Source organism: Ochlerotatus camptorhynchus, unplaced genomic scaffold (genome assembly GCF_037179485.1).
Source record: "Ochlerotatus camptorhynchus isolate MF236.1 unplaced genomic scaffold, CSIRO-AGI_Acam_v1.1 ptg000089l, whole genome shotgun sequence".
In the NCBI taxonomy this organism is placed as follows: Eukaryota; Metazoa; Arthropoda; class Insecta; order Diptera; family Culicidae; genus Ochlerotatus; species Ochlerotatus camptorhynchus.
Genome location: NW_027040579.1, coordinates 816,456 through 882,502, shown reverse-complemented (window position 1 = coordinate 882,502; position 66,047 = coordinate 816,456). Strand labels below are relative to the sequence as shown.

Sequence of the window (66,047 nt, the reverse complement as noted above, 5' to 3'; positions counted from 1 at the left end):
AGCATTCCATTGTCATGGAATACGTTTTGTAATGATCAGTAATGAGAATATCTACTATTTTTTGTTAAGGTTCTACAAAGGGTAAGTAATTTTGTGTTCTTCTTCTTTTTTAAATATCATAAAATCATCATCATTAGTTTACACATCCATTCATATATTATGAATGCGAAAATTTAAAACATGTGTTTCGTGATCATAGATCGAAAATTTCCTGGGTAAAACACATTCACTGTATTTACTTACTTGTGTTCTTCGAAGTATAGCACAATTAAACGCAATCGAATACACGAAACTCAAAACAACTGCTTCACAAAACTCTTGGTGAACAAAATTCATCACAAAGAAAACCATTTCTACTTTACTAATCGTGAAAGTATCATTGAAACAGCGGTGCCAGATGTATTGCCTCTAGCAATGAATTTAAGTTTATTAAAACAATTAATTGCGAAGTCTGCCTTATTAACATAGATGAGTGGATGTATTTAATGGTGGATAAATATCAAAAACTGATTAAATAAAACATAAATGACCATTTTATACATTTTACCGGTCCAATTAAAAAAGTCACAGAAGATTGAATTCAACACTAACAGGGTTGATGGCAGCAGTGCACGTAGCCTGTTATAATGGTTATACACTTTCCCGCTCAGAAGTGTAAACAAACTTGCATACAGCGCAGTCTGGCAGTGCTTATGTTTTGTCTGCTACATTCTTATCCACTAGATAGAGGGACATCACATTTGCTGATGTATTGAAATGAAGGAAGAAAAGAGATGGTTAAGTTTTCCTCACCATACCAGTTGATATTTATGAAAAATGGGCAGTTTTGGCGTGGGGACATGCACTTCCAATGAATTTTATCAATATATTTAGAAAATGATGATCGAAGAATATTTCAAAAAAAAAAGAAGTAAACAAAATAATGACCCTTTGTAGAACCTTAAGATAATTTGACAAAATCACTGATATAATGATTTACTACAGCCGCTATAATTTTTGCTCGCTAGAAGTCATTTGAAGTTGATATAGAAGTCCTCTGTTGCCAAGTTAAAAGAAAGGGAATCTTTCGAAAACCGTGATGCTAGTTCAACTGTTTTTCTCTTGGCGTGACTCATAATACACCGACTCTAGGCTGAGTGTGAAAGCACTGCACTATTCAATCCATTGCTCTGTACAGACCGTTTTTACCAAACGGTAAAGGACGAGGCAATGAAAGAGCCAACAAAAACATTCAGTCACTCACGAGCAGGCGACGCACAACGCTTGCCTTCGCTCACACAGCATGTAATTAATTATATGATTTGAGTAGTAGCTATACTGAAGATCCGAGAGATGTCGCCCCTTCAGTGGTAGGAAAATCATTTTTTCAGTATGGAGAATATCAGAAAATCCACGATTTGTGACTAAACATGCTTTCACAGAAGGCAACAAATAAACGAGTGTTTACCTTATCACCATAGTAATGTACTCGTGCATATTTTGTGCATCTAAAACTGCCCATAAAGAGGATAATGAATAAAAACTGAAAATTCTCATGCATTTCCAAATGGTTTCCTACCATTCCCATACATTCGAAGTGACTGGCCCTCTGGATGTGGATGATGTCAAAAACAACAAAACATGATTAATTGAGTCATTTTTCCATAGGAAATGTACGCTCAGTCATTCAAAACAAATATTGGGTACCATCACGGCAAAATAAACGTGTTGACTGAGCTACTGACTGGGTGCTCGGCTGTCAGTGACTCGTTTACCTCTCAATAATTCAAACTCTCACGAGGCAGTGAATGATGAGGCAGATGGCAGTTAATATTCATATCAAAATGACTCAATGAACCTGACTTTTGCGCACTGGTACCAACAATCAATACGAAACTAACGATTTTAAATAGGCTCACTACTTGACTAGCCTATTGGTCCCAAGCAAACGATTAACGTATCCCATTCTAGTCGAAATTCTAGTACTACGCAATGTTTGTTTTGATTCGCTATGAAAGTTTGACAGATAAAATGAGGGGTTATTGGTTTTTCCTATGTTTCGAGGGGTGAATCGATTAGCTTGGGACCGAAGAGAGTCCCAGAACTGAGCCAAAAAGTTGAGCTCGTTTCTTCGGGACCTTCTGGTCTTAGAGTTACCTCTATCCTGGTACCATAAACTATAGTCGCTATATTAATAGTCTGGCGGATAGAATTTCGATCTATCAAAAAGCGGAACCAATTCAATATAGGGGAATTTACGTATTCTCGGCTACCTAAGCAGCGACCATCTTTCTATAGCCTTTTTCTCTCAGGAACGCAGCTGCTCTAACAATTTCAGTCGAAATAATTTTCAAAAACTGTTTTGAAACGCTTTTATAAAGCTCCAAACTTCTCTAGTGAGAACGACTATTGTGGGCAACATCTCTTTATTCGGCAACCTTTCTATTTGAGCTGCGTGTTAAACAGCTGTGCTTTTATCGGCAACTTGAAATCAGCAGCATTTTGTAGTGCGTGTGTTCCATTTCAAGAAAACCCTGCTAGATTGCTTTTTTTCAGTGCTAAAAATATAATCAAATTGAAGCTGAAAGCCTAAAGAATCGTTTGAATGCATTCAGGGAAGTGTTTTCGTGAGAAAATGAAATTAACGATTCAATTTGAGTTGCCGAAAATAGTCTGTTATGCCGAAGCCGACATTTTCCCTATTGCACACCAACAATTGAAAAGGTACTAACAACTTTTACAACCAAACGGTGATTATTCTTTCCTCGTCAATCGAACGCAAATTACCAGCATCATCAGATAGGGGAAACTTTCCCCAACCCATAGATGGTGTTAGTTTGCGTAGACAAGCCTTGAGTCACGAGAAGAGGGTTTCCGAAGTTTTCATCGCAATAGCTGGTGTGCTCTTTTCTGTTGTTGGTCGTGATTCGCTCGATTGGTTCCGCTATTTGACAGCTCAATTGGTTCCCGAGATTCTATCCGCCAGACTATGAATATAGCGACTATACCATAAACCTGTTTTCCTGGATGGCTAAACCTAGGGCTAAATCACCGACAAACCGACAAGAATGACAATAGCAAAAACAATAAAATTTCTGACCAAAGCACACTACTGACATCTGGCTCCATGTTCGCGGGAAATATTTAGCTAAGCCATGAACCCGCATGCAAAAAATATAAATTGGTTCGTGTCTAATCTATTCTGGACAAATTATTATTAAATCCTATGGTTTTGACAGTTCGGATCACTGCACATTTAAATCGGCCGTTTACGGTTTTCGGGCATAAGTAAGAATTAAGTGTCATACGAGGTGTCTCCCTTAGCTCAGTCGGGGCCTCCCTTAGCTCAGTCGATAAAAGCGCAGCTACAAAGCAAGCCCTAATAAAAAATAACCATAAACGAACGATAACCCAAATCATTGAACTATTCCACAAATGGTTTGGATGATACCCAGAACACGTCGTTAAGCAAATTAACCATACATTTTTTATTAGGGAGACCATGCGGTGGCTGGGTTCAATTCCCGGTCTGGTCTAGGAATTTTTCGGGTTGGAAAATTTCTCGCTTCCCTGGGCATAGAAGTATGATTGGACTTGCCACACAATTATACCAATGCAAAAATGGTACAGGCATAGAAAGCTCTCAATTAATAACAGTGGAAGCATAGAGGTAACTCTAGGACTAGAAGGTCCCGAAATAACGTGTTCAACTTTTTGGCTCAGCTCTGGTACTCTCTTCGGTCCCAAGCTAATCGATTCACCCCTCGAAACATAGGAAAAACCAATAACCCCTCATTTTATCTGTCAAACTTTCATAGCGAATCAAAACAAACATTGCGTAGTACCAACAATCAATACGAAACTAACGATTTTAAATTGGCTCACCACTTTAGTAGCCTATTGGTCCCAAGCAAACGATTAACGTACCCTATTCTAGTTGAAATTCTATTACTACACTATGTTTGTTTTGATTCGCTATGAAAGTTTGACAGATAACATCAGGGGTGTGTGGATTCATGCAGAACATGCAGGGGTGAGTGAAATAGCTTGTGACTGCTTGGGACCGTTGTTCTGGTACTGAGTGAGCCAAAAATAATAATGATTTTCTTCGGGACCCAGTGGTCTTAGAGTTACCTCTATGGTAGTACTAGAATTTCGATTAGAATGGGATACGTTAATCGTTTGCTTGGGACCAATAGGCTAGTCAAGTAGTGAGCCAATTTAAAATCGTAAGTTTCGTATTGATTGTTGGTGGAAGTGCATCTAGAACAATAAGCTTGAAATGTGAGGAAGAAGAAGAACGAGGTGTCATATCGGTTTGTCGGTAATAATAACATTGCTCGCTGGAGTGTCATTGTTGCAGGTGGCTGCATTCATGCCGATGCCAGTCCAGGAACATGCTGAAATCCGATTCCGACAGAAAAGCACAGAATCCCTGGTTGTTGTGTCTGAAAAACGATCATAAAAATAAATAAAATGTGTATAATATTCCTTTTCTGACGGAATATTTAAGAGATGTATTATTCATGCACCTGTATTTGAGAGCGTACCTGCATTATTTTCACTGGATTTTCCGGTTACTTTTCACTGGCACTATTCACTACTACAACGCTTGAAATATACACACTTAATCTAGCTCAGTAAAATCTCCAACAGCCGATTATAGTACGTTCACACTACAGAGTTATAACAACAATCAATACGAAACTAACGATTTCAAATTGGCTCACTACTTGACTAGCCTACTAGGGGGGCGACACATCCAAATCTCAAGTTTAGATGCTCAACAAATCTCACACTTCTCAATCTTCGAAAAATCTTCTTTCATTTGTCGCATCTACTTTTATCGCTCATCATCTTTTTGCAGGAAATCTTCAGAATAGCCATAAATCTTCTTTCTATCTACTCAGCGTGCGCACAGCTAGCCACAGCAAAACACAATCTTTTTTGCATCGTAGATAGAGTCGTCCCCCTCGCTAGCCTATTGGTCCCAAGCAAACGATCAACGTACCCCATTCTAGTCGAAATTCTAATACTAGACAATGTTTGTTTTGATTTGCTATGAAAGTTTGACAGATAAAATGAGGGGTTAGTGGATTCTCCTATGTTTCGAGGGGTGAATCGATTAGCTTGGGACCGAAGAGAGTACCGGAACTGAGCCAAAAAGTTGAGCACGTTATTTCGGGACCTTCTGGTCTTAGAGTTACCTCTACGGTGGCATCGCGCCCATGAGCGGCGCGCTTCGACCGTCACCAAATGAGAATTTAACATAAGCGCGAGTGTACAATGAGGTTCTTACAAAGTACGAAGGATGCATCCTCATGGACGGCGAAACGTACGTGAAGATGGATTATGGGCAGCTTCCCGGACAAAAGTTCTATAATCTGGCAAGAAATTTGCAGCTGCGGACAAAAACCCCAGGTTTTCGTGTCAAACAAGACTATGGATTCCAGAATGTACAAGCAGGAGTTCCTGAATAAACGTATTCTTCCGTACATTAAGGCTCACAATTGGCAGAGCAAAGCAAAGCCAGAACTGCGCATGCGGCACCTAGTTTTAAGATCCGCAATTACAAAAATGATGATGTACTAAAAGCACAAACGAAGTGACAGACGGAGCGGCTCGAAAACTTTGGTGACTAACCTGCTATTGCAATTTTTCAGTGTACCACATGGCAACACCACTACTACTGGATTGTACTAGAAACACTGGAATAAGAGACCAGCGGAGACACTGTTATGATTCCAAACGAACTGTCAAAAGCGGTCCCAATCTGCAATGTTTACAAATGGTTTCCTTCGATTAGGGAGGAGTATTAAAATCGTTTAACAATCACTCATGAACTCGCTCGTCGGTTCATTGGCGAAGTCACTCGCAAGCAGTTACAAATGCAAGTGATGCCAGGATTGCTTTGATGTTTATCTTGTTGCCAAATTCATGTTTTTTTTCACCGCTGGTCTCTTATTCCAGTGTTTCTAGATTGTACCACATGGCAACACTACTACTGGATTGTATTAGCATTTTCACCAAATGTATGAGAATGCAGAGCTGCCAGGTGGTTTTATAAAAAATCTGCATCCACTCTATTAAAATATCTGTATTTTCTGTATTGACGATTTTTTTTCTTAATTAATCATGTTTTGTTGTTTTACAAATACAGTGCATACAAAATAACCATAAAAAGTGCTTAACCACCTATTCGGGCTATCGTACTAACCATACGGGATATAATTGCGCCATCTGTGATATCGTCCGTACTTATTTATAAGAGTGATATGAAGCCGTTTGAAAATGTATGGAGATTTTAGTTTCTATTCATTATCTTGCTGATAAGCAGTTTTAAATGCAAAAAAGTGCACGAGTTCATTACTATTTGATATTTTTAATATAGATGAATACAATTAATTACATCATTTGTGTGGTAGTTTACACCGAAAAGTCGAGAGATGTCGCCCCGCCAGTGCTGGTAAAATCATTTTTGCAGTATGGAGAATATCAGAAAATCCGCAATTTCTTACGAAATATATTTTCAATGCGAAACTACCGTGACGGGCGTGACTGCGTTTTCCGTTGGAGGGAGTGAGAGAAGCATAAAAGAAACAGCAACGCCTCGAGCAGATCCCACTGCAAAAAATATGGTTTTTAGCACAACAATTAATTTTGGAGAGAAGGGGGTACGCTGATAAAATCGAGCAAGTTATTTTGTTTTTATAAATTTAGATTTTTTTTTTCTCAAGCATTTTATAAAAATCTGTATAAATCTGTATTGTAATTTAAAAATCTGTGATAAATCTGTATTCTGTATCGGGTCTGTATTAAGATTAAAAAATCTGTATAATACAGATAAATCTGTATAAATGGCAGCGCTGTGAGAATGTTTTGGTTCTATCTCTTTCACTCTACTCAAAACTGAAATGCATAAAAAAATGACAAAATGATACGCACTCTTTGCACACTGTCAAAGAATCATTGTACACAAAATCAACTTTGTTCAAATCAACACAAAAAAACTAACCCATCTGGTGGATGATGGCACAAGCTTCCAAGAAAATTCTATTACAGTGAACCACATTATTTAAATGGATTTCTTCGTCAGTTAGTCGTCTGTCACTTCGTTTGTGCTAAAAGGTATTAAAACGTCATTACCATTACCAAGTGAAGAATCAAAGTGACGATTGACTCACAGATGGCGACCCCCTCTGATTCTTCAATGAACCTGTATACAGTATAAAGTTTTGGCCTGATTTAACAAGCTGCCACTACAGCGGAGAAGTTCTACAGTGGTATCGATACAACAGGGAAGATTTCTTCGAAAAGGACATCAATCCCCCAACTACCCTCAATTCCTCCCAGTTGAGAAATATTGGGCAATTGTCAAACAGAAGTTGAAGAAGAGTGGAAAGGTGCGACAGAGATGACGTTCATTTTGAAAACTGCACATTCTTATTTCATTAATATGGTTCCGAGACATCCGTTTTTGCGTCCAGATTTTAAAAGACTCAAGCTTTATAAAATAGGGGGTGATTAGGGCTGTCGATAGTTAAAAAAAAATAAACACAGCATTCTCTTAACCTTTTAATTTTTTATTATTCAATTAGCAATCGTTCAATAACCGTGCCTACACTATCTATAAATTGTGGCGAAAATTTTGATCCTCTGAAAAAGAGCAAACAGTACCCATCGTATACTATTCGTTCAGCTAAACAAACATACATTGCTACCATTCCTAATAGATATTAGCATAAAAACAACTTAAATTACAGAAAAAGTATAACATTTTGTTTTCAAGTAGGCATCATATTCTACGCTAGGCATGCTCCAATACGTTGAGGATTACACTACTGGCACTGCTATTTCGCCAAACTTTGGCATTCATCGCGGGAAAGAAACTAGAACGAATGCATGCTGAACATAAGCGGAAGGTAAAAAGCATGCAACTTAATTTTGAATGTTTTCGTGCAACGTCAAAAGTCTACTGATCGGTTCAGTGTTTTACGGTGATCGTTTAAATGCATCTACTGTTTGAGATAAGCGGTAATTCCATCCAGATCACGCTTCACCCATGCTACGTTCAATCGAATGGTCTCGATCGATTGCGAAACGGTCCGCTCGGTACCGGGGAACTCGTGCTCCTTGAAGAACTGTTCTACCTCGAGGGCTCGTTCTTCAGTGGAGAAATTTTCCGTCAGATATTTGATCAGCCGGGACAGTAGGAATCCGCCTTCGTATCGATCCAGCAGAATTTTCCAGTTTTCCTTGAAATAGTTCCACGTCATGTCACGACCCTTGGGATTGATTGCAACGGATACGATCACAAACACGGAATCCTGGGCGCGCACCTCGTCGGACATGGCAAACGCGATTACTTTACGTAGAATGTCTACGTTACTGATGGAACCGAGCGCACGGGAGATGCGGTCCTTTTCTTCATGCAAGTCCGTTGCCCGATACAGGCGAAGCATTTCGTTGAAGGTGGCCAAATTACCGTTTTGAAGGACCGCCTTGTAGCAGGTGCTGCGCAGATCCGCTGGTAGGACGCATTTTCCTGATGCATGATCGGCGAACCTAGAATGGTGAAAAATAATGCTTAGCAAGTGAAGTTTATTATTCAATGGGAGATTTACTTCGCTTTAGCTTCCGCAACGGTTTGCGGACAACGGAAAGATACTAGTCGACTGAGGACGAGCGGTCGGAGCAGAGTGTCCAGATGGTTTTCATCCGGTTTCACCGCCCAGCCTAGCTTGTCGGCTACCGTCCGGTACAGTCGAGTTCCATATTGGTTGAACTGTTCTTCTACTGGTGTGTTGGCTAGCAGAAGCTGCAACTTGGACAGGAAATTGGAGATAGATGACCATACGGTGTAGTCGGGCTCGTTGTAGCATGCATCCATAACTTTCAGCGCCTGTGGAATGGTGGATTAAAGGTTTGGGTTTAGTAGCTGAGTGCTGTTAAAATAAGACTTCTGTCAAAACCAACATTGCAATGGAAAAAAAAGTGTGCATACTCACATCAACGGTTGAGCTTCTGCCGGCTTGCACCAGTGCAAACAGATCATCCAACAACCCCAGTCGATCCAACGGCTGCATGCTATTGCTGCTGATCTCCGGGAGGAATTTGTCCAACATATCCGCTTTGTACTGAGTTCGATAGTAGCCGATCGATGCCGGATTCAGCTTAACCCAGTGATTGGGATCCACGTTTTCCACAACGACTTCTACAGTTTCCTTGTCCATGATGAACGTGTGCGCATGCGACGAGCTTGGTGTGGAAATTATTATTGGGATCATCCAGTGGGATTTCTTCTCCGCTTGGCATCCGTCAGCACAGAATTTCTCCTGTTGCAATTTAAGCACTCGTGAATTTTCCTTCTGCTCGGAGGAGAGAATCTTCACCACCGGGAAACCCATCTGCTTGATCCAGGTGGACATAATACTTCCCACTGGCTTCTTGCTTGTTTCTTCGAAAGCTGTCCACAGATCTTCAGTGAACGTGTTCTTGTATTTGTGGCGCGTAAGGTATAGATTCATCCCCTTGCGGAAATCATCGTCCCCCAGGTAGTGATAAAGCATGCGAATCACACTGGCTCCCTTGTTGTAGCTGATTTCGTCAAAGATTTCGTCGATTTCAGCCGGATGCCCCACGGGCACCTCGATTGGGTGTGAATTTTTAAGGCAGTCCAGCTCTAAGGCACGGGTGTACATATCCGTGATGAACTGATTCCAGATGGAATAGTTTGGGAAGAGTTTGTTAACGCATAGGAACTCCGCAAACGAGGCGTAACCTTCATTGAGCCATAGATGAGTCCACCATTCCATAGTTACCAGATTTCCGAACCACTGATGAGCAATTTCGTGAGCAACAGTTAACGCAATCGATTGCTTTCTGATAAGTGATGTATTCTCCGTATCGACCAACACGAACGTCTCGCGATATGTAATCAAGCCCCAGTTTTCCATAGCACCAGCGGAAAAATCCGAAATTGCAACCAAGTCCATCTTTGGCAGGGGATAGGCAATCGAGAAATACGAATTATAATAATGAAGCACTTCGATTGCCACGTCAAGTGCAAACTTTCCCTGTTCGTTCTTTCCGACAGGAGTAAACACTCGAACCAGTACACCATCTTTCGATTTTCCTTCTACGTAATCGAACTCACCGACTACCACCGCTACCAAATAGGTGGACATGATCGGCGATCTACCGTATTTGAGCGTTCGCAAGCCATCGGACTCGCTCTCGCTCACTACGTGCATATTGGACAGAGCCACGCGGTCCTTCGGCACCGTCAAAGTGATGTCAAAAGTTGCCTTTATTGCAGGTTCATCCCAGCAAGGGAAGCATCGTCTCGCGTCTGTTGCCTCGAACTGTGTTACGCCAGCGAAACGTTCCTCACCCGAAGGGGTAAAGTACTTGCTCCGGTAGAAGCCTTTCATTTTGTCGTTTAGCTCGCCGGTGAATTCGAGGTCCAGCTGTGCCGAACCGACGGGGATCTCCGAAGGGAAAACGAAACATGCCGTTTCCTGATCAGCGCAGAACTGTGTGTCCGTGGCTGTTAGTACCGTACTGTCGGATCCGTAGGTGACGGTCACTTTTGGAATCACTAGGTCCAATGCGTTTAGTGTGATGCGATCCGTTGGTGATTTGATCTGGAATAGGGAAAGAAGGAATTCGTTAGTTTTTTTTTATCTTTATTAAGGAGATTTTTAGCCACGGGCTAGTCCATCTCCGAGATTCGTTAGTTGTCGATGTTGTTGAAAGCTCATTCGATGATTTTTTTTATGTCAGCGGTTCTCAAACTTTCGTTGATTGCGACCCACTTTGAGAAACTTCAGTGAATCGCCCAAATTGAATTGAATTTATCCACCTATGGTGAGATCTAAATTCCGGTGAAAAAGTCCGCTTACAGGGGAAGAGAAGTCAGGTCATTTCTAAATGAAACGTGGGTCAAGGGTAAACATAACTGGCAAAATGTACCCAAAACTACTGGAAGAAAACTGGATTCTCACAAAAATTTGATTGACAAATTTCCAAAAGCATTTGCAATGTCATTTGAGAACTGATCACTGACTATTATAGGGTGTCCCAGAATGTCTAAGCACGACTTTGTTACACCCCTGCTTGTTTCAGATGACGTGTAAACAGCTGATTATCATGCTGAATCATTGTTTATATTTCGACCAACAGTTTCGTATATCGCAAGTGCCGGACAACACGAAGTATTTCTCCGGAAAAGCGCAAACAGATCGTGCACAAATGTTGTACTATCCCCAACATTTCTCTGAGTCAATTAGCGAAATTGGAAGATGTAAGCATCGGAGTCGTTCGAAATGCGATTCGGAAGTATGGCGATGAAGCAACTTTCCAGGACAAGCAAAAATCTGGACGTAAACCGAACCCTGTTGACTGAAATCTGGACCGGAAAATCGTGCAAGCTTTCACTCGCAAGAAAAGTGCTTCGGTTCGAGACGTGGCTAAAAAAGTGGGATCCTCGAAGAGTAACATCCGGCGTGCCAAGGCAAGAATGGGCCTAAAGACGGATTAATAAGTAGAAGAAGCCTAAGCAGAGTGAAAAACAAGCCGCATCCGTCAAACCGAGGGCTTAGCATAGGATTGGGCGAACTTCAGAGAAAGATCGATCTTGATTGATCGATCTTATATTTGGCTCTAGAATCGATCCACTGATTAAATCGGTACCAAAGAATCGATCTTTTGATTTTTATTTTAATACGCTTGTTTACGTTGGTACCCCAAGAAATCATTCCCTTTATAATATTCAATTAAATGTTGTCGTGACTAGAAATGGGCGATCTTGGATCGAAACACAAAAGATCGATTCTTTTATTTGTTTATTTGTTATGTTTGCATCAACAGACTAGAAATAGTCCCAATGATGTGTTGTAAAAAAAAGTACAGATTATACAGAATACATATACTACAGTTACTACAGTTACAAACGAAAATAACTAGGAAAGCATTGTCAAGTTACTAAAAATTTATAAGTCTTCGGTCAGTAAAAAAGGCAGAGAATCTTTGGCGAAGCATAATCCGTGTCAAGTGGAAATCGAACATCGACGCTACTCGGTTGGACACTCGCTGCAAGCCGTAAATAGCGCTCCCTAAGCTATAATTAGTTCGAAGAAGTGGAAGTCTCAGCATAAGACTGTTGCGTAGTGATCGAGGTTGAACATTAATGTTCACTTGTTGTAGAATTGTTTCGTAGTCGATTCTTCCTTGCAGAGTATCGGCGACGGTTAGGGCTCTGAAAACATCTCTTCGGATACGTAAGGGCTCGACATTGATCAATTGGCAGTGATTCTCGTAGCTTGGAAGACAAAGTGGGTATCTCCAAGGCAGCTTACGGAGCGCGAAGCGAAGAAAACGTCGTTGCACAGATTCAATTCGCTCGGCCCCATTATTGTAGTTCGCGCTCCAGACTGCAGAGCTGTATTCCAAAGTAGATCGTACGAGAGAGCAATAGAGCGATTTCAAGCAGTAAATGTCTGTGAAGTTCTTAGTAATCTTGAAGACAAAGCCAACCGTTTTGGACGCTTTGTCGACGACATACGAAATATGGTGTGAGTTTGTCAGCTTTGAGTCTAGAAAAACGCCTAAGTCTTTCACGCAATGCACCCGTTCGATAGTCGTGCCTAGTAGTTTGTAGTTGAAAATAATCGGTTGTTTCTTGCGTGAAAAAGTAATAACTGTACACTTAGCTGGGTTGACCACCAGTCGGTTTAGACTACACCAGTCAGCAAAGATCTCAATCTGATTTTGGAGAGAACGGCAGTCGGCGAGTGAGTGGATGCGAAAAACTTTCAGATCGTCTGCAAACGATAATCGTGGCTCTGTGATAACATGGTGAACGTCGTCGAAGTAAAGGAGAAATATCAATGGTCCCAGATGGCTACCCTGAGGTATACCGGACTTTGCGCAGAAGCTTGCTGAGCGACAAGTACCCAAAGTTACTGTCAATTGGCGCTTCGTGAGGTATGAACGAAACCATCTCAAAAGATTTCCACCGATCCCTAGTCTATCAAGCTTAGCGATCGCAATTTCGTGGTTCAGCTTATCGAAGGCTGCCGTAAGATCTGTGTAGATAACGTCCGTTTGGGTCCGAGCAATCAAACTGTCTGTGATGTAAGACGTTAGGCACAGCAGGTTCGTAGTTGTGGAACACCCAGTTATGAATCCGTGTTGATCTGTACTTAGATATTGCTTGCAATGCGCATTTAAGGACTCTATAACAACCAATTCAAAAAGTTTTGATGCAGCACTCAGAGACGTGATTCCCCGGTAGTTGTTTACGTCGCGTTTGCTTCCCTTTTTATGAACAGGAAACATATCCGCAGTCTTTCAGCAAGACGGAAAGATGCCGCTGGAAAGAGAGAGAGCTGGAATATGCGGCGCAGTGGATCTAAAAGACAAGTGATGTTCTTTTTAAGAATAATCGACGGAACACCATCGGGTTTAGCCTTAGCTGAAGTCTTAAGTTTAGATGCTGCTATATAAATCGTTTCTGTAGTGGCTTCGACCATGCTGAGCGTTTGGTTGACCAAAGGAACATTACTGGCCGCGGAAGTAATGATATTAGCGGAGAGTTGCTCGTCTTCAAACACACCAGCAAATTTGTTGATTGTCAGCAGTTTAACCATTCATGGAAGAGGGAAAGGATTTCGGGTGTGATTTTAGCCGCCGTTGAATCCTCCATTGATAGCGTTGAAAACAGAGACGACTTAACCGCTTATACTCGTGGTTGAGTCTGACATAGTAGCATTTCAGCGGCAGTGTGCGGAGTTTAGTAAATCTTCTGAGAGCAGCCTTCTTAGTTCTTTCAACGAGCGAAGATCTTTCGTCATCCACGGGACGCGAGGGTCGATATGGATGATCTTTTTTGGAAACGTGCCTGTCAATGACATATGCTAAGACATAAGAAAAGGTTTGTGCAGCAATGTTGACGTCTACAGGATCTAGAATATGCTCCCAATCTAGGTTAGACAGCACATGGACGATCCTGCGATGGTCAGCTCTACGGAAGTTATATGACACAGCGTTTGGAGTGCTGGTGAAATCATGGACAATATTATTTTCGATCACGATAATTAAAGCAGGGTGATGATGTACTTCCTTGACTAAAGGTTCGGTGCCGTGGAGAGGAAAGGAGCTGTATCACAAGCACTCACAAAGCAGAGATCTAGAGTGCGGTTGTTTTCATTCAACAGGCCATTGATTTGTGACAGCATTGCGGTACTATAACTGTCCAGGAGCTGGATGGTTCCTACGTGGAAAGATGAACGCTCGTGATCAGGACAAACGAAACCACTATGGGTTGGAGTCCATGCAATGTCCGGTAGGTTAAAATCGCCAAGAACAATAACTTCGTCGGAAGGGCCTGCCTGGTCTGAAGCGGCCAAGACGGATCGACAATGTGTGTCAATAAGCTCCAAGTCACGGGTTCGATCTGGAGGGATGTACACTGCACAGAGAAGCAATTGACGATCACCAACTTGAATAGCCACCCACACATGTTCAACCCTGTTCCAGGAATTGTCCTCGATAACTTCTGCTTTCAGCTTGGAATTAATTCTTTTGGTTCGATCAATCGATTTTTTGAATCGATCCCAAACACGACAAAAATCGACTGGATCGATTCTTTTCAGTGCATTTGCATTTGCAATTTAATATTGATTCTTTTCACCTTTACCTTTGCACATCACTTGCCTTGAACATGGATTTTGCCAAACAACCAGTGTGACAGTTCAGTAGGCAATAACCTGGGGAGGGGCGTGCTGTCAAATCAGCCTACTGATCATTCTTGTATGAAATTGGTTCCAAACGTAAACAAACCCTGTAGGTTTCTTATGGCTTGTTTACGTTTGGAACCAGTTATGCGAGATAGGCGACGATTGTTCGTATTTGACAGCCACCTCAATTCAATTCATTTGCTTTTCAGCTACTTTGAAACTAAATCTCCACTAAAATGTCAAGAATTGATCATCATTGAAACAAGGTTGAACATGTTTTGAAATTATTTTCTAATTCAATAGCCTTTAAAATGAAGGTCAAAGTTTTACCGAACGTTCAGCTGTTCTGATTTCGGTAAAATTTACCGAACACGAAAACAAAATCTTAGTGTGTCGGCTGTCTTGCAATGAACACTCATACATAGGATTTCCAGTGAAAACTAGATGTATGAGTGCTCACGTGATATACGCTGTAATATGAACGAGGTATTATACTGAACTTGGCGTTAATTTGCACCAACTTTCCTATGATCCGTTATATTTGAAACATTTTGAAAAATCAATCGATTCATAAGATCGATTTAAAATGATTGATTAAATCTGTGAATCGATTATTTTCAAAAAAATGAATCGATTCACTTAGATCGATTCTTGTCTCAAGATCGCCCAATGCTAGCCGTGACGGTGCAATGAGCACAGGAGGGAGTTAGAACAAACCTTGAAATGTTGCTGTATTCGTAAATATCAGAAACGCAAACAGTGACGTCATTTTAGGGAGCGATGCTGGAGTAAATCATTTTTTCAATGTAAATACACTTAACAAATTTAAAATTTGTTTTTTTTAAAGATCGAAAAGATTGAAAGAAGAGATCGTTTTTTTCGGGCTTTTCGTGGACAAAAAATCGATCTGAAAAATCGGAAATCGGGATAAAAAAGATCGATCTTCCAAAGATCGATCCAAGATCGCCCAATCCTAGCTCGGAAGTTATATATGCGGAAAATCGGTGTGCGTGATTATGGACGATGAATCATACGTTAAATTTGATTACAAAACTCTTCCTGGTGATCAGTACTACCAACCGGTCCCAACACTCACGCACGTAAACATCGGTTGTCATTGTCTGTGTTGTCACAAACGGTTTGAAAAGCATACCACACTCACAAATGGCTTGCCAAATCATCGCCCTTTACCGAATTTTTCTGTAAAAATCGACTTATCCGCGTGTCAACACTTCGGCCATCACGAACGGTGTAGAATCAACCGGTGGAAACTTACGATTTAAAATTGGCTCACTACTTGACTAGCCTATTGGTCCCAATTAAATCTATAAGCCTACCCCATTTTAGTCGAAATTCTAGTACTACACTACACTGATAAAAATTCAAAGATTGGTTTTTACAAAAATCAATTCGAAACTAACGATTTTAAATTGACTCACTACTTGACTAGCCAATTGGTCCCAAGCAAACGATTTACGTACCCCATTCTAGTCAAAATTCTAGTACAACTCAATGTTTGTTTTGAATCGCATCGATTAGCTTGGGATCGAAGAGAGTACCAGAGCTGAGCCAAAAAGTTGAGCACGTTTCTTCGGGACCTTCTAGTCTTAGAGTTACCTCTATACTAGTAGTCATTCTGACTGAAGAAATATGAAGCGTTAGAGAGATAAAGTACAAAAAAAAAAAAGATTCCAAAAGAAGCAATCGACGGCGACAGAAGAGCAGAATATGGTGAGAGCAGTCCAATTATTATTTACAAATTAAATTTCAAAATTAAACTAAATACGTGCCAGGCTTTAAAAAAAATTACGAACCAGGAAGTGTCATCTCTTTGCCAGTGGTGGCGAGGGAGATACCCTTCACTATCCTTCCCTGATATTTGATGTTAAGCATCTTCAACTATCTTCTTTTTCTTCTTCTTCGCATTTCAAGCTCATTGCTTAGTGCATATTAGCTTATTGCGTGCTCTTAACTTAGTGTTCTAAATGCACTTCCACAGTTATTAATTGAGAGCTTTCGATGCCAATACCAATGCATGAATTTGTATATTGTGTGGAAAGCAAGTCGAGAAAATTTACAACCCGAAACATTCTCTCGACCGACCGGGAATCGAACCTGCTGCTTCCGGCTTGGTTATACCAACAATCAATACGAAACTAACGATTTTAAATTGGCTCACTACTTTACTAGCCTATTGGTCCCAAGCAAACGATTAACGTACCCCATTCTAGTCGAAATTCTACTACTACACTGTGTTTGTTTTGATTCGATATGAAAGTTTGACAGATAAAATGAGGGGTTAGTGGATTTTCCTATGTTTCGAGGGGTGAATCGATTAGCTTGGGACCGAAGAGAGTACCAGAGCTGAGCCAAAAAGTTGAGCACATTATTTCGGGACCTTCTAGTCTTAGAGTTACCTCTATGGTTATACCGTGCCTTTACTGACTATGTAAACCGTTAACTTCACGCATGAAGTAATACAAACATGATTGGTTAAAGTAGTGTAAAGTTTATTATTGTTATTTTCATAGTACTAAAACTCTCGAGTTTAGAAAGGCTTAATGCTTTCCCTACAAACGCTTTCAAGTTTTGATTCCAATGCAAAATGAAAATGAAATCAAATTTATTTTCATTAACACTTAATATTTCATTCGAATGGCCCTCACCAGTTACGAGAAAGAAATGCCAAACTAAATGTGACGTCTATTTGAGACTAATAACTGCTTACGAACGCCTAGTTATAAAGCAGCCCAGTCAATGAACGTCCAGTTAGCTACGAAGTACTGTAGTGAGTATTGTGACAAATTTAAGTTTTATCGATTCAACACATATTTTTCAAAATTGGACACTGTCTTGGCTGTTTCATAATTCATTCACTGCCGGCAGCTGCGGTCAATGAACGTTGGAACACGAACGGTATTCCAGTATCAGAGAGAAAAAGAGCGCAAAACAAAAAATGCAAGCACGAAATATGTGCTGCTACTAGGTCAGTCAAAACAAATAAATCCCGGAGCTCAGCATAACATTTCAGATTTCAACCTATCATTTAACGGGCACTGTTGAACGGAGGGTATTACGGTATGGTGTCAATATGTGTAGTAGGTACAGCAAACACGCTGCACCGCGTTCACGAGTTTGCACTTTAAAGTCAGTTAGGTTCAATTTAGAGATGATCAATAATACACAGTGTACAGAGGGACGAGAGCAGACAAGATTGAACTCTTTTCCAGCTTGTTTAGATCTTTTACTATTTTTCCCATAACCCTCATTCAATTTTATCTTAAGTTTAGAGTTGGATGAGAAATATACTTTCAATAGAATTTTAAAGTTACAAAATGACAGAATTGCTTGCGAAATTTCAATTTTTACAGGCATGTTCTTGTTAAACATTGATAGATAGTTTTTCAATAATTTTTAAACGTTTGTCATATCCAAAACATAAAGAACAATTATTGTTTGTTTTTGATCAAAAAATCAAATTTCGTCTTAATTAATTTGGCTCTTTTTTTTTTTTTTTTTTTTTCCTTTGGTTTGTTTTTTCCGTCGATCTTGTTTTCCGTGCTGAGCACCAATGCTACCGACGTGCCAGGAAGGCAGCTCCCACACCTGGACCCTACCTATCGACCCATCAACTCATGAACCGGGGACCAACGGCTTTACTTCCCATCCGAAGGAAGGCGTGATCAGAGATGTTATGCCTCAGAACATCTCGGCGGCGCCGACTGGGATTGAACCCAGGCCTGCTGGGGTGAGAGGTAATCACGCTTACCACTACACCACCGGCGCCGTTTAATTTGGCTCTATCTAAAATGAATCACAACAATGAATTTTGTTATAAGATTCAAGATGGCAGAATTTCAGCAAAACTGTGAATGACTGCCCACAACCAGCAATTGGGCAAAGTTTCATGCAAATTGGATAAGATCGCGTCTGATCGATTCGTCATTTGGCGTGGAATTCCTCCTGAGTTAAAGGCTAGCATATACTTATGTTTTAACACGTCACGTTGTTTAGGTACCGCCCTCCACAGCTAAAAAAAAGTAGTGTAAATTTCCGTTACTATGATGCACATAAATGGAGCGTCATATATCATACAAATTTAGATTATAGATCGTGTAAATTTATGAGACATGACATGCAATATCCCATATATTGTATGCAACTGTTCACTTTTGTTTGCTACATTTCTTGCAAGTTGCTAATTTACGTGAAAAGGAAGTAATAATTTTTTGGGATGTCATTATGAATTGGGGTATTAATCACGATTTCGGTTACTTACTGCTACCCACATGTGGCATTATTGATCTGCAAATATCATGTGTACTTAGGTGAGTTCCGCATATATAGCAGAAAATTGTTTTCTCCTCTGGGCAGTTCTTCCAAATCCAAAGATGTCCGTTTTTCCTGCAGTTCCAGCACAGTGGCGCTTGCACAGAACCTGAACCGCCACGCACATTTGGTGTTTTCCTGTCATGGTCGCCCCTCTGCCCTAACGCATTTACCTCATCCGACTCCGAGTCCGAGCTGTACGAATCTGATTGCTTCTCAACCTCGATGTTCTGAATCGCATTGACTCGACCAACACCTTCTCTCGTCTGCCTGAATACAGTATCATTGGCATCGATCCCGTACGCGTAGTACTCCAACTTCCTCAGATCCCGCACCGTTTGGCAAGCTAATTTTTAGCGGTAATGTGGGCGCATGTTGTCCCAAATCACCTCAAAAATACGTTGTTGTTCCAATGGTGTGCTTAGCAACTTATTTAGACGCTCAATGTACATTTTAAAGCTAAGGAAGGTTTCGTTACCGTTTTGCTTTCGTTCGTAAATTTTCTGACGGTTCCCCTGATCTCTGTTCGGGTTGCCGTACATGTATCGAATCCGCTCATCAAAGTCCTGTCAACAGTGGAACTCGTCCGCGTAGCACAAGTACTAGTTGTACCACGCCTCTCAGAATCGTATGGATTCTCTGTAACAACACGTCTTCCGCAATTCTGTCCATCCTTGCAAGACGACGCACTTTTAACAAGAAATCCTCCAAGGACCTGTCCCGACCTTCTCCACTGAAATTCAGGTGCCACTTCTCCATCCTTCGATCTGCGTCACGAATCTCATCGTCTCTTACTACACCGTAAGGTGGCCGCCGATGACGGATTCTTGCGAGAACCACCCTTTCCTCGTCGGAAAACTCGTCCGAACTGATTGTTTTCAAACCTCTTGTAGTCTTCTTTACGGTACGACTCGTGCTGCCTGCGTGGTTCATTATCTTGGCCACTCTCGTACCCGTGCGTTCGCTGTCCATCGAATTACTCCTCTCCTCCTTGCTCTCTCGGAAAAATGCCTCGACGCCTTCCCGGATGATGGTTCTGGTTATTCCCAAAACTATAAGGAACATGTCCTTGACCATATCCCAAAGTCCCTTCTCCGTTCGATCTGGCTTTCCGTTCTCCGCGTATGATTGCGTTCCTCTGAGTGGTAACGAACAATTTTGTCGTTATAGTACAAGCCACTTCCCTGAGCCTCGTGTCCTCCAGTTCTATCCTTCCTCTTTTCTTTCTGCGTCAACCATCTGGAAACCTGGCCATGGAACAGTCCTTCCCTGTTCTTCACAGTTTCTCTGTTTCCTGATCACTACCACACTAACCTTACTACTCCCAGTACAACGATCACTTCCGCTAATTCCTCCTACGGTTCCTCCTGTGCCCTGCAGAAGCAACTCCATTTTCCGCTGCAGATCTACAACCATAGCCTTCAACGCTTTTTCTCGTTCGCTAACTTTTCCTTTTGCGTCATTAACCGGTAACGGTGTCTTCGGTATCGCTCCTTTCTCTGTCTGGGAACCATTTTTGGTAGTTTCATCTTGATCCTCCTCATGTCCTGGATTCTGCTCTAGCCTGATATTGAACCTACTCAACTCCTCACGAATCTCATCCGTTAATTCTTTATTCGTTTAACTCTCCACCAATAGTGTTTCAACCGAGAGATTGCCCTATCGTCTATACCTTTTGCCAACTTCCCTTTTAATTTTCCGATCTTGGAGCAAATATGATCATATTCGTGATCAATGGTATATGTAGAGTAATAATCTCTACCATCTTTAGCATCTCGCAAGTACAAGTTCCTCAATAAACGGTACTTCGCCTCAACGTCATCTTTAGTTTCATCATATCTTCCTCGTATCCTTAGCTCATAATCTACCTCCTCATTGGGGAAATTTAGAAGCCATTGCAACAACAACAAAAATATCAAATCAAACAAATTGTAATAAATAATAAGAAAGCAATAAATAATTATATGGAAACTATCTAAATAAAATTCTAATTCTTTCTCAATTTCCCAAAAAGGCACTACAATCAACTCAATATTCAACAACTTTCTATAAATTCGCTAAACTTCAATCACACTCAAAGATTCTCCCCAAAACCAACAATTTTGAAAGAATTTTCTTTAGACATTATTTTTGAGATTTTTAGCTGTAGGCTAGTTCATTTCGTAAATTTTCGTAATTCATTTTGGAAGAAATATTCTTAAATTAATAAAACTATCAATACGTGAACCTAAAACTATTGATAATTCAAAAACCAAATTCCAAAAACCTGCAGTTGGGCGCGATCCGAATTAAAACGCGTGACTTAAGCGCCACTCCACAATGTAAATTTGTCTGGTTGAGACTCTCTTAAGGGCGAGTCCATTAAATTTCCTAGAAAGGATGTACAGATCAGGCACGCCGACTTTCAACTAACCATCCAAACGGGAAAACCCTATTATCTCCGTAAAGTCACAAACACGATAATCACTCAGAGAGTTGGTGAGAGCTCACCCATACCAAAATGACCTCTACGAAAGAGAATTTATCCTCATCGTCAGTCTCGTCACTTGCCACTAGTCGTTGGGACGGTACTAATGGATATTTTTGGTCGCTATTGAAAATTTAGTCAATTGCTAAATTTACGTATGGTCCCAAATTAGGGTACTTTAGGCCGAAATTACATACATTTCCCCTATATATTGTAACAGGACAGGATCTACGTCCAGTGTCTTAGTGAAATTAATTATTTCGTCCAACGTCGGTCTTCCAGCACCATGTCCAAAGCTGACTGACTGTTCATTGCATTACCGCCAATCATCTTCAATTTTGGTAACAACAGCAACCATACACGACCAAATTGCGGCTAGAGACAATGTGAGCAACATACAATGACGTGGACTCATTCATTACGGTTGCATAACTAATAGCAGCAATACTGCATATTTCCTGATTATTGGCAACATTTTCCAATGCTGATGAATTACCGGTTTTTGAAAAATATAACGCAAATGACAACCCTACCTGCAACTGGGAAATGTAAGATTCTCTTACAGTTTGGAATTTACAATTATGAAAAATCTGTAACAAAGCACCACATTTATAGATTCTGCACTTATCGCAAGACTTTTAATGGTAAAGATAAAACTTGTACAATAAACAATACCATGGTAGCAGCAGGTATACCCGCATAAACAGGAACCATAACTCGACCTGACTAAAAATGGTATATGGTATATTCTCCATGCTTTACCCTCAGTGAAATAGTCATGGTCATAATACATAAACGTCTGCGTTTTAATCTTATGTGTTTTATACAGTGTATCGCAAAATTGAGCGTACACCCTTGTGGATTTATATTTTAAAACATTGAAAATAGATTATTTTTTTAAAATCTTGGCTGGTGGTTAAACAGATATTTATTACTTTGACTATATGATTTAGTATTACTTATACGTGAAGTCAACGATTTACATAGTTGAAGATGCTAATTCCAAATAACAGACTGTAGTGGTAATTTTTATACGATAGATGGAGTAGATGAAAGCATAGAGTTGATAGTTCCGTTAGAGTACAGCGGTTCATCTCTCTTTACCAAACTCCCCCTTTGGAGAGGGATGGTGAGGGGTGTGTCCCCCCCGCCACCACTAGCAAAAAGAGCTGGTGGCGGGGGAGGGGGGACACCCCTCACCATCTCTCTCCAAAGGGGGAGTTTGGTAAAGAGAGATGAAAAAACCGATTTGTACCTTCCTTAAAAGTTGTCCTAGTTCGCTATTCTAATATCTATATACAATCTTCACACTGCCGTACTCTAACGGAACTATCAACTCTATGCTTTCATCTACTCCATCTATCGTATACAAATTACCACTACAGTCTGTTATTTGAAATTAGCATCTTCAACTATAGATATTTATTGATTTTTCGCTATAGTTTTGGACTTTATTGGAAGAACCAGTATGAAGTTAGATTTATTTGAGTAAAACGTTCGATTTCCAACTTTTTACCTATTGGACGAATTTTTGAAAAAATAGTGGAATATTAATGATCTTTATTATGATAAAAAATGAGCAAAATTTCAAGAAGTTTAGTTCATTGTAATTTAAGATATTAAGGTATGTCAATAAAAAAGCGTTTTTTCTCAAATAGCTCTTATTTTGAATGAACGCAACCAAATAAGCCCAATAGTGTACCACTAATTGATAAATGTATGATGGGGCTTGGGCTTGCATTGGGGCCTCCCTTAGCTCAGTCGGTAAAGGCAAGACCATGCTGGAGGAAGCTGGGTTCGATTCCCGGTCCGGTCTAGGCATTTTTCGGGTTGGACAATTGTTCGACTTCCCTGTACTTGCCACACAATCGGTCAGGAAATACGAGCAGTGCTTCATCGGCCTCATTGAACGAATAGCCTTCAATGAGCTAAGACTATCCGTAAAACTGAAATAATAGTCAGAAGGTAGTGAGGCAATTTGCTCTACAATTTATTAATCAAAAAATAAATAAACGATGTACATACGATTGTTATACGTCAATCTATAGCTTTCAATCTCTATTTTGCTAGAAACATGTTAAATCGTAATTAAATTTTACACATTTTTTGACAAATTGTCCTACATTAATTAATTGTCCTCCAGTGGTAGTTGCTAACATTGATTCCTATAATAGTGGAATGCATTGGTTTCGTATGGGTTCCACTATTATACGAACAATACTGCAACTATAATTGCAAAGGACTCAAAATCTTAGGTAAAATCAATAGTTTTCCGTAATTGTTGGGTTAATTTTATGTTTTAAATATGCAAATATACCGATGAAAAATAACCTTATCCTGTTTTCCCTCATAATTCCGACACAACTCTCATACCGCAACTATTGTACACCACTATTAATGTTCTAATAACCGTAAAACGTTATGGGAAATGATAAATAGTTATTCGGGTCACCTTCTTCGAATAAATCTTAAGACGCAGAACAATTTTTGAACATACCTAGTGGTATAAATCCATTCTCTCCGGTTCGCAGCAAATGGCACGAACAAAAACAAAACAGCAAAATATATAGTGTATAAAATATTGTGTAATATTATATGTTGTCCAGGTGCGCGCCGCAAACGAATGAAGGGCCGCCGAGGTTGCAGGGGAGAAAGCTTGGGAATATGGCACGTACCACTATATAAGCTGGCTGCAATCAACGCCAAGCCACGCCGCAAGCACTGACTGGCGCGATTCAGACGGTTGGTGTAGGACAATAACAGCTGCAAAGCGCGCACGCCCGGTCGATTCGCGAATGGCCTTTCATGTCTATCCGACTCCGATGGCAGTATACTATAGAACTCGTACACTGCTCGCGATGCCGTTGTTGGTATGCTGGTATGAACAACACCAACAGGTATGGAGAAAGGTTGACCATAAACAAGTCAAAAGGGATCGGGTTGAAGCGGAATTTCTTGCTACTACGAAACTTGTAGGGGAAAGTGGGGCCATCCGCCTAAAAATCAACTTATTGAACATATGTATTTTTCAAAAATCTATTGTAGGCTTAATGCTTGAGACGCCTACTTGAACAATCCACAGAACTTTTCTCTGGATTTAAATTTTTTTCAAGTCTAAGCCTTCTTAAAACAAATTATTGTTTTACTGTTCTACATGATTATAGTTTGTACTGCAGTTATGAATAAGGATTGAGACATATTTTCCTGTATTTAATGAAAATTCTCTGACGTTGTTATATGATATGATGATGTGGAACTACCACTCACTGTAGCAAGACAACTGTCGGTTGACTGTGGACTATCTTCGCTGTTCGACTTGATCATGTTTAATAACCTCTAATTGTACTCAATCTTTAAGAAGGGTCAAAAACGGTTTGGGTGAATCCGTGGGCAACATCTACCGCGGGATAAATGAGAATCTCCTTCCAACAACATAATCATATAACCAGTCAAAAAACAGGCCATACAACAGGAGAATGTTCCAATGAGTGGGGAGACGAGCCCGCATGCTGCTTACGAAATGTTAAAGACAAGAGCTGGCCTTCCCTAATAAAAATGTTATGGTTAATTTGCTTAACGACGTGTTCGGGGTATCATCCAAACCATTTGTGGAATTGTTCAATCATTTGGGTTACCGTTCGTTTATGATTATTTTTTATTAGGGTTTCCACTCTCCCCATCCATTTCGCTTCAACCGACAACTCCAGCGACCGAAAACAAACCCGTTTAATAGCACCCCGAGAGTTTCCAATAGCACCCCGAGAGTTGAATCAGAAAATAAGATTTATCAGAAGCTTATTTTATCTTCTAGTTAACATTCCTTCAGCAGCTACATAAATGCTCATTGGTTATAACACGATGAAGAAGCTGCTTGTTGAAAAATCGATCAAATATAACCTTAAATAGGCAGTAGTATATACATTTATTTTATTCTACCAAGGCATGGAATCTTTTTTCATCAACAGCATTCCGTAAATGATGTTTGCAGATTTTGTAGGTTTTGGTATTAGCTGCAACTTTTGTGAACAACTCAATTCTGTATATCTTATGCATGATGAACCAGAGCGGGCAGAACCGACCATTGTTTTTCAGTGAATGTAAATTACATTCACTGAAAAATAATAACAAGTTGTGCCCGCTCTAGTTCGTCATGCATAAGAGGTGCAGATTTGAGTTATCGACAAAAGTTTTAGCTAATATAAAACTGTACAAAAGCTACAAACACTATTTTACGGAATTCTATAGAGGCAAATGAATTTAAATGAATGCACGAAATGAATGTAAATGATTTGCCATGCCTGATTCTACCAAACATAATTAATTCTTTTCAATCTTTTTATACTAAAACTGTTCATTGTTGACCCTTCATAAATTCCCATTACATAATAATTCTAACCTGTTGTTTACTAGGTTGATCATGCCACCCAGTAAGGATGCTCATTTAAACCTAACGGGTTTATATCGGTTACAAAACAAACATTTAAAAAATCTTTTTTCATAAGAGTCAAAAGTTTACTTTTTATTGGAACTATACATGTGGTAAAAATCATTCGAATTTTTCACTGCATTTGGTATCATTAGCCATGATTTTCTTAAGGTAGCCAAATTGCCTCACTTTCTCCTATAGATCGTCGAATGGCAGCCACTGTAGCGGTGGTTGACGTGTTATTATCAAACCCACTTCTAGGGTACAGCAATATACGGTTGTACAGGGTACAGGTTGCTGCCTTATCTTTGATAGTAAGAAGACTAACCGCAAATGGTATCTTTATTATCATAAACCAGATAGCACGGAATCCAGAAAAAATAATACCGACTAAAACTCCATCCGCAAACAATGGTACCTTTCTGTACACTGATTTATAAGCAACATTTACTTTCACCATCGTTGGTTGTTTGAGGTTGTGGAAACTGTCATGTTGAAGGAGTCGATATCGAATAAGATCCACAATTAACTCGATCTATGTATTTCCGTATTGTGAGTTGATAGGCGAGTGTTAGCAAAAATTTAGATCCTCATTAGTAAGTTTGAAGTCGAAACATTAATTAAAGCATGAATTTTCAAAAGGACGTGTCTGCTTTTGTAACCTAAGATTCAAACATCATAACTCCTATCTCGCCCATATGTTGAGAGGTTTTGGTGTCATCGGCGCACTTAAGTGCGCAGAAAACACCAAGATGATACATTTCTAAGACAGCAGCATCTTTCCTGGATCTCGGTTCTACGACACGTTCGAAGTCTTCACAAATTGTCTATGAAAATTTGCATTCCCTTTAGAATAATTTCCATTCAAAGAGTTCTTTTCAGAATTATGCTAAAATAAATTTTCTTTATAACAGTTCAGAAATTCTCTATCAAACACTACAAAAAAAATCTTGAAATTCGTCAGAATTTTAAACTATTTTTAAGAATTCTCTGAAGCTTTCATTTATTTAATTCGCTTGAATTCTCGGAATTTTCCGTAGAATTCCCATCTCCCGTAGAATACAATTCACCTCAGAATTCTCGAACAACAATTGAAAAAGGCCTATCAGCTATTGTGAGCAAAACTTGTACAGTATCCGATCGATTTTGGCAACAAAGCCACAAGCCGTTCGTTTTTGGCACGGGGTTCGAATGGATTTTGAAATAAATGGATTGTTGCTCCTTGTGAATAAAATTCTTCCCATACATGAGAGTCAAAAAATTCAAATCCAAGACCGAAATTTTTCTCTCACGAGCTCAATCTCTAAACATGCCATGTATATTGATGCCAGACGATATGTGATTTTCCTTTCACAGGAAGCCCTGAAAAAAGGTTGGAGCCCTTATTTATGCAATTAGATGTACCATCCTGGAGCGGATCTTGGCAAGCATTTTTGTCGTCGAATACGTAAGTAAGAAGAAACTCTAGATGTTAATCTAACTGCATATATTGAGGTACCGAGGTGTTTTGATCGCACTGCCCTCTGTTAAGAATTAACGGAACTAAGTGTATGTGTAATTTCCGATAGATATCACAATTAAGAACAGCAGTGACATCTGAAGGAAAATGAACGCAGAAGCATGGTAACATGATTAATTATCTTCAAATTTTGCACAGAATAATCATAAAGTTCCCCTCTAAATTCTTCTGGAAATTGCTCCGTAAAATTCTCTAGAAATTCTTTTTTAAATGCGCTTGGATTTATCATCGGAATTTACAGAATTCCTTTGGAATTGGACCCTCTAAAATCGATTCCCAAGGAATTTCCAGAGAGCTACTTACATTGTTTACTCTGAACTCACTCAATTGACTTGGGAGTTCTAGTTAAAACGCTCTTAGAGATTTTCGAAAATGTTTTCTGAATTACCTTGTTTTTATTCCGCGTTGACTTCAAATTCCTAGCTTTTCGTGGTTTTTCCCAATTTCCTTGCTCACTGGTCACCTTGTATTTTACATATAAAACACTTGTCTTTAATCCCATTTTTAATTTGCTTTAAGTACATTTTTAGATCCAGTTTTGCAAGAAAATTACTCCGGTTAATACGGATTCCTCCGGTGGGAAATCATATAAACTGTGCTTTTACCTCCAAAATTTGTAAGTTAATACCATCTCAATTGCAAATAGCAGCATCATCACAATACCATAACTTCACTGATAAGCAAATTTTCCGAGCTATCCAAGTTTACAAGGAAGACCTAGAATACACAATAAAGCCACTCTGTGCTGTCAAGGAATTACTTATCGACGTATCTTTGAATTATTATTCAATCATAAAAGTGCTACTCCAAGCAATAAAAAAAAATCTATCCTAGCAAGACCATTATCCTAAATTCTCATTTAGTTGATTCTCTGAGCTGTTAAGAACACAATATGGAACAAGAACTACAATCATGCAAAAAAATCATCCTCTTCTCTTAACTCTCTACCATTCTTGGATCTACTCAAAGGCAGACGCTTCAATCTACTCGAAGGTTAAATTTTATCCGACGCAATTAGGTGTAACATCTAGAGAGACGCACATACCCATTTGGAGGTTAAGTTTTGAAACAACCAACAACGTCTAGCGTCTAAGGAAATGGATACCGAAATACCCTTTCATTTGAATAATTTTTTCTCAATTTGCAAAAATGCAACATCGAGCATTGAGCAACCACAAGCTCACAACTCTACTTAAAATTTGAAATGAAAAACCATCCCCAAACTACACCGAGTAATTAAGTTGTTTGAAACTAGCAAAATCAGCCGTACTTATTAAAAAGTTTCTGTGATTAAGAAATATTTCCCTGAATTTCTAGGTCCAAAAATGAATTCCCTGATATTCCCTGATTTTTCGGGTAGTCGACACCCTGTAATATATTATACAGTGTCATCCCGTTTTAACAACACATAATTTTAATTTTTTTAATTAAAACTGTCTAAATTCAATTCATGTTACTAATGGACCACCCTTTAAGGATCACAAAAAAACAACCACCAAGTCCCATCAAATCATTTGGAATTTCGTTCCGATCCAACATTCGTTTTCAGAGATATGCCAAAAATGTGAAAAGTTTCGCTCTTTTCAAATGTCGATGAAGAATTGCTCTACCAAATGGCACATTCATTCAACAATAAAATTGAAAGCACAAATTGAATCCACAGAGAAGAGTAACACGGAGAACCGCAATAATCAACAAAATACGAATGGTGGAAGCAAAACAAACTCATATCAATAATACATAGCGATAAAAATGGCTAACTACCATAATACAACAAATCGTTTTCAAACAATCCGACTGCGAAACAGCGCCATCAATCGGTAAATGTGTAAGTTTTGCTAATGGCGAGCGGATGGTGCAGCCGTCAAGCAACACAATCATTAAGTAACCACTCTACTTCAGAGCTTCAAAATTGAGTATGTTTGGAGAAAGCAATCGAGTTTTGCATTCATAATAGATGTCGGCGACGTTTTTACGTAACCGTTGTTTAACTATATTTGGAAGTGTCAATTTCCCGTTACTTTTTGGAAGGTCCCTAGGATAAGTATTAGCATCAAAAGCGAACCGAGCGACCTTGTGTCGAGTCGTAATGAATGGGACTTTTCTCAGCCAGAAAGCATAATGAATGCCAAATGATTGGGTTAAATCAACAGTCGACAGGTTGTAACAAAAAAAAACAAAAGGGGTTCAAAAGATGAAGTCTTCTGTAGGGAGAAATACTCAAACTGCAAAAAAAAAAGATAAATGGCACCCACAGCAAAACAGTTTCATTGACCTTTTTTCTCGGAAAGTGAAATTTACGAAATCGCAGCGTTGTTGATGTGGCGGCTGACCGTTGTTGCTTTTTCGGGATTGTGAAACGAATTATAACGGTGCATGTTGTGTTTTTTTATGCGAGTGCTGTTGTTGATCGAGTTTGTGGCCTTTTTGGGAGGTGACTTAAATAGTTCAATTTTGGAACACGCAGAACAAAAGGCAGATGCAAATTGTTTGTGTTTCTATATGAGAAATGTACTGGTGTTAGAGTTAACTCCCCCTAGCTCGATATTGTAGGGACCTTCGAGTTAAGGAGTTGATTAACTTACAACAGACTAATAGTGGCAAACAACAAATTTCCGGTCAATATATTCTCAAGGGGATTCTTTAGGTATTACGTATTAAGTACAAGATTCTTTAGGTATTATTATTTAGAGACACTAAAACCGGGTAGAGACGAATAGCAAAACCAGAGGAAAATAATATCATTATTTACTATTAATATCTTATTATCTTATTGGTACACACTTTCGGTAAAAAAAACCGTCTTAGATCGGTAATGCTAAAAATTACAGATGTTTCGGTATTTTCTCGCTTTATTGCTGAAAACTGTAAATGAAATGACCGAATTTCGGTAATTTCATTTTAATTTAACGAAAACGGTAAACTTTTTTACCGGCAGGTCTGTAAATCAGCTTAATCACTGACTTCGGTGAAATATTTTACTGAAGTTTTGGTAGAAAAAGCATTCCATTAGTGAGTTCGGTAACGGTGTCGGTAAACGTCAAATCCACCATATTGCGATTTTCGATCGACTTTAAAAACGTTCGTGTTTGTGAAAAATAAAAAGGTGAAATTATAGAAGCTGATATGCAACACCAAGATGAGCGAATCGCAGGTATTTTCCGTAAGTAATTAAATTTCTTTTTTTTTTAATTAAGTGTTTTTATGTTACTTCATGCGCGAAGTTTGCGATTTTCAGAGTTGGGTGGAAATGCTAACATGTAGCTTTAGTGTGATAATTTATTAGCTAGAAAATGATCTTTAGAAGAGGGTAGGTGGATAGTTCCGTTAGAGCACCTAACCCGTACAATGTACGCGGAGATTTGAAGTATGTCTTCAAATCTACAGGCTATGGCCGATTTTGTTGCTTGTTTTTTTTTTCTGTCGGTCCAAGTTCCATTCCCTCTGGCGACGATCTGAAAACAGCATTTGGAATCCTTCCGACAAAAACTTGTTTTGTTCATTGGTGGAGCAATTTGCAACACTAACACATTGATCATGACTGCAGCCAATTTTTTGCATGGGTTGCAGTGACCGCCACCTTGAAGCAATATTAAAGCAAATTACAGTTGAGTCGGTTACATTTAAAAAAAAATACAGATCTCTCGGTAATTTTCGATTTGCATATCGTCCTTAAAAATTACAGTTCTCCGGTAAAGTCGACTACAAATCAAGCAATGTACATCGGTAAACGTTACCGATCGTTCGGTAAATTTGACAGCTAATTTTGCTCGTCCAGTTTACAGATTTTTCGGTAATGTTCTCGATTACCGAAAACATTACCGATTGTTCAGCTGTTGAAAATTCGGTAAATGAATTACCGAAGTCGATGATTTTTTCTAAATTTTTTCCACGCACATTAGATCCGGATCGGACGCGTTGCACAAAGTGACAGCAAAATCTATTGTCTAACTGTCAAATTTACGTCAACGCAACGCAAACGGATCTATTGTGGGTGGCCCTTAAGGTGTGTAAGTTGTGCGCTATAACAAGTTCAAGTTAATAGCTTATTCTGTTATCAAAGTATAATTTGCTGCTAATTGCGATTCAATAGAATAAGCTATTAATATGCCATTAAACAGACATATTCTAGCAAACGGATTTATTTTATTTTTTTAATAAACGATCAAAGAGACAGACTCAGTTCAATCTTTATTCAAACTACCTGTTCTTCTTAATCGACTGTATTCCGGGTAACTAAGGCCCATTAGAGGCCAGACATCCAGGTCAGTGCTGGTAAATGTTAACATTTTTTCATCTGATCTGAAATTTTTCAGCATGCAAAAGCACTGAAGAAGAAACGATCTCGCTTATATTTGTTGACAGTCGCAGAGCTGATGCAAGCATGTGTACACTGAAAAATGTTTTCACTTAGTTTCTATTAGGAACACACATAATATTTTCCCAATAATAAAATAATGATTTTTATCTGAATATCACATAACTTAAGAAATTATATCCGGAGTGCTTTGAGATTTGGGCGTAATTGCTTTTGTAAACAAACACGTCAATTACTGATTTCTCTTGAATAAAAGCTCAATCTCACAAACAAACTATACCAAATGATAGAGGAATCATTCATCTACCTCATAGTGTTATTACTTTTCGAGATTGAGCTTTTATTCGCGAGAAATCGGTGATTGACGTGTTTGTTTACAAATGCAATTACGCCCAAATCTCAAATCACTCCAGATATGTAAGTAATCATATATTATTATTATTTAGCTTTATCAAGGAGGCTTTCAGCCTTGGGCTGGTTCGCCTCCAAAAAAGTAATCATATAGATTTCATTGGACACACAACGTTTATGTGATTTAGTTGTGGAATTTCCAACTACAGGATCACATGAAAGTTAGGTGAAATTCACATGGATATTTTCCACTGGTTATGTAATTTATTTTTTGAGTGTATGACGGAAAATATGCACTCATAAAATAAATCACATAACCAGTGGAAAATATCTTTTAACTTTTATGTGATCCAATAATTGCTAATTGCACCACTAAATCACATGAACGTTATGTGTCCAATGAAATCGACATGATTTCTCATATAGAATTTCTTATGCTATGTGATATTCTGATAACAATCATTATTTTTGTTATTGGAAAAATATTATGTGCGTTACATTTGCGAAATTAAGTGAAACCATCAAATAAAACCATGGTTTCGGCGTTAACAAGTCAATTATGCGTTTGGTACGAAACTTCTGTTCAAAGTCTACCGAACGAAGTCAATAAGAACGTGAAAAACAAAAAAGGCGTTCTGACCGAATCAAATCCGATAGGCCGAAGTGAATTCAATTGCGTTTCAATGCGTTACGCCGAGTTTAGAATCATTAGGCCGAGTTTGGGTCAAGAAGCAGTGTTAGATTTTTAACAATATCTCAGCATAGTGTTACTCTATATCAAATCTTACGATATATTCGGAAAGTTAAATAAATTTGGAAGGCGTCTGCAGTGAGAATGTTCCATTTTGTGAAAAAAAAAACCGTTCGAACAATAGAGGCAAAGGGTGAATTGTACTTAGTAGGCACAAAATTAGTACTAAGTCACTATTTTTTGCCAAATTTTAATGTCTATGCATTGGACTGTTTACTATTCATTCTTATCTTATGCTTCCATACTATAAACTTCAAATATGTGCGGTTATTAGGCAGAAAACAGCAACATTCAAAACAATACAAAACTGTGTCACCGTTTTGTGTTTTTCCCCAGTACAGCTTAGTTTGTTTTGGTTTGTGGTAGGTGCCGATAAAGATATGTTAAATTTTCAAATGTGATGTTACAGTAGTAAACCAGTACTGATACCAGCACTGATCTAGGCTACTATTAAATTATGTGGATGTGTACGCTCTATTCTTCGTGCCAATTCACGCCAAGCAGAGGTAAAGGGCGAACACGAAATTATTGCGACATATTCAACAGGGCATAACTTTTTTACCATTGGGTAAAAATCAACCAAATTTTGCACACTTTCTCATTGATGTGTATTGTGTACATGCTGTCAAACTCGAAGTCGTGTTTTTCGATTCAACGAAAATGGAGGTGAACCAACGCGAGTTGGAGAACAAATTCTTTCCAAACACCTGGAATTTCCTGACCTGTCGCACCGGCAGTTGGGAAAAATGTTGAACATTCACCATTCAACCGTCTCCAGAGTGTTGAAGCGGTTCCAGGAGCGGTTGACGTTGGACCACGGCAAAGGAGCTGGAAGAAAACCGGGACCGGAGAACAAAAAGACGGAGGGAAAGATGAAGCGGATGATTAAAGCAAATCCCAACGTCTCAAGCCGTGATTTGGCTAAAAAGATCGGCATGTCGCAGAGCTACGTCCAGAATGCAAAGAAGAGAGCTGGACTACATACATACAAGGTACAGAACTTCCCAAACCGCGATGAGCAGCAACAATCGACGGCTAAAACTCGGGCACGGAAGCTCTACGAGAAGATGCTGACAAAATATGGCTGCTGTGTGATGGACGACGAAACGTATATAAAAGCCGATTTTAAGCAAATTCCGGGGTTGGAGTTTTTCACCGGCAAGAGCAAGTTCGATGTGGACGACAAATTTAAGAAGAAGAAAATGTCGAAGTTCGCCTCCAAATATCTCATTTGGCAGGCCATCTGCTCTTGCGGACTGAGGAGTGAGCCTTTCGTGACAAAGGGCACAGTAAATGGCGAGATCTACAAATCTGAGTGCCTCGAGAAGCGCCTTCTGCCGTTCTTGCAGCAGCACAACGAAGCTCCGCTATTTTGGCCAGATTTGGCATCATGCCACTATTCTAAAAGTGTCCTGGAGTGGTATGAGTCCAATTCTGTCCATTTTGTTCCAAAGGACATGAATCCGCCAAACTGTCCGGAGCTGCGCCCGGTGGAGCAGTACTGGGCAATAATGAAGCGGGAACTTCGGAAGAGCAAGAAGACAGTCAAAGACGAGAAGGACATGTTAAGAAAATGGAAAAAAAAAACTGAGAAACTGGTACCGGATGACACTGTAAAGACTTTGATGGAGGGCATCAAGCGAAAATGCGTTCAATTTTACACTCAAGGCTCCATCGATTAACTTTTCTTTTGATTTTTGAAGTAAATATATGTATAAAACTACCCTAAAATTTTGGTTTGATTCTAAACATTATAAGAAAATTGGCATGACATTTTCGGTGTCGCAATAATTTCGTGTTCGCCCTTTAGACGGGGCAAGATGGTCACCCTAAGGTTTACATAGTTTTTAATCTAATCTCATCTAATCTAATACAAACGCAGCCAGTACGCGAAAGCATCCTGGAAAATGATAATGTTAGATAAAGCCAAATAATTTGTCTTGTTAACATTGATGTTTGCAGTATACCTTTGATATTACACAACCATCAAATCGACCAGGCCTACTGCGTTGCATTTGCCGCAAAGATGATTCTGTGAAATGATTCGAATTTAAATAAATCTATTTAAGGTGATTCCATTCTGAAAAACTGCTATGAAATGTCACACATGGAGACCTCGGTCGCTTCTTGACCTTAAGATTGACATCGCTTTTATGTGTAATAACTGCAATTAATACTTTCAAACATTATCTACCCTAGTTCATTCATGTATGTTCTAGCACCTACGCATTGATACCAATTTTACCAGCTACCACGGTTATACAAATAATGCAAGTAAAAATTATGAATAATTATTAAAATTAAAAATTATAAATAATTAATAAAACTAAAAATGAGGGGGTTAGAAGGAAAGGGGTTTAAGTGACTTTGATCGATTCTCTTCATCAAATTTCTCTTTCGGTAATAATTCAGCTGCAAAAACATCCCTTGATTCGTGTGCCATTCTGGATGCTACACGGATAGAAATTTCCTTATACTTTTTGGCAATTTCTATTATGAAAAAAAAATGTATAAGCAGACGCCTTGTAAAAAGTTAATGAAGATCATGTGTCAAATGAAATGTATAAGTTACAAATACGTTTTATGCATTCTTATAAGACCTATGTGGGTTGTCTTATGGAATGTATAAGGCTAATGTTGTGGCAAAAATGTATAAGTGAAAAACATGAATAAAATAATTGATTTTCGTTTCGTGTGGATGAGAACCTCCTTTATCAAACTACGTGACAGAAATAGCGCAAAATCTGTTTATAAAGCTGTGGCTATCAGAAGAGAAAGTCAATGAAGAGAATCGATCAAAGTCACTTACACCCCTTTCCTTCCCAAGTAGCACACATATGTCACACAAAGTTGCAGCAACTTGAATGTGATTAAAATTAGTCCTATATCAGTTACCTCAACCGGTTTGTGACAAGTGTGCTACTAGGGTTCTAACCTCCTCAATTTCTTGATAGTTATTGAATATTTCTAAATAATTTTTGAAACGTTCCATCTTAGAAACATTGTTGAAATGTAAGTACCGTCAACTTTCTACAACTCGATATCGAGTTATAGAACTATAGTAAATATGCACTTTATGGCTACTGTGATAGCCATCAAAGCGAGTGTAACGTCAACACATTCCTACCCATTCCTTTCTTGACCTGGTTTGAGATCACCAGTTTTTACACGAGGATGATTACTAGTCCCACGCATCGTCTATTGGTTCTCTGTGTATTTAAAGCTAACCTGGCAATAACAGAGTTGCAACCGTGGGCGGTCAATCATGCTCATGCAATTTATGGCTACTGTGATAGCGATTGTGTATGGGATTCTTATTCTATAACTCGACAGTATCTTCAGTATCGAGTTGTAGGGCGTTCAATGTATGTGCAGTTTCTAAAAATATAGGACTTTTCCTGTAATCTTTAAGGGTATTCACTACAAGTCAGATCGCTTGATTCGCAACCAAATAAGGTCAATTTTTTGGAGAAATATCAGGTCCTAACTTAGAATCGACTGAGCTGTGTGGAACAAAAACAATCATTTGAATTACATTAATGTGTACTTCGTACAGAAATCCGCCAAAAGATCAAACAAATCGGACTTTGTGTGTGAAACGTATGCAGCATTTTACTTTTCTAGCTTCAGCTGGTCAAATTTGATTACAAATCGTTCAATCTCTAGTGAGAAAATCTTTCATTTTGTTATCTTCTATCTTAGGTCCTAAGTAACATTGACCAATTCTCTCCGTTGATTTTCTTTTTGCATCCCTTCGGCCATGTAAAGTCATTTCCAGCTATTTTCAATGTAATACGGCAAACACGGCAAGAAACGTTTGTGAAGCCAAGTGGTTATCGAAAGAGAAAATCGGTGAAAAGAATCGATCAATGTTGTTTTGGACCTGATCCATTGTTCGGATTTATATAAATTGAATGTTCAGTGATAAAGAATTATTTAACCTTCTTCATGCACGGTTTTTCCAGGCCAAAAATGACTAGCAAGGTTAATAAGTAACTACAACAAATGTTTCTACAGTGTCGTATGATAACGAATGCTTTTGACAAATTTCTGGTGATCAAAAAAGAAACTCGAGATCAATGTATACGTAGTACATGTATAATGTATGTTTATAAAATAAACAATTATATGAAACAAACAAGAAAAATGCAGGTCATAAGATCGTGAAACGGAAAACATAAATATTCTATCTTGCCGCATTGGCTATACCCGCTATACCGGATCTGTAGAATAACAATCAAAAGAAACTGTAATACCATTTGCTTTCGTTTAACCTACTAATACACTCAATTCTGTTTTTACGCGATTTTTTCCCGCCTCTATATTTGATCGTGTGATCTCGAATTGCAACCAAATTTGATGCTAAAAACTACAAAAATCAACGAAAAATATGGTTTAAAAAAATCTGTAGCCATCCATCCGGCATGAACGCAAAATCGAAAAGAATAAAATAGCGTAAAAACAGAATCGACTGTACTCGCTGTTTGAAGATTGAAGATATATGATGCATATTCAATACCCAGCCGACTGGAACGTGCATCCAGCTTCTGTGTGCCTCAGTGAAAGAGCCCAACCGCATCTGTAGTCGATTAGGACGGGAGCACGTGTAGTTACTGCATATGTCCAGATTAGACTCACCTGGATTTTTACCGAAGTGCTGCCTTCGAATGTGAACGATTTTAGATTCGGTTTCAGCGTCAAGTCATAATGCTCCGGAACCACATTGGTGGGCAATCGTTGAAAGGCCGCTTTAGACGACATGGTATCGGATTTACTGAGGCTGACAGATGCTTCTTTCCCGTCACTAGCACTTTTACAATCTGCACTTTTTTCTTCACTTGGATGATCACTCACACTACCACCAGGATTTGTTACGGTGCTAGAATGTCTTATCAGACTTGGATGTAGAACACTGTTATTCCGATAAACGCAACCACATTTAAACGAATTCTTCAAACTGTTTGCAGCCACTCCAATAGACGGCAGACCGGTGTGAATAAAGCTGTGATTATGACGACGTTGATAATACGATCGATGCTGCAGTTTCTGGGACACGGCCGGTGTTTGTTGTAAGTGGAATGCCACGAGGTGATGGTCTGAGGGCCACGAGGTAGCGGGTAAAGTGCGCGCTAGTGTCGAAAATATGTGTTTTTCACGCAGAAACCTCCACGAACGCCACGGAGACAACACTGTCGCTGATGGTGCTTGCGATGATGACAAGCGAGAAATGCAGTTTCGGCTGTGGCCAGGTTCAGCAGCAATCGAAGAAGAACACAGCACTCTTTTACCGGATGTTTTGCACTGGCTCTTCACCGTTTCGACCCGAGCTGTAAATGAGGTAGAGATACAATGAAGAAGCCGATATTTGGCAAACGATTTTTTGTGGGTTCAAAAGATTGAATATGGGACACACAGAAAAAAAAGGAGAAATACAGATTATAGAACACAAGTTTGCCTCTCCGGGACACACTCACACGGAATAGATGCTCACTGCGAAAGGCAACGCGAAAGACTGCCGGCGAGAGCAAACGTACGCAGCGAACAGACCCTTCTCCTGATGGTTGGCGTTGGCAATTTGACGTGCTCTCACATTTTCAAGAAAAAAAGGGGATATTGGAAACTAGTAGGCATGGACGGATACCATCGCATCATGTCGCTTATGGCCACTCTACATTAACATATCGTCCGGCCAAATTTAAATTAATTTTTAAAAATGGTTAACGAGTTCATTTCTTGAGATACACTGGAGTCGGTTTTATGCCGTGTAAAAACCGACCAACCGAGATTGATAAATTCAATTGCATTTTTAGATGTTTGGATTATGATAGCTCATGTAATGTTAGTATGCTAGGGTCAATATACATTTTTTAGTTTCTGTATTTAACACGAGGGGGGCGACTCTATCTACGATGCAAAAAAGATTGTTTTTGTGTGGCTAGCTGTGCACACGCTGAGTAGATAGAAAGAAGATTGATGACGATTCTGAAGATTTCCTGCAAAAAGATTATGAGCGATGCAAGTAGATGCGACAAATGAAAGAAGATTTTTCGAAGATTGATTCGCTAGTATGAGATTTGTTGAGCATCTAAACTTGAGATTTAGATGTGTCGCCCCCCTCGATTTAACACCATTTTAAGACTCCATTTGCAGTAATTTCATAGCAAAACGATATAGTGGTTCTCAGAATTTCATAAAAATTGGTCGTTTTGTTCGTTATCGCAAAATATTAGACCCATATTTCTCGCGTCACTTTTCAAATAGACCAATGTAACAAATGTAAACCAATCGAGTTAAGCGATACAAACTATTGCTCTTCTATCATTGTATGTGATACAAAAACATCCATCCAAATTTACTTTCAATTATTTAAGATAACACTAGTTTACAGCATTTTTGAACTCAGTAAGGTGATGATCATTTCCAATGCAAAATCCTACGCTGAATTCAATGCCGTGGTCAGAAAAAAATAAAGTAGAGCCATTTTTGAGATATACAAAATATTTGATTTTTTGAATTTTGGACAAAAGTACGATTACTAAAATGTCAATATCTTTGGAACTAGTGCACCAATTTTAAATCTTTTTTATGAAAATGAAGCTAAATAAATTTGCTATCGTTCACTAGAATATTATGTCTTAATTAAAAATTTAATTTTGAAGGCATTTAAAAATTTACAGCATTTTTTTTTATTTTTCCTGCGAATTTTCCATAAAAATCTTGTTTTAATCAACATTTTTAATGGGATAAAAAGATTCAAAAAATCATTCCATAATTGACGGCCAATCTTTTTTTTTATATTAATTTATTTGTACACGCTCAATCGAATAAACTTTACAGAGCCGAGTTATCATTTGCATTATACATGATTAATGTCTTAAATCTAGAGTTAAAGGAATTGAACCGATTACTCGCGGTCGTCTCGACGTTAGTGGAGATTTACAATTTTTTGGATGGGAAAAGGGAGAAGGAGGTTTGAAATATGATTTATTATACAAATATTTAATTAATCCTAAAACATGAACTTATTTCTATTCATCTTGAAAACAAACATTAAAAAAAAACTACACGCACAATACACAAACTAAACACAAGGTTAATCAAACTTACAATCTAAGGTTAGTATTCTTAAAGTAAACATATATGAGTTTTATAAACTCCAGATCACGTCTAGCCAAAATATCCCGAACTGGAACATTAGGTTGTCTACCTTGAGCCCGAAGGGAATCGCACAGCTCAGATCTGACTCCACGATGCTCAGCACAAGACCAAAGGATGTAATCGGCGTCTTGGTAACCTTGTCCACATTCACAGAGATTGCTGTCTCCCAGCCCAACACGAAACAAGTGAGCGTTTACAGCGATTACAAGTGATTGGACATGGGGCGAGACATCAGACGAATGAAGTCTCGACCCACATCCAACCCCTTGAACCAAGCACTCTTCGACACCTTAGGGATGATCGAGAATAGCCATCGTCCCAAACTTCCTTCACTCCATTTATTTTGCCAGCTGGCGAGCGACTGTTGACGATAAATGAAGAAAAATTCATTGTAGGCGATTTGTCGATCGTAAATATCACCTTGCATAGCGCCCACCTTAGCAAGTGAGTCCGCCTTCTCATTGCCCGGAATCGAGCAATGAGATGGGACCCATGCAAAGGTGATGACAAAAGATCTTAAAGATAAAGCACTCAGAATCTCTCGTATTTTCATGAGAAAATACGAGGAGTGCTTTACCGGCCTCATGGATCGAATAGCCTCGACAGAACTGAGACTATCCGTAAAAATAAAATAGTGATCTGGTGCAAGTGAGGCGATCGTTTCTAGCGTATAGTGTATTGCCGCCAGTTCAGCAACATATACGGAACAAGGAGCATGAAGCATTCGGGAGACGCTATGAAATTCGTTATAAATACTAAAACCAGCGGACGCCTCTATTAGTGATCCATCTGTGAAGAACGATCTTGCGGAATCAACTTGGCCAAACATCGCAGCATAAATTGACGGAACAATCATGGAACGATGATGTTCTGGGATTCCACGAATCTCCCGCGTCATAGATAAATCAAAACTAACTGAATTGCCGAAGTCGGAGAAGCATAGCTTCTCAAAGTTTTCGATTACCAGTGGGTTCATAACTTCACAACGGGTGAGGAGCCTGAGAGACAATTCTGAAAACCGATCCGATAGTGGCAACATGCCCGCCAACACTTCGAGACTCATCGTATGAGTCGAGTGCATGCATCCTAACGCGATACGAAGACAACGATACTGTATACGTTCCAGTTTGATGATGTGAGTTTTAGCCGCCGATTGGAAGCAAAAACTACCGTACTCTAAAACCGATAAAATCGTTGTCCGGTACAACGTTAGAAGATCTTGCGGATGAGCTCCCCACCACGTTCCGGTAATTGTTCGGAGAAAATTGATCCTTTGTTGGCATTTTCGTCTCAGATACTCAATGTGGGATCTCCAGGTGCATTTGGAATCGAACCAGACCCCAAGATATTTGAAAGACATGGAATGAGTGATCGGCTTACCCAAAAGTTGAAGCTTCGGTTGTGCTGGGCTATGCTTCCTAGAAAAAACGACCAACTCAGTTTTCTCCGTGGAGAATTCGATACCTAGCTGGATAGCCCAAGTAGACAAATTGTCTAAGGTATCCTGTAAGGGTCCTTGCAGGTTGACCCCTTTGGGCCCTGTCATAGACACTACGCCATCATCTGCAAGTTGTCTCAACGTGCAGTTGTCACTTAGACAATTGTCAATTTCTCTGACATAGAAATTGTACAAAAGGGGGCTTAAATATGAGCCCTGGGGGAGACCCATGTAACTAAATCGAGAAGCTGCAGAGTTTCCATGAGAAAAGCTCATATGTTTCTCTGACAGCAAATTGTACAAAAAGTTATTAATTAATAGGGAAAGGCCACAAGCGTGGAGTTTGTCTGAAAGGACTTCAACCGATACTGAATCAAAAGCCCCCTTAATATCCAAGAACACAGAAGCATTTGCTCTTTTTTAGCAAAAACCAACTGGATTTCTGTGGAAAGCAACGCGAGACAGTCGTTCGTTCCCTTACCCCTACGGAAACCAAATTGAGTATCTGAGAGTAGGTGGTTCGTCTCAACCCATTTGTCGAGGCGAAAAAGGATCATTTTCTCCAACAATTTTCGAATGCACGATAACATCGCGATGGGACGATACGAGTTATGATCTGACGCGGGTTTTCCAGGCTTTTTAATGGCTATAACTCTCACTGACGGCCAATCTTGGAACATTCAATTTCCATGATTTTACAAAAAATTTCATAACTTCGACAATTTCCAACCGATTTCATCCATTAAAGGCTCATTTTCTCCAGTTTTTAATGGACTTTAAGAATAAATTATGGAATGATTTTTTGAATCTTTTTATCCCATTAAAAATGTTGATTAAAACAAGATTTTTATGGAAAATTCGCAGGAAAAATAAAAAAAAATTCTGTAAATTTTTAAATGACTTCAAAATGAAATTTTTAATTAAGACATAATATTCTAGTGAACGATAGCAAATTTATTTAGCTTCACTTTTATAAAAAAAAAGATTTAAAATTGGTGCACTAGTTCCAAAGATATTGACATTTTAGTAATCGTACTTTTGTCCAAATTCAAAAAATCAAAAATTTTGTATATATCAAAAATGGCTCTACTTTAATTTTTTCTGACCACGGCATTGAATTCAGCGTAGGATTTTGCATTAGAAACGTTGGTCAACCACTAAAGTTCACACTTTTTATGTTGTTTTGTAAACTAGTGTAATCATTGATTAAAAATTGTCCAATGTACAGTTTAAAATGATGGGTATATGATTGTTACTTCGGTCATTCGGACTGCCTAACATGATTGGTGCTCATTTTCCAAAGGCGGGTCCAATCTAAATTTAGGTACTATACTCTGAAATCTGTGAAAGGGAATCTAGTATCATGAAGACAAAACGTCCAATGTAACACTCATTGATTATGTCATTGAGAAAAATCGTCCAATGTAACATGTCCGATGTACAACTCGACTTTTCAAAACGTCTTATGTGGTTTTTTTTCTATGTTGTAGCATGAAATTTAAAGTAAAATTGTGATTTTACCGTTTCTTCTGAATTTTCAACGTTATTTTACACGGACTACATTAAAAATAGTATTGCAAAATGTATTGTTTTTAAACAGTTCAAATAATAATCTGTCGAACTTCAACTTCGATTTTCTCAAAATGGTGGATATGTTACATTGGTCTATTTGAAAAGTGACGCGAGATTTCTTTATTTTGTCATTAGGGTAACCATTTCGATGTTAGGGTGGTAAAAAAAATATAAAATAAATATTCATAACTTTTGAACCACTGGGCCGATTTCAAAGATCAAAATATCAAATGAAAGGTAACTAAAAATACTTTTTAGAAAAAATATAATAAAAATAAAAATAAGATTTTGCATTGAAAAACATTGATTGCTTTTGTTTTTTTTATGGTTTTCATGATTTGTAGATAGAGGCCGCAATATCTTCGTCCGAAATATCGTGGAAACAAGCTGGGAGTATCGTCTACAACCGTGCATCGAGCTAAAAAACGAGCCGAACTGTCGACTGATAAGAAGGTAGTGACTCCAAATCGCAACGATAAACAAAACACGATCCTGGAAGCTGTACACGACCTCGTACACGACTATGCTGACGAAGTTCGATTGCATGGTAATGGACGACGAAACCTACGTGAAGGCAGATTTCAAACAGCATTCTGGCAAGGAGTTTTATACGGCAACCGGAAGGGGAAAGGTGGCAGATATTTTCAACCATATGAAACTGTCGAAGTTCGCTAAGAAATATGTGCTTTGGCAGGCTATCTGTACCTGTGGCTGGAAAAGCGACATTTTCATTGCAACCGGGACCGTCAACCAGGAAATTGACGTGAACGAGTGTCTGCTGCCTTTCCTGAAGCAACACGATTGTTCCGTGCTGTTTTGGCCGGATTTGGCATTCTGCCATCCATGCCAAAAAATGCCATACAGTGGTATGCCGCCAACAACGTGCAGGTGGTTCCCAAGAACAAGAACCCTCCCAAAACGCCAAAGCTCCGCCCAATAGAAAAATTTTGGGCCATCTCCAGCGGAACCTGAAGAAGACCCAAAGAATAGTTGGAAGCGAGAAGCAGTTTAAGGCAAACTGGTGTTCTACGGCGAACAAAGTAGACGAGGGCTGTACATAATCTGATCGCAGGAGTTCAAATATAGGCCCAAAAATTTGTTTGTTTTATACTAATTGAACTTAAAAAATAAAAAAAAAAGTCAATTTTCATGCATTCTTGTTTGACCAAATTTTGATCGTAACACCCTTTACAATGGAATTTTTTCAAGATCGATACCTAAGAAAGTGGAAATGAATTCCTGCACACTTCGATTTGTTCACCGAGCCCAGCAAACATCTCGGTAAACTGTTCAAATGCCGTGAAATCGGAAAAGCAAAATTTGCCATAGCTGTCAAGCTTTGCCAATCCTTTCGGAAAAAAATGTTTGCTGTTTTTCGGCAAAAATATTGCATCCCGGTAATGTATTATTTTGCAGATTCTCGGCCTTATTGATTTAATTTATTTTGTTTTCAATTTAAATGTATTTTTTTTTAATGGGTATCAAGCTGGAGCTGCGTGACAGCTTAGTTTTCAAGACTTGACCCATTTGAATAAATTTTGCTTCTATCTTTGACAATACAGCAGAAGGACTAGCCTATGTTGGCCGCTTGAACACTGGATTCCGTATGTATTGTTTCAAGATAGTTATAGAAAAAATGCTGTGACGTGTGCGCGTAGATACATCCGCGTAGTAAACCGATTGAATAAGTAAATCCGTTTCGAACGAAATATCTAAATTATGTAAGTTACGAAAACCGCGCGAATTCCGAAAGCCGTGCGAGACAACCGAAGCGAGAAAAAAGGCTTATTATCATTTAAAGAGTGCCACCAAAATAAATGTGATAGCCTATGTTGGCAAGTTGATTAATTATTGTTATTGAAATTCCTCCCTAAATATTCTACTTATTTTACTGTTGAGCTTTGTTTCAATTCAGTTATTTTACCGCACGTATCAATCATTTCAAGATTTCGCGACCGTGAGCTCCGTAGACGTAGGCGCGTTGATTTCGACAGCTGAGAAAAGTTAAACGTGCATCAATACCACATAAGAAAAGATCGATTTTACGTAGGGTTTAGTTCATAGATTAACATTGACTGCTGTTTACAAATGTAAGTACTTGGACACTAAGAAATAAGTTAACGCAAATGCTTTAACCGCATATATAAGAGATTTCGCGTATTGAGAGAATAATATAGTAATCGAGTACAACAAACTCAGGGGAATACAATACCTCCAAAAGTTTAAAAGCTATTAATTGTCACATACCTCTACTTTTACTTATTTCCTCAACTATTCCTCTCTTTGTTAATCTGCTTAATGCTATTGGTCTGCTTGCGTTTTCTTATTAAAGTTCAATACTAAATAAGAAGATTTATTCTACAACTTTAAAGGTTAGTTGCCTCCCTAAGCGGACCCCCCCCCCCCCGCATCCTAATTTTTTTGTTAATCTAAAGGGTGTCCAGCAGTTGCCCTACAGCTGTCTACAGCAGCAGTCGATTTTTTATTTCGTTGTGAACCACACGATAGCCTGTTTTCGAGACTCGCTATTATATAGTTGCTCTTTGTTCGTTGCTAGCAGTTCGGTGCCTTTTGTTGCTACGGTGCAAGATGTGTGAAGTAAAAAACACCATCAAGTTTAGCTTCAGCCATTGTGATGCCAAACCAAACATCGGAGAGATAGTAAATTTCGCCAAAGCACTCGACGCGGATCCGGCTGAAATGGAAGCTGTTTATCGCATTGGTGAGGAAAGGGGAGTCTTCATGAAGTTCAAATCAGAGGAAGCGATGCTCCATGCTCTGACATTCAATTCGGAGGATTTAATCTTCCATTATGCGAATGGAACGACGGCAAAGGTACGCATGTCGCATGCTGGTGAATTCATTCAATATGTGCGTGTGTATGACTTGCCACCAGAGGTACCCGACAACGAGCTGGATAAAGTGCTGGGGAAATATGGGAAAATTAAACGCATCATCCGGGAGAAATTTCCAACTGATCTGTGTTTTGAGGTGTATACAGGGATACGCGGTGTATATATGGATGTGAAGAAGGAAATCCCCACGTCATTACATTTCTTCAATCGCAAAGGAAACATTTTTTATGATGGCAACAAAGACAAATGTTTTCTGTGCAAGGCGGACGGACACCGGAAGCTTTCCTGTCCCAAGCGGAAGGCTCGGAAGGAACCGGAGAATCAACTGAAGGAAAAAGGAAAGCAAAGTGAAAGAAAACAACACAGCAGCAGTACGTATGCTGGTGTAGTGGTGGAAGGTGCGTCGTTTGTCATTAGCGATCAGGAAACGGATACGGGGTTGGAGATGTTGAATGCAGATAACGAAATGGACGTGACTACCCCGACGACCGACGAGAGTAGCGGAGAGCATGCAACGGGAAACGATGTCCAGAAACAGCAGCAGCGATCACGATTCGGGTTCAATGAAAATGAGGAACAAATTCGGGAAAGAAAGAAGTTGCGTGCACGGGAGAAGATCGCTTTGTCGCCGCTTCGATCGCCACCCAGAAAAATGATATGATAAAATATATTTGTACATATTTTTCTTTTGTATTTTGAGTACCATAATTGGTATTCTATGTTACTCGGCTCCGCTAAGTTATTTTTATAACATTTGAGCCTGCCAAATAAACGAAATGAAAAAAAAAAAAAATAAAGGGTGTCCACGATGAAATTGCCACACTATGAAATTACTCTAACTTTTTAACCGTTGGGTAGAATTTAATGAAAATTTGGGTGGATTTAGTTCATAGTGCATTATTTACATCCTGCAAGTTTTAAAGTCCTGTGATCAAAACTCGCGGAAATGGAGTCGAAAGAACAGCTCGTGCGTGATAAAATCTTGCGCATTCATCACGAGAACAAGGATCTCTCGCATCGTTCCATCGCTAAAACGTTGGGAATCGCGAATTCCACGGTGTCGCGAGTGATTAAGCGGTTCGAGGAACGGTTGACCACCGATCGGAAGCCCAGAAGTGAAGGAAAAAGTATTCCGTACAACACCAAAAATCACAACCGCGTAGTTGGGGCCTTCAACCGAAATCCGAACGCCTCCGTTAGGGATGTGGCTAAGAAGCTGCACCTAAGCCGAAGTTTTGTCCAGAAGGCCAAAACTAAGGCTGGGCTTCGAACGTTCAAGGTACAAAAGGCCCCTAATCGCGACGAGAAGCAGAACAAGTCCGCCAAAACCCGTGCCAGGAAGTTGTACCTCAACATGCTGACGAAAGTTGAATGCTGCATCATGGACGACGAAACATATGTGAAGGCCGACTTCAAACAGATCCCCGGCAACCTGTTTTTCACGGCTAAGGATAAGTTCAGCGTTCCGGAGCATGTCCGCACTCAGAAGATGTTCAAATTTGCGAAGAAATTCCTGGTTTGGCAAGCCATCTGCACGTGCGGGAAGCGGAGTGCACCTTTCGTGACCCAGGACACGATGAACGGACAGGTGTACATAAAAGAGTGCCTCCAGAAGCGGCTGCTTCCTCTCCTGAAGGCCCACAACGTCCCAACAATCTTCTGGCCGGATTTGGCCTCATGCCACTACTCCAAGGACGTGCTGAAGTGGTATGCGGACAATAAGGTCAATTTCGTGCAGAAAATGTTCAACCCTCCCGGAGTTCCGCCCCATCGAGAAGTACTGGGCGATTATGAAGCAGCACCTTCTTAAACGACCTAAGGTAGTGAAGACAGTCGAGGAACTGAAGAAAGTATGGGTTTACATGCAAAAAACGGTTGATTCACAAGGTTGTGCAGAATCTTATGGCCGGGGTTAAGGCCAAGGTGCGGGCATTTGCATATGGACTGTAAATAAAATACGAGTAAAATGGTAAAATGAAGTTTAATAGTTATTTCTCAATCCCTGAAAATTTGATGGCAATCGGATGAAAACTCGAATTTTGCGAATCAATTTTGTGTGTGGCAATTTCATCGTGGACACCTTTTACTTAATGTCATTAGACTTTCTGAAGTTTCTTATGAAAGTTTTTTTTTAATGATTATGATATCTCATTAGTCTAATTTAATAAATCATTAAAAGTTCTAATTCACCTAATCAATCATAACCCATGCTTTATTAAGTACCTGCACTTGTGCTTATAATCTAAAACTAAACGTGTTTCAAGTACTTTTAATTTTGACCTATTTATTTTATCGTAGTTCGACCCAGGTAACACCTTCATGTGGCTAAAATGCTTCATTTTGAAGTTAGTTTCCTAGCTGATTTTTAAATTATATAGGGTATATGCTCCAACTATGCTCACACGCTTCCACTATGTCGCACTACAAAAATACGTATAGGTATGTCACAATAGAAGCACGCCACAGTTGAAATCCCAAGCCATAGTTCAAACACATATCCCAAATCAAAATAAAGCACATATAAGATTAGTTACAATACCATGTACAAAAATGATGTTTAACATTGTTTCCTGAGTAATACTTCAATGAAAACAACAATGAAAGCTTGTCACGCAAATAGAAGGAGCACCGTTGGGCACTTTCTGAAATATTTCAATAGTATAATTCCCTTGCAAACCCAAATAAATCTATCTGCGTAAAAATAAATAAAATAAGAGTGATTTGCGGCAAAACCCGCCAGTATCACACCCAACGTCAGTGTCTATACGTAAAGGTACTACGACGCGGCTCTCAATTAAAGGAGTAACAAGTGTGATACTATCACTGCTAGACTAGATCTTTGGTTCTCTCATGCAGTGGTTTATCAGATAGGGGAAGCTTAGTAATCCCCATTGCCTGCTCATGACGCCATTCTATCGCGGCATGAGCCAGCAACGCCGACCATAAGCCTACCGTCTCCAACACTCCACTAGCATGAAATTAAGCCCGCCCACCAACAGCAAAAACTAGCCAAGGGGAGGGATTTTGTTTTCAATTTGAATGTTGATGCCATATAAAAGAAAAGTGGTAGTTAAAGGCAATGATTTTTTATTCAAATCCTCATTGGTTTATCTTGAGAAAATAATACCGCCTTGAAAAACAGAAGAACTGGTTATCTATCGCTGGGCATTATTTCCACTGCAAATTCTTAACAACGTTGTCAATGTCGATGTCTAAATGTGTGAAGATGTTGCTTCAAGCAGCATTTTCCATGCGATGTAACACTGACCGGGTTTGGATCGTGCACAGTGCTGTAAGCGGTCACCGTAATTGACACATTTTCTGTGATAACCGGCTACCTTTGCTTCCGATACTTCAAAACAAGGTATCAAAGTACAGAACCAAACTAAAATGTCATATGAGTCTCTGGGGTACGACACTGTTGCCGAAGACCGTCACGTATTTAAGTGTTTTAGTTTGTCCCATAATAAGTGCTGCTAATGTTGTGCTTGTGTGAATTATGAAAATAGCAAGCAATGATGTCCTTATAATAACATTTCAATTTAGGAATAAGCTCGAAATCACATTGTCATATGATAGTTGTTTGATAATTTTCTTTCTGCTCGAATATTGTTCTACCGTTTATGTAGTGTGAGAGAGACGACGGTAGAGCATGACTGTTCGAATATAAACAGACTGTCGCGCAAGACAACGAAGCTAGTTTAGTAAAAAAAACGTCAACCGTTTCAACCACTGAAGCCATCAAATTATAAACGTTCAATTATTACTAATTTAGTTTCCATTAATAAAAAATACATACGCTCATCCATTTCAAGTAGCTGTTCAATGGGGAATCAACTTTGCACACTGTGCCGAAACACAGTATGACACTCTGTTCGGCACGTTAAGGCACACGCTGATTCGTATGACACGAACAATATTATATAAAACGTTAACACTGTTGATCACTCAAGTTTTTCTAAACGATTTACCCGTTACTAAGGTTTGTTTATTCCAAATAAAAATATCCGTCACTACTGGTACAGTGATTAATCCTAGAATTTTAAAAGTTTATTGAGATGTACCAAGTTTGGCGCCATTTAAACTATTAAATATAATGTATAAACTCAACTTTTAGGCGTTCTTTTGGAAACAGTTAAAGCTGGAGTATGGCCAAATAAATCTCCACATCAAGCATATTAAGAACACAAGCCTCGGATTTCAGGGATTGTTTGACGCTGTGCGAATCCGTGAGGACCAGGATCGGTCGGTCCGAGTGCGTTGTAGCAGCGATAAAGATGGCAGCAGAGAAGAGAGTATATTGCGGCGGTAAGCTGCAGCTAGTTGGTGTGAGTTTCCGGCAAGACCGAAATCGACTCCAGCCCGTTGCAAATGGAGTTTAAAGGAGATATAATATCATAAACTATAATAATTATAATCTACAGGTCGATAAAAATCTTGTCCACTCACACCTGTTCCTTTACTACACACTTAAATTTTTTCGCCGAGATTCCAACAGCCGAGTAGTTCTGCAATTTATTTTGCTGAGATTCAGTAAAACAATTGCCGAGACTCAGCTAACAAATACTTTTTTTTTTTTTTAAATCTTTATTTTAGAGATTTTTAGCCTGAGGCTAGTTCATCTCTTACTAACAAATATCATTTTGCAGAGATATCAGCTAACAAACAGATATTTTGCAGATATATCAGCAAAAATAAATGCCGAGGTAATCGGCTGTTGGCGATTTTACCGAGCTAGAATAAGTGTGTATACCTTGAAGACAAAAACCCTAGAGGCATCATGGTTTTGGGTAACTTTTACACCATTGCTTCAATTGGAGAACTAACCTTATCGAATGATATTCATCGACAAGCAAACATTTGTGCTTACATTTCACTGATAGAGTCGCAGAAAAAAATATTTATTTTTGTCAAGCAATGCCCTAGTTTATTTGCAAACATTATTTATAGAAGATAAATCTTAGACACAGCTTCTAATGTAATTATTTCTTGTTTAGAAATATATTTCAATAGCAACAACACCATTATCATCAGCATTATCAACATGATCGATAATAGCCTAACCATCTTTTGAAATTAGGGAGCAAATTTAGGAAAAAAATAACATTCATTTCCGTTTTTCAATGAACCATCCATGAGAGCTTAAAATTGTAAACAAACAATCTCAAAAGTCATCACTGCAGGGTTGCAGCCACAATGCACGTTCGGCTGTCGCCACAGATAAGCACAGATTGAGATGTGCAGAATTGAGTACCCCTTGTCGCTGTTACAATAATTAATATTCTTCCATTCTTAGTCTGCAACAGCAATTTGACACACATTTCTAACGCTCTTATAACAGAATAGTCATTTTCGTTCTGACAGTCATTTTACGTATTCTCGGTGATTTGGTAAAATGTAATATGGTCGTTTTTATTTTGACTTACAATATTTCGGCAAAGTAGTGAGAATGCCGTAAAGTTCGTTATTTTTTTCGGATTTCGGCAGTTTTAGACTTTTTCAATTAGATTCGTAACTATTTTTGATGAATTTTGGTAAACGATTGTTTTTACAAAGCTTTCGCTGAAATAAATTCCAAATTTCGGTAAACTACTTATTTTTAACCAAACTTCTGCATATTTTTAGTTTACTGAACTGTTCAGGCAGATTTTGGTTTTAAGTGTGTAGACCTTATGATTTTGGTAGCAATGTTTAAAGATTATTGGCATCGTGGAGTAATGTAACCCGTACAATTGACCACTTTGTCAAGCAGTTTTGGTGTGACTTTCTACCAGCGATTTCACAAAACTGGACCAAATAATTTATATTTTTTTATGAAACGCACAAATGTTGGCTACTTTTCTCGAGGTTCTATAAGAAAAAAATCTCAAAAAAATGTTTTATTTCAAAGTTCGAGTGGTAGTAAACGTCATTTTAAGTGCTCGAATACAGTGGTTAATTTAGCCTTTTTTGGCCTAATTGCGTTAAGCATAATGCCATTTGGTTCAATGACTCAATACTCAACACATAAACCAGACTAGACGTTTGGATGTGATATCAGTTGTGAATAATTTCGATAGAAGCAGTGGTAAATTTCATTAACTATTTTGGTTAATTTTATTAAAAATTGTGGCCAAATTTATATTGGAAATGTTGTAATAGGAATTACAAATTAACAGAAGAGGTCTTTCAACGACAAACAATGGATAACACTTGAAGTACGTTGCACTCTTCAAGTGGCGCAACATTGCAATTCGACACTTTTATCCAGGCGCTTAACGCAACATCATCAAAACACAGATATCAGATTACAAGCATTGCGCAATGTCACTTCGCAACTGCTTGACCCAATTATTTTCACAGAGTATTAAACTGTTAGTGGGACATGCCCACACAGCAAGTATTTTCCCTTTCCACTGACCTTCTTCTGATGGGACTTTATCCTAGACATTTATGCAAATATAGCAGATGGCTCAACCTATGTGCTTCGCACTGATTGGTTGACCTTATATATCTCATGGATACACTGTTCTAGATATCTTGTAGAGTTAATAATTATGTGTAGAGTTTAAGAATATAAATAGTTCAGTTCAGTTTAGTTCAAGGCAGTCAAGTTCAGTTTAGTAATCAGTGAGTTGAGTGTACTTAGTAAAGTACACTTTGTAAAGTTGTGTTATGTGTGAGAAGACCATATACGTTAAGAAGAAATAATATGTTACATTAGTACTTAACAAAACTATCTTAAAAATGTTTAAATAATCGTGTCGTGAACAAACGGAAATTAAAGAACTCCGGAAATAATGAAGTTGGTTATTGGTTGGTTTTTGTATCTAGAAAATAAACCCTCTACTGGCGAATCCCGTTTTTTGACAGGGTAAATTTGAAGAGCTGCGATCGAATTGCTTAACAAATTATGTGCCAATGGTTGGAAAGATACACTATTCATTAAACATTTACATGAGCATCTGGAATAAATTGGTTAAAAAATCATTCTATGAAGTTATGTTGATTTTTTTTTATAATTTTCAGGAAACAACAGTTTTGCTGAAAAAATGCTGTTAATTTTAATTAGAAAATTCTTTAAGAATAGTTTTTTTTTCAGAAAATTTGATCAGTATTGGCTCGTGTGAGTTCTAGTTTCATCTGACCAAGTAAGAAAATCGTGAGAAAATTGAAAAAATACTACAAGAGACAGCCCTATGGTATTGTACGCAATGGTTTTCTCTGTTTATACTCTTTAGTATGACGCGTTGGCATAGATGGCACACAACGACTCACGAAGAGCTACTGATTCCGATCAATAGCGGTGCGGCTTCTTTCTCCTTCTATGGATGCTCATGTGGGCTGCAGCTCGCTGCTTGCAGGCAGCCTTTCGTTGTACACTGGAGAACCATGCTCAACGTCACGCGCCGAAAGCACTGCTGCTGCTGCTGATGATGATGCCGATAACCGGACACCACCACACACGATGATTGGAACTGAATCCAATTAGCGGTTGAGGCCAGCCTTGATAGCAAGCTGCTTGCGGGGAGCCTTTCGTTGTGTACTGGCGAACACCGCCACTCACCAAGCGGTGATTGAATAAACACCGTTTGGTGAGACCGGATAGAATTCAACTTTGAAATCTGTGTTAGGGAAGTCGCTTTTCGCAGGCAATCGGTGATAATTTTAATTAACATAGCAACAGTTGTACATTCGTGCAATTTTCAATAGTAAGATTTTGAAAAATGACGATTGGTGATAAAATTATTGAAATTGGTCCAGGGGCAGCTGAGATATTAACGTTCAAAATCTTTCATAATTTTGTTACATGTTCCATTTTCGGTTTTCACAATGTGCACCCCCGTATAGAAATCACAGACGTAGTCCTACGTCAAAATGAAAACAATTTTGTTTACTAAAATTGCTCTGAATTTGGATTGGATTTCTTTATTTGGGAGAGTTTCAGCCCGGAACTGGTTCATCTCCGCAAAAAAAAACTGCTCTAGATAAATAAATCCGCTTTTTTTTTTTTTTTTCATGCTGCCTTCGAGGCCTTTCGAAAGAAAGCATGAATAAATTTGGATTTCTTTTTAAACTAATCTCATTAACAATTGAGGCACAACAATTTGGAAATTGTGACAGCTGCTTATAAAAGCTGTGTTCATTTCCAATTAAAATGGTGAAAAGTTGAGATTAAGGCGTTTAGAAGCTGTGAAATTTTTCTCTTGAACTCTTCGCTTGCCAATTGTGACCATTTAATTGATCAAATTTGATGAAAAATGTAGTTTGAAAGTTGTGACCGATTTTGATCTAAGTTAGGCCAAATGCATGTACAAATGTTATCAATTTTGTTAGAAATTTTGTATGTTTATCATTAGAAGTTCTTGAATTTCGTTCGAAACTGTTACGAATTTCAATTTAATATGTAGGTATCTATTTTTTTGCAAATGTTTTCATGCAGTTTCATTAAAAGCAGTGAATGATTAAGTTATAGATTTAACGATTATTTTAGTTCTAAGTTATTCATATATGTAGATAGAAGTTGTGTCATTTTGTTTGTCCAATTTCTATTAAAATTACCATTGTTATTATAAGTTATGACTATTATCGTTAGAAAATAAAAACAATTTCGACTACAACTGTGATCAGTTGTATCGATCGGAGGCTATTGAGAGCATTTCCTTCTCTTTAAATGCAGTGCCTTCCTGTTTTTGGCAATATGAGATTTTTGTCTCCTCTGTTCTCTATCACTATAATATTCTTTAGGGATCAGAGATGACTGGTAATGCATGAAAAAATATCCAGAAACTATGGAAAGTAATTCCCGCTGGAGTCGTGTTGCCTACAACAGGAAAGCATGTATTTCACGAAACGAATTGAATCAATTATCAATTGAAGAAAAAAAAATTTGTTTCGATTTATCTTATTTTATTGGAAAAAAGTAAAAACAGATTTGAACTTCCATTAGCAAACCTACAATACAGAAAACGTGAAGTTTGATTGCTGTTGTATTACGACACGAGTTATACCAAAATATGACCGTATGTATAGTCATGACTAGTACATAAGTATATCCTATTCGTATATTATCGTCCTATGAGGGCTGTATGTTTTGTAAGTCAATTTTCGTACCAGTACTGATAGTGATGGCTACGTTTTCCACCTCGTGCGCCAGCTCAGATCAGTAAATGATGTACGATTGAAATATATGCAACGTCATTTTCAATGATTTGCGATAAAGGGTTAAACCTATACATACCACATGCACCACATGCATTTCAATTTGGGATGCAAATCATTCTTGCGCAATAATTAAGTTGTGCATCTTAAGATACATTTGCTTCAGGCTGAATACAATTGATGGCCCCGGTGATGTATTGAAAAGTAAGCGATCTGCTTTCTCACCCCAGTGTGTTGGGTTCAATCGCAGCCGAGGTATGAGGCGAAAAAATCTCTGGTCATCACGTCTTCTTTCGGAAAGGAAGTAAAGCCGTTGATTCCGGCCCGTGATGGCTGCGATATCTTCCACGTGTGGAAGTTACCTCACGGGCATTCAATTGCCGCCAAAGAAGGACAATCGAATAGGCACTTGAATGCGAAACAGAGACCGAGAGAAATTAAGAAGAAGAGCTCTCCCTTCCCGTAGATACCGAATGTTGAGTCAACTTACCCGATGCAACCAACGATGAACTGCGGACACAACTCCAGATTCTTGTTCGTAGAATTACATTTTTACTGGTCACAAACATTACTCAAATAAATAGTGTTCACCTAACGTACAAATTGATAAGATTGAATTTTGAAATCAAACACCACATGAGATCAACACACCGTTATTATTGTTTACGTTTTGGATTGGACTGCTAGCAAGGTGACGTTTCGCTCTGCGGGAGGTTTCTTTTGCTCTCTTCTCTCTTGCTAGCTCTCTTCCAGTGTTGCCATATTTTCCACAAGTTCACACAATAATCATTGCATACAGTAACCCCTCCATACCACTATTTCTCGGCCGTCCAATTGAGCTCATTTTCGGTAGATAACTAGTTTATGATTGACGCTTATCATATACAAAAACGTAATTGGGTGAAGGACAGCCGAAAAACATATCAGGCATAACATTTGATAACGGCACAAAAGCATTTGTAAACAAACTTTCTAAAGCCCTTTAAAAGGGAACCAAAGTACGCCCATGCAAACCAATACCACTTTCGGAACGATGATAGTTGCCCCTATCCGATAATGTTGTTGGTTTGCGTGGGCGTACTTTGATTCGCGTGTAAAGGGCCTTAGAAAGTTTGTTTACAAATGCTTTTGTGCCGTTATCAAATGTTATGCCTGATATAATACATAAGGTTAAAACTTTATCACACAAACGTTCATGTAAAGTTCCATAACCATTTCAGTAAAAGTTTAGCAGGGATTATAGACAATTTTTAACCATTTTTGGTAAGGTCAAGTAATGGTTCGCATTTATGCGGGTTACCCGGTATAGTATCTTACGGTATCAAAATTAACAAGGGGGTCCCAATTTTTTTCGTGTTCAAAAATCAGAATACATGGCATCGCTGCACATACGACGCAACAGAGTGAAATATGGAGAGGAGAGAGCGACCACAAGAGATTTCTTTCGTAACCGTGGAAAACTTTCCGTTCAATATGCTATGCAACGTTGCATGCAAATTTGGGAGGCAGTGGGCAGTAAAATCGAATGTGGTGACAAATTATTGCAAGAACTAATGAAAATTTCATTTCATTTATGGTGGCATGCTCCAACTGGTATTATTCTCGGACTGAATCCCGATCAAGAATGTTCGGCTGCTTTGATGTCGACATTAGAGTTAATCAACACGACTCTAAGAAAACATGTTGCAGATCATCCGAGAATCATTGGAGCTGTGGAGATTCGAGCCGATTAATAAATGATCGAAGACGTTTAGGGCAAGGTTGCAAAGACTCATTTCAGCTAAAATAATGTTTTTCGGAATAATAAAACCAAAAGATGGTATGATGGCATGTTTTACTTGTAACTTACAAGAAGAGGCTACAAAGTATGCGTTGGAAACATAAAACCTGTAAATTTTGCTTTCTATGAGTCACAATCAGCGATTTGCTGATCGCTGAGTGAGTGAGTGAGTGAGTGAGTGAGCTTGTGAAAAATCGCTGATTGTGACTCTCATGAAGTGAAATAAACAGGTTTAATATGTCAAACACATTCTTTGCAACCTCTTCTTGTATCCTACCAATTCAAAATTTGATCATGGCATCTAATTATTTCATAATTTAGAAAAACATTGTTTTAGCTGAAATGAGTCTTTGAAAATAGGGTCTTATTTGTAAAATGCTTGAAAATCCTGGAATGGATTGTTTCATTTCCGTAAAATCGCTGGTAGAAGGTCGTCCCAAAACTGCTCGACAATATGATTAATTGATTCTGGTTGGACCTATCCAAAAACTGATGATGGTTGGACCTATTTTTTCAATCGCTAGTTTAGTCAATCTTCGCTAATTTTTTATTTTTAAAGATCACTTTACTATCATAAAAAAACTCATTTTCTTCCATTTGCATGGGTGTTTTATTGAAAAAAAAACTTCAAATCAATTGAGTTTCAATGTGTTTTCAAAACATTTCACTTTCCACGCATTAGCTCGTCATCATGCCTTACTTTCAAACATACAAAAAGTGAATATTTTTTACATTTATTTTTATTTTCTTGCAGTAAAATACTGCTTTAAGGTGTAAACAACACGTTAGTACGCAATTTATCCATTGGTTTCACTAAAATGTTTGAATAATTGACGAAATTCGAATAGATAAATATGATTATGGTTGAACCTACGCATGATGATGGTTGGACCTATGTGTTTCCTAAGACGGCCGCTAGGTGCGCTTCAGTTTGTCTACATCCTTCATGCGCAGCTGATTTGAAATTCGATTTCGTTTTGGCCGAGTGATCAGTTTCTTCGATTGAAAAAAAAATGCTAAAGAAAAGAGTTATATGATCGAAAATCATCAAGAGGCTAATCAATAATAAATCACTTATTGCGTATCAGGCACAGAAAAGGTACAATATTCCAAAAACGACACTTCACGCAAAAATTAAGGGAAGCCACGGCAAGAAATATGGAAGGGAAATAGTGTTGAGTGTTGATTTTGAGAACCAGCTAGGGGATTGGGTTTGTATGTGCGCTGCTTCTGGCAGTCTCAAGACGACCAAAAAGATCTTGGAAGCTGCTAAAGACCTTGCGTCACTAGTTGGGCGTAAATTTAAAGGAGGAATTCCATCGTCAGGTTGGCTGAAAGGGTAACCACCGATTTCCGAACTACCACGAAAGTGCCGAAAGAATCTGTTAATATGAATTTACATTAAGCACTTCTCATACACCTTCTGTGTGTGAATTAACTTGAAATAAAATGTTAACAAACTAAAAATTCTTAACTGAAACTTATTTCCGAAAAAAAAACTCTTAGGTAAAAAAAAAACTATAAAACCGGAATTAAGTTCTGATATTCTGTCATTTTAAGAACTTGCCCGGAAGTGGCCATTGTGGTCCAAGGCACTCAATTTTGTTATTGATCTTGTTATCGAATTTGGAAGTAATGTGAAGTGTCGCATGATAGGTTTTATTCCTTCCATGTTAAAATTAGGTCCATGTTCCACATACCCTGGAACTTGTGCCGGCCATATCTCCGGAACCAGTTGACCGATTCCAAAAATATTCGATAGCTTTCAATGGGACCACAATACCAATAGTTTGACGTTAAAATTTTTCCAAATCGGGTCAATGATTTCCGAGAAAATGAGCCATGATGAATAGCTAATGCATGGTGTTGCGATAACTTTCTTTTCCGAGCTCTTTGAAGCAAATCGTCCTTTTTTTGTAGTGCGATAGCTCAAAGCTGCAATGTTTATTATTTAGTTAGTTTTAGGTTATTTTGGTTTCATCATATCTACTTACAATCTGTCTCGTACTTAGTATTAATTCACAACTTCAATAGCAAAATTCAAATTCATCATTATGTTAAGCAAATACCTGTAATTAAATCTAATTGTTACTAACTAATTAAGAGAAAATATAAATTTTAATTCACTTTTTACTTCTGCTTCAAAACACTATACAATGACAAATCATTATTTCTTATCTCTCTGACATTTCACCAAAACGATCCATGGTCTCCCGATTCATCTTCCACAACATCCAAATTGTACGAGGGGTCGTTAGATGGATCCACTCGTCGGAACATTCTCCCCCTCGTGTCGCTCGAACACTGCTTCGACGTCACCATCTATGCTAGTCTCTGCTTCTACTTCAGCATCTCCACGAACTTCGAGAACAGCGAGTTTACAAACTGGTCTTCTCAAAACTCCACTAGATGTCTCCACAGCTGCGCTGCGCACTACTCCATCTTTGCCTGGATAGGTGCGAATCACGCGACCCCGTAGCCACCGGTTTCGGACCCCTTCGTCTGCTATCATTACTAGTGCTTTCTCGTTGATCGGTGTGACGTCTTGGAACCATTTAGTTCGCCGAGAGATGATTGGTAAGTATTCGAAGATCCAACGACGCCAAAACTCGTCAAGCATGTGCTGCAGCAGCGCCCAGCTTCCCAATACAGCTTTCCTTTGGTCCACGGGAGCTTTGACCAGCTGTCGAACTCCACTCGAACTCAGCATAAGAAAGTGGTTCGGAGTCAACGACTCCTGCTCTTCGTTGTCTAGTGGCACGAACGTTAATGGCCGTGAGTTCACCATATGCTCTACTTCGGCTAAGAGGGTTATGAAAGACTCGTCGTCCAGCTTCCGTGACGTTGGCAATGATCCCAGTGCAGTCTTCACGGACCGCACCATGCGCTCCCAGCACCCACCCATGTGGGGCGCAGAGGGTGGATTGAAATACCACTTAGTGTTGGCATCCGTAAAGCAGCTACTCATCGTTACGTTGATTTCCCGCAGCTCTGTTGCCAGCTCCCTGCTAGCGCCGCAGAAGTTCGTTCCATTGTCCGTATACACCTCTTGTGGTGCTCCTCTTCGCGCGATGAATCGTCGAATCGCCTTCTTACACGCATCAGTTGTTAGGCTGAAGACCAGCTCCAGGTGTATTGCTCGAACGGTTAGACACGTGAAAATCGCCACCCAGCGCTTGACGGAGCTTCGCCCTACCTTCACGAAGTAGGGTCCAAAATAATCTATCCCTACAAATGTGAACGGCCGTAGAAATGGTGTAATCCGAACCCGAGGTAGTTGACCCATCTTTGGTGTTGCTAGTTTCGCTTTATACACGCGACACCACTGACATCGGAGTGCTGCAGACCGTACTTGTGTTCTCAGCTTTGCAATGTTGAAACGCTGACGTACCTCATTTACAATCGTCTCATTGTTAGCGTGGCGAAATTTGCGGTGAAACCAATCTAGCAATAGGTTTGTAATCCGATGTCCTCGCGGCAGAATGATAGGGTATCTGGTATCGTACGCTACAAAATCGGCAGCCGCGATGCGGCTATCTACGCGTAGAACTCCGTGCTCGTCGAGTCGAGGAGATAGCTTTGCTATACAACTGCTTCTATCCAACGCCTTCTGCTGTTCTTGCTTCAATTGTACGTTCCCTTTCAGAGTAGCTACTTCGTCTGGAAAGCATTCCGATTGCGCAAGTCTCCACAGGCTCCGCTCTGCTTTCTGCAATTCTTCACTGCTTAACTCTTCCGCCGCTCCGTGCTGTGTACTTCTGGCTCGTCGCGAACTGTTCTCTTGGAAGCGGTAAACGTATGCTACGCTCCGCAACAGCCGCTCGTATTTGGAAAATCGTTCCACCTCAATGATCGGAACTGTTAGGAAGTGACTGCAGATGTATGCTGATCGTAATTCTTCAGTTGTTACTTCCGGTACTTCGTATTCGCTGCTCGGCCACTCACTCTTCTTATCGTAGAGAAACGCAGGTCCACACATCCACCGACTGTCTGGCTTACAGTTCGGCCCTTTTCCCCACTTCGTAGCTTCATCGGCGACATTGATCCTTGTTCCCAGCCATCGCCATTCCTCGACCCTCGAATGATTGAGAATTTCGTTGACTCGGAAGGCAACATACGGCCGATACCGACGAGTGTCTGATCTGATCCACGAGATAACCGTACTGGAGTCACTCCAAAAGTATGTGCGCTTCACTTGGATGGAATGACCTTCTTCAATAGTTTTTCGAAGACGCACCCCGAGAACTGCTGCCTGTAATTCTATGCGTGGGATTGATAGTAATTGCAGAGGAGCAACTTTAGTTTTTGAAGCAACTAGAGCACACCGTATCCATCCCTGGTCCTGAACTTGGAAGTAAGCGACGGCGGAGTATGCTTGTGCACTGCCATCAACGAATATGTGCAGCTCTAGAGAATCATAACAGTTGGCATCGTACCCCGGAAAGTAGCAACGAGGAATTCTCACGTTGTCCAATTCTTTCAGCGCCTGTAACCAGAGTTTCCATGACTTGAAAATATCCTCCGGTATCTGCTGGTCCCAATCCACTTTGGCTCTCCAGACTTCTTGGATGAGGATCTTCCCCTGGACAATCAGCGATCCTACCAGTCCCAACGGATCGTAGATTTTCATAACGAAGCTTAGCATCATTCGCTTGGTTGGTGCGATCGTGCCTTCCACCAGTCCTTGAAGATCTCCTTGTAGGCTAAGTGAAAAGCAGAACACATCTTCGCCCGGCAGCCAAGATATCCCGAGTAGCCGCTCAAATCCACTCTGATTATTCATCGCGAGATTCTTGACTGTAGCTGGGTTAACCTCTCCTATAGCCTCTAGCACCTTGGGACTATTTGACACCCAGTTACGAATGTGGAAACCTGCCTTCCGGTGGACTTCCGCCACATCCAGAGCTAGCTCGATTGCTTCTTCCTCCGTGTTTACGCTGTCCAAGTAATCGTCAACGTAGTGTCTGTTCTTGATTGCTGCCGCCGCTCTTGGATGTTCCCTCTCGTTCTCCGCTGCATTTAGGTTCTTGACATACTGCGATTGGGCTGGAGAACAAGTCGCTCCGAAGATCGCAACGTCCGATACCATAGTAATCATAGACTGGGACGGTGAGTTGCGAAACACGAAGAGCAGCGCACTCCGATCCTCTCTCCGAATCCCGAGCTGCAGGAACATTTCTTGGATGTCACCAGAGAATGCCACCTCCCGTTCACGGAACTTGAACGTAACATACAGCTGTGGTGTCAACAAATCAGGACCTTTCAGCAACATCGTGTTCAGCGAAACTCCGTTTACCTTTGCCGCTGCGTCCCATATCACTCTTACCTTTCCCGGTTTGTTAGGGTTCAAAACCACTCCGAGAGGAAGGTACCAAGTGCGGTGTGGGTCGAACTCTGACATTTCTTCTTCCGTTACCGCGTGGATGTAGCCTTTCGCCTGATAATCCGCTATTTGGTGCCGTACGCTTTCGTAGAGTTGTGGATCCTTCTCAAGACGCTTTTCGAGACATTTCAGACGGCGCTCGGCCATCGGTCTGCTATTCGGGAATTCGATGATGTCTTGTTTCCACAGTAGTCCAGTCTCGTACTTCCCATTCGATGTTCTCACGGTCGTTTTTTCGAGGATTCGACGAGCTCGCTGATCTTCACTTCCTTCCAAATTCGGCGCCACAGAGACCCCTAGACTTTCCACAGAGAAGAATTCCCGTACGTAGTCATGCAGATCGAGTTCCGCTGGCTCCACGCATATGTGCATCTGCCGGTGTTGAAATTGATGAGCTCCCCCTCGTAGACCGCCGCAGACTACCCATCCGATACGAGTTTTCGCAGCGACTGGCTCTTGTTCTTCTCCTTCCCGCAGTTTCAACGTATTCATTAGATGAGTGTTGTTTAACCCAATCAGCACACCAGGAACGGCCCTTTGGAAACTCTTGACTGATAGGTTTCGGAAATGCTTGTACTGCTTCGCCATGCTTTCAAAGTCCAACGATTGCTCCGGTAGCCCTAAGTTCTCGACGGTGTAGACCTCCGATACATCAAATCGCTTCTTACCGCCGGGTTCTGATATTCCCAGCTTTCCCAGTTGTTTAGTGGGAATCTTTTTGTTGATCCCGCTTGTCCACTGAATGCACAAGGATTGCATTTTTCCATCAGCTCCGAGTTCTTCCGCTATCGATTTTTCTACTAGGGTAACCGATGATCCATCGTCCAGAAACGCGTAGGTATCAATGGATCCATTCTCCCCGTATAACGTCACCGGAAGTATCTTGAACAACGTCGACGAAACGGGCTGACGATGGATGGTGACAGTAGCGTTGGTGGTAACCGTGGATTGTCCTGCAGCGGGCTCGTAATGTAGTAGCTGATGATGGCGCTTTTCGCAACCGTTGACGCCGCAAACCTCACCTTCACATGGCCAGCGAGTATGCGAAATGAGACATCTACGACACAGCTTGTTCACTTTCACCACTTTCCAACGTTCATCCAACGATAGCTTCTTGAATGATGAACAATTCGCTACAACGTGATCCATCGCCTTGCACATCGGGCAGCGTTTTTCACCTTCACTTTCCTTGCTTTTACCGTCCGTTGGCATCTCTCGACGGTCACTCTTTTGTTTACTGGACGATACCGTACTCCTCCGGTCACACGCAGCGTGCGTATTTACGAATGCCCTTTCCTTCGCTCTCGGCTTCTCCTCCTTCGGGATTCTCGCTGAGAAACACAGGTTTGTAACACCACTGGTAGCAGATGTCACCTTTTCCATGTACTCCCCAAAAGCGCTCAAATCGACAACCGGTAGATTCTCTTGGAAGAGCGCCCAGCTGAATTTGATGGTTGCTGGAAGCTTATCGACGAGCTCCTGGAGAAGAATAGGGTTGGAAAGATGGTTCTCCATTCCGACAGCCCTCAGATGCCCACATAAATTTTGGACAACTAACCCAAACTGGACTAGCGTTTCCAGTCTTTCCGCCTTTGGCGCTGGCGTCGCACGCACTTTGGCAACCATGTTATGCACGATCTGTTCAGGCCTCCCAAACAAGGTCTGCAGAGTGGTTAGAATTTGTGGCACGGTCGACGGATGAAGAAGGAAACTACTGACCGACTCTTTTGCAACCCCTTTTAGGGAACGTTGCAAGCGCAGAAGATTTTCCGAGTCCGAGTAGCCACAAGTTTCAGTAGAGTGCTTGTAGCTACTTATGAAGAGTGGCCAGTCGATTGGATCCCCAGAGAAAATTGGAAGCTCTTTTGGGATGACATGCCTGGCAGCTAGCTGGTGATGTGTTGGACCATATTGTACCGGTGGAAACTGATTATGTTGACAAGGATTCAGCTCCGGAGGGTGATACGGATTGAACTGTGGATGACCCTGTGGTCCTACATAAGGCGGCCCTAACGGATTGAGCTGTGGTTGAACTTGTGGCCCTACATAAGAAGGCCCTAACGGATTGAGCTGTGGTTGACCTTGTGGCCCTACATAAGAAGGCCCTAACGGATTGAGCTGTGGTTGACCTTGTGGCCCTACATAAGAAGGCCCTAATTCTGGGGGTACAATAAATGTACGAGGCGTTCCTAATCTGTCTAACGAATTAGCGACACTGGGACAGGGTGTCGCAATGTTGGAGGAGTTATTTATTCCACTACGCTCCAAATCAGGGGTACGGTCCGTACTCACGCGTTGCATTGGCTGAGCCGATGGTGCCACCCGTTGCGACCCGGTTGCTTGAAATGGATGACTCTGCTCTCGTTGGCGAAGTAATTCTCGCTGCTCGGCCATTTGTTGCTCCAACGATCGAAATCTTCGTCGGTCTTCGTCTCGGTCCGCTAGCTCATGCTGCCTTACTGCCACCAGAGTCTGATACTGCTCATGACTCATTTCAAGCTGCTTCTGCAAAGCGTCTTCAACCTTGAGCAATTGGTCCCGTTCTTGCGTATGCCGTTGTTCCAAGAGCTTCAACTTGTTGACTAGTTCCATCTCTCGTTTGCGCCTCAAATCATTCTCCTCTCGATGTTTGGTTTCCAGATCATGCTGCCTCCGCAAGCCGTCTTCCATTTCACGCAGCCGCTGCCGGTCCTTATCGCGCTGTTCTTCCACGCGTCTGAGGTGATCTTCCAACTCACGCTCACGTTGCTCATGTCGTTTCAGTTCATCGTTATGCTGATGTTGAAGTTCAAGACTTTGCTGCTTCCTTAACTGGTTGGTTTCACGATGCCAAACTTCGTATGGAGAGGTGTTCATCATTTGCTTTGGTACGATCTTCGGGATCGTGCCAGTTTTTGATGACATCGGATTCGTTGCGATCTTCAACGGTGCAAGCCCAGAATCTTCCAGTAGGCGAGTGTACGGCTGAATGTTCACCAACTGTAGCTTTGGCGAAATCAAATGGTTTGACGGACTCCGATGTTGATTGCTTGCTGAATCTGACTCGCTTCGTGGATTTTCCCCGATGGTAATGCTATCGGCTGTAGGAGAGATGGAGATTTCGTCCCCATCGATATCCACTACTTCCTCGTTGATTCCGCTATTCATCAGCGGAGTTGACGTTCCAACGGGTGTTGGGGCTAGTTCCTGAACGGAGTTCTTGGTCTCGGTCACGATTCCTTCCACGTTGACTTGATTGTTTCCAGTGGGCTTCACATGTTGCTCAACCCATGCTTCAACCTTTTGGATGCTACTTCTGCTACTACGCCGACTTCGTGAGCTAGCTATTTCATCGTCCTGCTGACGGAGCAGCTCGTGCTTTCGAGCGATGTACTCCTTTTCTCGTTCCAATTTGTCCTTCATCGCTTTATCGACCAGCCGTAACCGTTCCTCCTCCACTTTCTCCTGTAGAAGCCTTTCTTCCTCCAATCGTTCTAGATCACGGGCTATCTGAGCTCGCCGTGAACTAGAGACACTGGACCGTCCAGCAACAGAACTAGCAGACGGAGGGGGTACCACAGTTGAACACTGCGCACAGGAAAAGTCCTTCGAACGTACCGTAACTGGATCGACATTAGCGCACGAGAGATGGTACCAACGCTTACAGCCTCCGCATTGGACCATATACAGCTCGGCATTATTGGGTCGATCACATTCCGCACACTCGCATTCATTTCCATGCTCGAGATCGATCACCGAAGGCACAAAACTATCGTCCGCTGTCATGTCCGGATCATCAGTAATCGCACAAGCACCAGTTCCCGGCGCTTCCTGGGTGGCCTTGGCTCTAGATCGGGTCT

At 39.9% G+C, this 66,047-nt stretch overlaps 1 protein-coding gene across 1 annotated transcript; it reads right to left on the bottom strand.

The window, feature by feature from the left end:
* Positions 1 to 7,541: 7,541 nt before the first annotated feature.
* On the bottom strand, positions 7,542 to 55,656 carry Psa (puromycin-sensitive aminopeptidase). Its single transcript, XM_065218541.1, has 5 exons — positions 55,536 to 55,656; positions 37,520 to 38,208; positions 8,988 to 10,625; positions 8,604 to 8,881; positions 7,542 to 8,544 (listed from the first exon to the last, which is right to left on the bottom strand). Exons 1-5 carry the CDS (start codon positions 55,612 to 55,614, stop codon positions 7,995 to 7,997), a joined length of 3,234 nt encoding a protein of 1,077 aa, XP_065074613.1. The 5' UTR covers positions 55,615 to 55,656; the 3' UTR covers positions 7,542 to 7,994.
* Positions 55,657 to 66,047: the final 10,391 nt, after the last annotated feature.

What these genes read in the sequence shown, in the direction of transcription:
- Psa (XM_065218541.1), bottom strand. Translation starts at nt 55,614, where the DNA reads ATGTTTGTGACCAGTAAAAATGTAATTCTACGAACAAGAATCTGGAGT. An exon ending in GCAGAAGCTCAACCGTTGAT is followed by an intron (nt 8,882 to 8,987) that starts GTGAGTATGCAC and finishes ACCATTCCACAG; the next exon opens with GCGCTGAAAGTTATGGATGC. An exon ending in GTTGCGGAAGCTAAAGCGAA is followed by an intron (nt 8,545 to 8,603) that starts GTAAATCTCCCA and finishes TCACCATTCTAG; the next exon opens with GTTCGCCGATCATGCATCAG.